Source organism: Nelumbo nucifera, chromosome 4 (genome assembly GCF_055504915.1).
Source record: "Nelumbo nucifera cultivar China Antique chromosome 4, China Antique-T2T, whole genome shotgun sequence".
NCBI classification, from domain to species: domain Eukaryota; kingdom Viridiplantae; phylum Streptophyta; class Magnoliopsida; order Proteales; family Nelumbonaceae; genus Nelumbo; species Nelumbo nucifera.
In genome coordinates this window covers 26,993,413-27,054,841 of record NC_142652.1, presented here as the reverse complement: position 1 = coordinate 27,054,841, position 61,429 = coordinate 26,993,413, and the positions used below count along the sequence as shown (strand labels likewise).

The following is a 61,429-nucleotide window of genomic DNA, read 5'->3' as shown; positions in this document are numbered from 1 at the left end:
ACGCAGCAGGCCCAGCCCCGCCGTCGCAGCGAACGCCTCCTCTGCCGAGGGGAGACCTCCCGAACTCAGAACCCTCTCGGGAGTCAGGTCTCATCCCACGGCAGGAGGGAAAGACATGTTACTCCCCCCACCTTGCAGCCTGTAGTCTGGTCGGGGGCCTCTCAGCCAGTCAGACCCGCGTCGCCTCGGCCTTCATAGTTCGAGCTTCCGCTCGCCGAGAACCAGTTTGAGGTCCTGGCTCCAGACTACAGACAAGGCCCTTCAGTTCACATCCATCAGCAGCAATCCGAGCCCCTTCCTGGGCCCATCGAGCTCGGCAACATAGAAGCAAGCAGTACTAATGCCGAGCCAACAAAGCAGCGGAGACGCCACTGAGCTCGCCGAACTGCCACTCACAACCTGCCCGAGCTAAAGGGTAAGGAAGAGGTGAGCTCGGATGAAGTAAAAGCCACTCCGCTCCTCTCAGTTCCATCCCTCTGTCTCCAGAACTTCTAGCCGTTCCTATGCGAAAGGACTTCAAGCTTCCTCCCTTGGACAAGTATGACGGATCGTTCGATCCAAATGACCACATCAAAGCCTTCTAGTCGCAGATGCACTTGGCTAGGGCCAGTGAATCCTGCATGTGCGTGGCCTTCTCCACCACATTCAAAGGGGTAGCCCACACATGGTATAGGAACCTTGCGTCCGGGTCAATAAAAAGTTGGGCGCAGTTCATGCAAGTCTTCACCTCTCATTTCATCCCCAGCAAGCGGTGCCCGATAACCCAAGAAAGCCTCTTCGGCGTAGTCCAGAGAGAAGGGGAGCCTAACCGCAGCTACATCAATCGGTTCAATGACGCTTGTTTGTAGATATTGGACCCCGCAGTGCGGCTTACAGCAGCCTAGAGAGGCATCACGCACAAAAAGTTCAAGTGGCACGTGGTGGTCAATCGACCCAAGACTGTAATCGAGTTCCTCAAGCTCGTAGAGCAATTCATAGGGACGGAGGAGGAGATCAACTAGAAAAATGAAAGTGTGCCTGAGAAAAGGAAAAGGGAAGGTGAGTCCTCGATCCAAGGGGACAACAAGAAGAAAAAAGTCCCAGCTTAGGGGGCAAGGCCAGGACAGCCTTTCCGAGCTCCTCTAGCAGAAAGGACTGACTACACACCCCTGAGCGCGAAGCGGGCCGAGATCCTTATGGCGATCAAAGACGCCCCGTATGTGAAGTGGCCACCCCGGCTGAAAGGGGACCCCAATGTAAGAAATAAGAACTTGTATTGTAGTTTTCATAAAGATCACGGTCATAGTACCGAGAATTGTAAGAACCTCTGCGACGAGATAGAAGAGCTCATTCGTCGCGGATAGACCAGCTCATGGGTCAGGTCGGGCCGGGCTCAGATCGGGCTTTGACTCTTTATTAACAGAAAAAAGTTAGGCCCGAGCCTGGCCTGAATAAAAAGCCCGAAGCCCGAGCCTGAGCCCGAAGCCCGACCTAATAAAAGAAATTCGAATGTTTCCCTATTCAAATGGACATTTTCTATTTTAATTTAGATGTTTTTTCCCCTATTTAAATGAACAATGGGCCTACAAGTGAATCAACAACATTCTCAAATCAAAAAAAATATTCAAATGGACATCACATAGGATTTTTACTTAGGTTTAACTATAGGTCGAGTCGGGCCGGGCTCGGGCCAGGCTATTTTGGCAAAGCCCGAGCCCGACTCAAATTATTATTATTTTAATTTTGTGCAGGATGTTCAAGCCTGTCTGGGGTCGGGCCAGGCTGGGCCGGCCCGTCGGGCCACCCGACCCATGAACAGGTTTAGTCGCAAATACTTAAGAGATTTTGTACAAAATAATAATAATAAAGTAGGTCGGCAAGGGGAGCAACGTAGAGATGCTCCCGAGTCCAGCAGCAGGCAAGCAGAGCAGCCGCAGCGGCAGCCCCCTGAAGAGAGACCAGTTCGGGGGACTATTCATGTGATTGTCGGGGGTTCGATCGTCGCGGGCTACACTTTGGCTGTAGCTCGGATTTCAACTCTAGAGGTCGGAAGGGAGGAGCAGAACCCCCCCGAAGCGGCCAAGGACAGAAGACCCGATCTTCTTCACTATGGACGACGCGCGCGAGGTCCACTACCCCCATGATGATGCGCTCATTGTAAAGATAAGGATCAATGACTTCGAAGTTAAGCGTGTCCTCGTCGACTCTGGCAGCTCGACAGACATTCTTTTCAAGCCAGCATTCGACAAGCTTCAGCTCCAAGAGAGCGATGTCAACCCCGCAAGTACTCCCTTGGTAGGCTTCAGCGGACAGGAAGTCAGGCCCCTGGGGAGAATCATAGTACCTATGGAAGTCGGCACCTGGCTTAGCATTGTGAGGCTTAATCACGACTTCTTGGTGGTTGCAACTCCCTCCTCGTACAACGCCATAATAGGTCGGCCCATCACCCATGCTCTTCGTGCAGTGGTCTCCACCTATTATTTGAAGATGAAGTTCCCCACAGACTTCGGAGTTGGGGTAGCACGAGGCGATCGGCTCGAGTCTCGCAAGTGCTACGTCGCCGCCCTATAAGGGAAAACCAAGGTGGCTGACGACCTCGAGCTGGAGCGACCTATGAAGCAATGCAAAGAGTGAATTGCACCTACCGAAGAGACTATTTTCGTGCCCACTTCGGCGAAGGACCCAGCTCGGACACTCTAGATCGGCGCCTCAGTCCAGGAGCCCCTGCGATCTCAACTGTTAGGTCCGTTAGACAGAAGAAACTCAACTTAGCCCTGGAGCGCTGGAGTACAATTGACGAGGAGGTCGGGAAGCTCCTCGCAACCGATTTTATCAGTGGGGTCCATTACCCGAGCTGGGTAGCCAGCCCAGTCCTGATAAAGGAGGTCAACGGTAAAAGGCATATGTGTGTCGATTATACCAATCTGAACAAAGCTTGCCTGAAGGATTGCTTCCCGCTCCCCAAGATTGACCGCCTGGTGGACACGACCTCAGGGCAAGAGTTGTTGAGTTTTCTGGACGCCTACTCAGGCTATAACAGATAAGAATGGACCCTACCGACGAAGAAAAAACAACTTTTATAACAGAACTAGGCCTGTACTGTTACAAGGTCATGCCTTTCGGATTGAAAAATGCCGGGGCTACCCTCCAAAGACTTGTAAAAAAGTTGTTCGAGCCGTTGATCGGCAAGAAAGTAGAATGTTATGTTCACGACATGGAGGGTGATTTGACCCGACCTCCTAACTAAGGGACACGTGGATATGACTCGACGTAAGTGACAGCTCAGCATGACAACTTGGCCACAACTCGGCATAATTAGCTCGTTGTAACTCCAACAGAATTGCTCGCCACAAGACAGCTCGCTACAACCCGCTACAGAACGGCTTGCTGCAAGGCAGCTCGCTATTGGAGCTCGCTACAAAGGAGCTCGCTATTGAGTAACCGAGAGTCTTCGGGAAACTTCTTATCTGACAAGACCGTGCTTGTCAGACTACTCCCACGTCTCTTGTTCGGCGGTGCAGCACCTGCTAGTCCAGAGGACTGCGTCCACGTCTCAACGTAAGGCGGCGTCGTGCACGCCAACTCTGCATAACGTCTCTCAACTGGCAGGACCGTACCCTGCAATGGATACCTGCACCAATCGAATCAGCCTGGCGAATAACGGCTATAGCAGAGAATCAGAGGTGGTTACACCCGATTTGACAGAGCATTAATATATAAGGGCTCTGACCCCCAAGGAAAAAGGTAATCGAAAATTGCGCATCTTCACTCTTAGCATTTATTTCTTCGCAATTCTCTAAACTCTCCATCAAGTTCTAACTTAAGCATCAGAGTGTTCCCGCCGGACGAGCTCCCTGTGAATCCTACATCTTCTTCTCCTTCTCAGGTGCCGTCTGTCGCCAGTTAGGAGCAAGGTCCCTACTTGGTAGGAGTAACCATATTGCGCTACATCAACAGCCATTAATACATGACTAGGCTCCTTACTCAAGCTCAAATGTACAATCAATGCCAAAGAAGCACAAGTTAATTGTAGGGAGAATAAGGAAGGACAGTGTGACTTTATGTGCAAAGAACATGATGACAACCAATCTGATGAGATAGGAAGAGGTCATGCTACTTTTGGGACCGTATATTAAGGAGTCCCACATACACTTGCAACGTCCTACAGACTTTTTTGAAAGAACACAATCTACGGAGAATGTGCAGTAAATTCAGCTTATCACTCTCTCCTTTAAACTCCACTCCAAACACAAATAAGCCCACTAAGTTGGCCCAAAATTTGGAAAAGCCCATGCTCCAACAGATGCTAAATCTTTATGTGAAAGTTTCTCCATAGAGTTGTTCCAACCAAGTTAGAAATATGGAGTTGTAGGAGAAAAGAAGAAGCCGGGTGTACTTTCTGTAAAGAAACTTTTGAAACCCAAGAGCATCTTTTCCTGTAATGCCCTCTCTCAAGGGCGGCCTGGATTCAGCCTCAGGTTGGTTTGGTTCTAGAACTCTATTTGAATTCTAGCCAAGTGGACCTAATCCAGTGGTGGTGGCATCACAATTCACACTTGGAAAATAAAGTGATAAAGTATAATTACCTTGCAAATGTGTGTGCCATCTTCAGAAGCCTTTGGGATGCAAGAAACGGTCAAATTTTTAACAATGTCAACACAGACCCCTTCAAATACTGAGAAAGGCCAAAAGCTACTACAGCTACAAAGAACCGGGGCTTAAACTCGTCAATCCATCAGATTCTTAATCAGAATGGGATTTACAACAAGTCTTCTTCTTAGACATTCTAACCATCCTAGTTGATGGCCCATGGAATCCATTCACACAAACTGCATCTACCGGTATATATGTTCATTCACAGGTCTCATCTTACCCTTGCAGTAGGAGAACCATGCTTGGCAAGACCCCTAGCAACAGCTGAGCTTTGGGCAAGTGATTAGAGAACTAAGAAAGTTTTTTTGTCTGTGTGTAAAGACAAGTTTTTTGCTTTCAGATGCTAAAGCAGTGCTAACGAAGCTCAAAGGGACAAATAAGCAGATACCATGGGACCAACAAGCACTTTACGATCATATTTTAGAACTTTTATCTTTTTTTGATAATATTAAACTCATGTATGTAAGCAGGAATGTCGTTCTGCCAGCCCATGATCCGGCAAAGAGAGCTCGACATATGAACTCTTTTGTGAATAGCTATGCCAGCTCGGTAAACCTAACTCCCCTTTTTGTGAACTCATGTAAAGGGATCCAAATGTTCCCTTAACTTCCTCTTAATGAATCCAGTTTTATCCTTGTAGAAAAAATAATAATAAGAAACAAGCCAAAATCCTTATGCAGATATGGGACATGCATTTCGTTAGCCTCTTAGAAGACAAAGACCTCATCAAGCCTGTCTAACCTTGGTAGATATGTTGCTGGCCATTGAAACGCTTATAAGAGCAACCCAGTTCGCATGCACTTACTGAAAGAGCTTTGCAACGAAGACAAAGGCACCCAGTCACGAGGACTCTTTACGAACTCTCTTAAGTGCTCACACTCAAATGACAAAGGTAAATGGTTTTTGCTTACTGGAATGAAATTAGAGATATTTCTTCTTGCATGAGTAACACTAACGGTAAAAGTTTAAATATTGTTAAGTGGTATAAGCTCAAATCTGATTGCATCAAAATCAACTTTGGTGCTTCATGTTTGATTAATGGCAACTGTGCCATTGGGTGTGTTGCTAGGAACCATCATGGTTATGTACTCGAGACCAAAGTGATTGGAATTGGTATCACTACGGTCAAACTTGCGGATGTGTGGGTTGCATGGGTGGCTATCAACATCGCGATTAACTTCAGGGACCGGCTAGTCCCCATCGACGGAGACTCTAAATTGGTTATAGATTGTCTCAAAGGTTGTGTTTCACCCCGTGGAGAATAGTTAATATCATTAGGGAATGTTGAAACCTTGTTGAGTTTTTTAACCTTAATATCAGTTTAAGCATATGTATCGGGAAGAGAATCAATTGGCTGATTGATTGGCTCGTAAAGCACTTGATAATCGAGAGGGTAGTAATGAATTTAGGTATTATGATTTTAATTTTATTTGTGAAGCAAATGTAGGGGGGAGAGCTACCCCAGGCTTGTGTAACTCACCTTTTTTCCATAAAAAAAAGGCAAATGGTTTTGTCTACTCCTTTTATAGAAGCAGTAAATAGTTTTGATAGACTAGATCAACAGCCCAAATCTTGCCTTGCAACCATACAAGTGCATAAGCTTGGGAGGATGCAACATCAAAGCCTGATGTCTTTTAGTTCGAATTTTCCCATGTACGACCATATTTGTATTTAATGCATGAACTAGATTGAACCATTGTCTCAATAGTTCAACTCAACTTACAGTGGAGACAAGATGGCTCCACAGTTGAGCACAAAAGGAGTATGTCCCTTTAACAACTTCCGAACAACCTATTCCTCGACTTCTGAATTAGGGGTTAGGATGGGGGTGTATCTCACCCTGGTTGAACTACCACATAGGCATTGACGTGGGGGATACTTGGTCAAGCTGTCCAGCTGGTTGACATGGGGAACAGTGACATGGCGCATTGCCATTCGTTGTGGATCACCACGTTTGTGGTATGCTCTGTAGACCTTGACTGAAGAGGAACACCTGGCAAACACCAAGCCTAACTTAGCCTCCTCTAGACGAGGAGCGCCAAACCACCCCTAAAACCTTGGTTTGAGCTCACCTCAAAGCACACAACGTGTCCTATGAAGCTGGAAGCACAATAGCGCCTATATATGCTATTGTTTTTAGGATTCTTGGAACTCTTACTCTCTAGCTCTCTTACTTTCTTAAGCTCTCTTATTTTCTTAGTAGTTCGACCTATCTTGACCTCTTCTTCCTCTTACTTACTTAAGCGTTAGAGTGTTCCTTTCCGGGGAAGCACCTCAGCGCTTCTGATTTTTGTACTTGCAAGTTGTTGAATCTTCAGCCAGTTGCAATCGCTTGGACATTATCTACTATTTGTCCACCTAACCTTGGATAACATTACCGGCCCCTTCCAAATTTTGTAGTAACAATATTCAAATCCATGTCTTTATTAGAACAAACTGAGCCACCCCTCGACGTTATTCAATTTCGGCCACATGGAGCAATTGTCCTCCACGAGAGGATTTTAAATTTGGTCCAATACAACAATGTCCCAATAATCCAATAATCCATTGCAGTCATACATCAAGAGCACCACCCTTTTCATTCCTCATGAGATGTTTTGAATGTACGTAAACAGCACCTGTGGATTCTGCTTCCATCAAAGCGAAGAGAACATGGCGGAATTGTCATTAATAACATCCAACCTGATTTTGCTTATTAGAATATGAGAAATGGTAGCAAATTATATGTGGCATATTAAGAGATTGTGCCAACATTGCAATGGTCGAGATATACTATAATGACACTGGTTTGGTCACAGATTTAAAGATGATTCATCCACGAATGACCTAGGCGGTGTTTGGCATTGATGCCATTACTCTAAAAAACGGTGATACATCATCAGTGGCATATTAGAAAAATCGGTGCTTTAAAAAACGGTAATATATTTTGAATCATTTTTCCATAAAAATGGTCATCCAAGCCATGCTTTTGAAATTGAGAAGGCGTTGCCTGGGGAAACCTCATATTCGACGTTTTCTCAATTTGGAGCTCGTTTGATGGAGGCCCACCCCAAGGCCCATCTCACTATAGGGGCGGCAACTCCTAGGATAAGGATAAGGATAATTCAAGAACTCAAGACTCATCAAGAATTCAAGAATCCAAGACTCAGCAAGAATTCAAGAATCCAAGACTCATCAAGAATTCAAGAAGCTCAATGCATGGATAAGATCCAGGGAGATCGGACGGTGATGATCCAGCCAAAGAAGAGTTCGATCCTATCAAGACCAAGATCAAGAAGAGTTCGATCCTAGCAGACTTGATGTTTTGATATCTATCTTAGTTGTTCTTTCCTAGTTCTTCTACAATTTCCAGATGTACTATAAATGTTGCTCTTTCCAAGCTAATACACACTTCAGATTTACACTTCAGTTTTCGCCACCTTTTCTCTCACCTCTAGAGATTTTCGTTTTTGCTTCGTTAGAAGCTTGTGTTTGCCCGGTGCCTGCATAGTCAACCCCGTTTTATTGCTTCCACGCTGCGTCAGGTGGTATTAGAGCAGGGAGTTTGCCCAGTCAGATGGCCAACCAAGACGGTAGCAGTCGCAATCCACCCCGTGACAGAGATCAGGGGTTCCCAACTGTTTGGAGAGCAATTGAAGAGCAGCGCACGGCCTCACGTAACATCGAACAGCAGTTGGCAGAGATGGATGAACAACTGCGAACCTTGTTATGGGAGGTTGTTCCACGGAACAGGGAAAATCCACATCCAATCGAAGGAGACGACCATGACAGACCACCCGTCAACGCTGCATCCCGGCGTCCAGTTCTTGACGATGACAGTGATGATGAGTTAGAATTCGGTGGTGCTCCAGTTTTTCCCGGCAACGACAGAAACGACAGAAATTGGCACAATCAAAGTAATTTCAATCCCCGTAGGAATAATGATGAATTTAAACTCAAGGTAGATATTCCTACTTTTAGTGGGGATCTTGGCATAGAAGGACTTCTAGATTGGATCACAGAAGTCGATCGTTTCTTCGAGTATATGGAAATCCCAGAAGAACGGAGAGTCAAACTAGTAGCCTTCTGACTAAAAGGAGGCGCATCCGTTTGGTGGGAACTCTTGAGAGAGACTCGGATCAGAGAAGGAAGGGGTCCTATTCAAACCTGTAGGCGCATGAAACAGTTAATCAGAGGTAGATTTTTGCCCCCATGTTATGAACAGTACATGTTTGAATCATACCAACTGTGTGCGCTGGGTTCCCGTAGTGTTAATGAATATTATCTGAATTTTTAAGATTATCTGAAAGAAATCAATTATCTGAAAGTGATAACCAACGGGCAGCACGTTATCTGAGCGGTTTGAAATCGTCTATCAGAGATAAAATTGGTGTACAGATGGTTCTTAGTGTGCAGGAAGCAAGGAACCTAGCCATGAAAGCAGAATTGATGTTCCAAGAAAAGGCCCGTAGTGATAATTATCACCGGTACAATGGGAGCGACAACAAACCGGCAACTGTCGACAGAAGCAAGTCAGTTTCAGGAGCACAACCTTCTCACCCGGCAAATACAACTAATGCCGGTAAGGCCATCACAGGAGGACATACTCGAGGTAACCCTTCCAACCCTCCAAAACCCAGTAATTCCTACGCAAAGCCTGCTCCTTTAAAATGCTTTAAATGTAATGAGGTTGGTCATAGATCCAATGACTGTCCCAGGAGGAAGGCAGTTAATATGATAGAAAGGGAGGAGGAAGAAGATGTGGATGAGGAATTATACTGTGGACCTGATGGGGAAGATGAAGAGGGTCCATACGAACATGAACAGTATACTTGTGTTGTGAGAAAATTAATGTTGTCCCAGAAAAATAAAGATACTTCTCAAAGGCAAAGATTGTTTTGTACTAGATGTACTGTCAAGGGTAAATTATTTGATTTAATTATTGATAGTGGCAGTCAAGAAAATATTATTTGCAGAGATGTAATACAAAAGTTACACCTACTTCCTGAAAAACATCCAAACCCATACACAATTGGGTGGATCAAGGAAGGGGGCGGCGTACGAGTGGAGGAACGCTGCAAGGTACCATTTTCTATTGGTAAGTATAATGATGAAGTGTATTGTGATATTGTAGACATAAATGCTTGCCATATTTTGTTAGGTAGGCCTTGGCAATTTGATACAGATGCAAGGCACATGGGTAGGAATAATACCTACCAACTTGAAAAAGAGGGTATATGCTACACTTTGTTACTCATGGCTGAAAAGAGTGTTCCTAAGGCCTCAAAAGCAAATGAAAAAAAAATTCTTACTATTACCCATCATCATGCTGAATTTGTAAAAGAATGTAAGGATACTCGTGAGGTACATTTGTTAGTAGTAAAGGGAGAAAATATGAATGAGACCCTGAAAGAAAATAAAATTCCAGTGGAAGTGCAGGGTCTAATTGATGAATTCCATGATGTAATTCCAGATGAATTACCAAATGAACCCCCTCCAATGAGAGATATACAACACCATATTGACTTTGTTCCTGGTGCTAGTCTACCTAACCTACCACATTACATGATGAGTCCTAAAGAGAATGAAATTCTACGGGAAAAGGTAGAAGAATTGTTGAAAAAGGGATACATTCAAGTCAGTCAGTATGAGTCATTGTGTAGTACCAGCATTGCTAACACCAAAGAATGATGGAAGTTGGAGGATGTATGTTGACAGCAGGGCCATTAATAAAATTACTATTGGCTACAAATTCCCCATTCCTAGGTTGGACGACATGCTAGATCAACTTAATGGAGTGGTAGTTTTCTCAAAAATCGATCTCAGGAGTGGATACCATCAGATCAGGATCCGTCCCGGAGATGAATGAAAGACAACCTTCAAGACTAGAGATGGCCTGTTCGAATGGTTAGTTATGCCCTTTGGACTAACCAACGCACCCAGCACATTCATGAAACTAATGAACCAGGTACTGCATCCCTTTACTGGTAAATTTGTTGTGGTATATTTTGATGATATTTTAATTTACAGCAAATCTATCACTCAGCACATTGGACATATTAGGAAGGTCCTAAAAGCATTAAGGGAAAATAAATTATATGCTAATTTGAAGAAATGCACTTTTATGAGTGATAATTTATTATTCCTACGATTCATTGTGAGCAAGGAAGGAATTAAAGTAAAGGAAAAAAAGGTGAAAGACCCCTTCAAATGTAACAGATGTGAGACGCTTCCATGGGTTAGCAACTTTTTACAGGCGATTTATTAAACATTTTACTAGTATTGTAGCTCCCATCACTGAATGTTTGAAAAAGGGAAAATTTCAATGGGGAGAAGAACAAGAGCAAAGTTTTGCTCTCATAAAAGAAAAGTTATGTACTGCTCCTGTCCTTGCTTTACCAGATTTTGATAAATTATTTGAAGTTGAATGTGACGCCAGTGGAGTTGGCATAGGGGCTGTGTTGTCCCAAGAAAAGAGACCCATTGCGTTCTTCAGTGAAAAGTTATGTGAATCCAGGAGAAAGTGGTCCACTTATGACAAAGAGTTCTATGCTGTGGTGAGAGCCTTGAAAACATGGGAACACTATTTAATTGCAAAAGAATTTGTTCTTTATACTGACCACCAGGCCTTAAAGTATCTCGGTGGGCAGAAGCAATTAAGAAGTGATTTACATGCAAGATGGTTCGCTTTCCTCGACAAATTCCCATACAAAATTGTGTATAAGGCTGGGCAACAAAATAAGGTGGCCGGTGCCCTTAGTAGACGTGTAGCCCTCATCGAGACCCTCAGTATTGAGATTGTGGGTTTTGAATGCCTAAAAGACCTATATGTCCAGGATGAGGACTTCCAACAGGTATGGGAGAAATGTGTGAATCGACGGCCAGTAGATGATTTCTACATTTATGATGGGTTCCTTATGAAAGGTGAACAGTTGTGCATCCCTTGCACCTCCCTCCGCGAAAAGATCATTAGGGATCTTCATGGGGGTGGATTAGCAGGACACCTGGGAAGGGACAAGACAATTGAAGCAGTTAAGGGGCGTTATTATTGGCCGAAATAAAGAAGAGATGTGTCCACTATTGTGAGTAGATGTTATATTTGCCAGACAGCTAAGGGACAAACCCAAAATACTAGTCTCTACATGCCTCTGCCTGTTCCTACTGCAATATGGGAAGACTTGTCCATGGATTTTGTGCTAGGCTTGCCAAAAACCCAAAGAAATATGGACTCCGTCTTCGTAGTGGTTGACAGGTTCTCTAAGATGGCTCACTTCCTCCCATCCAAAAAAACAACAGATGCATCATCTACAACCAAATTATTTTTCAGGGGGATTGTCCGTTTACATGGGGTACCCAAGACTATCACATCAGATCGAGACACAAGGTTCTTAAGTCACTTCTGGATGATCCTATGGAGGTTATTTGACTCATCACTAAATTTCAGCAGCACAGCCCATCCGCAGACAGACGGACAAACAGAGGTAGTGAACTGGACCCTTGGTAATTTGGTTCGCAGTATATGTCGAGAGAGACCGAAACGATGGGATTTCGCCATTGCACAGGCTGAGTTCGCCTATAATAATGCAGTGCACAGCTCCACAGGTAGATCTCCATTCTCCATTGTCTACATGAATGTTCCAAATCATGCACTGGATTTAGTGAAGCTACCCAGAGTACCCGGCGTCAGTACTTCCGCAGAACAGATGGGGGATCAGATCCAATCCGTCCAAGAAGTTGTGAAGCAAAGACTAGAACAAACCAATGCCAAGTACAAGTTGGCAGCAGACAAGCATCGTTGGCACCAAGTATTTGACGTCGGTGATGAAGTTATGGTATTCTTGAGGAAGGAAATGATTCCAGTGGGGAAATACAGCAAGTTGCAGCCTCAGAAGTACGGTCCATACAAGATTGTGAAGAAAATCAACGACAATGCATATGTCGTGGACCTACCAGATCATATGGGTATCTCTAAGACGTTCAATGTTGCTGACCTTCATCGCTACCTCCAGAGATGACACTTGCATATCCTAGTCACGACTCGGGATCAAGTTTTTTTCAAGTGGGGGAGAATGATGGAGGCCCATCCCAAGGCCCATCTCACTATAGGGGCGGCAGCTCCTAGGATACGGATAAGGATAATTCGAGAACTCAAGACTCATCAAGAATTCAAGAATCCAAGACTCGGCAAGAATTCAAGAATCCAAGACTCATCAAGAATTCAAAAAGCTCAATGCATGGATATGATCTAGGGAGATCGGACGGTGATGATCCAGCCAAAGAAGAGTTCGATCCTATCAAGGCCAAGATCAAGAAGAGTTCGATCCTAGCCGACTAGATGTTTTGATATCTATCTTAGTTGTTCTTTCCTAGTTCTTCTACAATTTCCAGATGTACTATAAATGTTGCTCTTTCCAAGATAATACACACTTTAGATTTACACTTCAGTTTTCCCCACCTTTTCTCTCTCCTTTAGAGATTTTCGTTTTTGCTTCGCTAGAAGCTTGTGTTCGCCCGGTGCCTACATAGTCAGTCCGGTTTTATTGCTTCCACACTGCGTCATCGTTGCTGCCAACAAGGACATGGTGTGGCAATGATGTAAACTTTTTATAATGGGTACCAATGCTGAAAATAGATATGGAGCAGTGGTACCAAACAAAAAGCATTGTTGTTGCCACATCTCAAACACAAAAAAAAAAAAAAAAAACATTGTTTGAGAAAACGGTGCTTCTAACCCATACATATACAGCACCTGCTGCTATATATGCATCATGGATACCAAACATATACCTAATCGTTGTTCTTTTCTGAACCGAATCAATTATTTTCTTCTTTTATTTTTTATGTTATTGGGTTGAACGGCAAAGACCAGAACTTTCATAATGCATCGTTCGCAATGCATCTCATCTACAAACTCTATGTGGGTAAGGGGTACTAAGGTTTGAGTAGTACAAACCACCTCTGTTAAGATTTCCTGCAAATTTCTTCCTCCACTCCTCTCTACTAACCCACTCAAATTAGGCCACCTGTCCCTATCTGTCTAACCTCCCAACAAATGTCCAACAAACTTTAACCTTCCCTTAACTAAATTATTTTTTATTCCCAAATTATTACAATTGCAAAGAAGCTTTAATGCATGCTAATTATTACGGAAACAAATTGCCAGTTCCAATCTCTCACCCCTGTCAAACAGTACCAGTCGAGAATAACTCGGCCAGATACCCCACTTAAATGCAACTTTATTTGTAGAGGACGGCAGTGCCGAAAACCTGGAAGGAAGGGTGAAGTGTCGAATACAGACCGTTTCGTCAATATTTGTAGAAAGACATGGAGAAGAGGAAAAAGACTCTTTTTTTTTCTTGCTTGACTACCTATGTATATATTATACTCTCACTTTAAATTTCTAGTCGCCTCCCTACAAGAAGCCACAGACACAGTGGAGAGAGAGAGGAAGAGGAAGCCAAGTGTTGGTAACAAAGACGAAACCCAGTTTCCTTCAGATTCGATTCGGGGTTCGTTTTTTAGGAGAATCAAGATCTGGCGAAAAGGACGTCGTTCTGATCAGTATAAAGAGAAATGGAAAACCCAGAGCTGCTTTTATAGGCGAAGACCGCTCCAAACGGTTCCGACAAAGTTTAATGAAGGATTTAAAATCTCTCCCTTTCTTCTGTTAGTCTCTGTAATTTTTGTATATATTTGATTTGTATCAGTGGCAAAAAGAGATCTTTAACTACTAAGTCACTCACTCTCTTCTCTTCTCCATGTCTATTGTCTCTTTAACTACAAAGCATCCTTTTAAAAAGCAACGCTCAGATCCAAATCTCACTCAAATTTTAATTTCCCAATTAATTGTCGTGGATTTAAAATAAAAATTAAAAAACCACTATTGTATATTTGCATTATATATTCTTCATAAAATGAATTTTAATTGAATCGAGGCTCGATCAACCTCCCAGCTGTCGCTTTGTCTAGAATCCAGTCCCAGTCGAGATTCAAGAGAGGGAGAGATGATAGATCGTGCATCATGGGCCGCCTAATCCCAGTTTGGATTTCCTTTAACCTTTTCCCAAAAAATTAATTCATAAAAATAAAGTTAACAGAGGATTAACCTTTGTTGGACATTTGTTGGGAGGTTGGATAGATAAGGACAGGTGGTCCAATTCGAGTGGGTTAGTAGAGAAGAGAGGAAGAAGAGGTTAGCAGGAAAATCGAACTGAACATGTGCTGGCACTGAAATCACTCTATTGATATCAAATGTATCGGAAGTATAGATGCCTCGCCAAATAGATAGGCTAAGTGTGCAAGGAATATAAATACAAACATGTAGAGTGCAAAATGATGTATTTGTATTGTACATATTTATATTTATACTTTTTTTAAATTGAGCCATAATTTTTTTGGGTAAATTACAAAGACTCCCTCGTATTATGGGTCTGTGATAAAGACCTCTTGTACTATCATCATGAGATAAAGACTCCCTTCCCTTAATTTTCCGTCCAAATAATATTTTTTAATCCCTATCCTGAGATTAAAAATACTATTCATCTTCTTCAACCTCACGCTGCACGATAATCCCCGTTCCTTCACACATTTCTGTCTCTCCCTTTCTCTCCCCCCGATCTCAGCCAGTCCCTCACGGCTTTTCCTCTGCAACAAAGCATCGATCCCACATTAGTTGGATCAATTTTCATCGGACTTCTCATCCGAACCATCATCTGTTTAACCAGGGCTTTCACTGTCGATTCCCCTCACATTGCTGTGTTTTTCCGATCCACATATCACCCTAAACTCCATCGGAATTACCCAGCTTCCCGCACTAAACCTTGATCTTAGCACTTGTATCCACTAAAGCATGATCAAATAAGCAGTAGCCAAGTGCATTCCGTGTAAATCCAACTTCCCCTCCGAAGGGCACCATTTCAAGGCATCCACTAGTACAGAATATCCGATTAGTTGTTCAACGGACAAGGTTACATCTTTTAGTAGCCTTCCTTTCAGGTCCTCTATCGAAAGGGGGACAGATTTCAAGTCTTTGAGCAAGGACGTGATTGTTGGGCATGAAGAATTGTACGTCCGTATCGAAAAGGAAATGTTAGAATCCTTCATTTTTTGAAGCCACGAAGCCATCTCCGATAGCTCGCTATGAGCTCCAAACGACGAAAGAACCATGTTCGAACAAATTTACCCAGCATCATCCATTTTCCGAAGAACTCTTCGCATATCTGTGAATAATCCTAATCTACCGTATCCACTCACAAGAGACCTGAACTCAAAAGAAGAGGGTTTGAATCCTGAAATTGTCTATTCGCATAGGAGGATCTTGGTTCCGTTCCAGATTAGGTTGTTTTGGAGGCAGTTTTTGACTTCTAAGAACGGATTTCGGGTGAGGTCTCGTATATCTGTCTCAGCCGTCTTTCGAACTGGAGGGAAAAAAATCAAGGATTCTTCATTGGGGATTTCTAGTGTGATCCTATTGCTGCAAAAACACAGCCCGAGAAGCGTACCCTTATTCTCTGTCTATGGGTTTTTCCTTTTGTATGGATTGTCTATACTTCCGATACATTTGATATCAATTTGGCGAGGCATCCTTATGATATCAAAGCGTATCCTTATTCTCTGTCTTCTTCACAATTTTGTATGGATTGTCTTTGGAGTTCTAAAGCTTTGATCTTTTGCATTCCACCTATGGTTCCTTATGCTTTGTTTTGCTTGGTTTTGCCACTCTGTTTTACTTTCTAGATCTAATCTTCTATTTTTTTCCATATTTTCTTTGTTATTTTCCGTATCAAATTTCTTGTGTATTTTTTTTTTCATATTTCTACCTTTCTTTCTTTTGTTCTTCAGTTTTTTTATTGGTTTGGGAGGGTTCAAGTTTATTTACAGTTTCTTACAAAATAAAAGACCCCTTGATTTATGGTTTTTGCTCACCCGCCCATGGCTTTCGGATGGGTTTTTCTTATACAACAATCTTCCAGGGGTCGTAAAATTTCAGAGATCCCACTGCGTCAGAACCCTTGATTGCGTAACGTCTGTTAGTTTATACATTGATGAAAGATCGTTTTATGTGCGTTTTGTTGATGACTGAGTTACGTATTTTTTGGTGTTATTACTTAACTTCTATACATCCACCAGTACATTTCAGAGGGATTAGCGCTGCTGTTAGTGTTTCCTAATGGGAAAATGAATAGTGTTTTTTTTGTTCAAATAGTAATTATAAGAGCAGTATGGGGATTAAAAAAATATTACAACAGATTTTTGGTGGATGGAAAGCTAAGGAAAGGGGGTCTTTGTCTTTCGGTAATAGTATAGGAGGGGTTTTGTTGCAAAGCAAAGCAAAGTACAGGGGGGTATTTACCCTTTTTTAAAAAAAAAAAAAATAATGGATATTGGATAGGGACAGGTTTTTGGATTTCATAATCTAAATGGGTATGAATAGGGTATGATAATAAGTTAAAACTCAATTCTTCTTTATTTGTATATTGTTGGAATTCATATCAATTTTATGTGAAGGATAATTTATAGTTTGTATTTTTAACTATTTAATTAAATAATCAAATAATTAAAGTTTTGATGTTTGTTTATATTATTTTACTTTTTTATTATTTATATATAACAATAAACAATAAGAAATTAGATGTAAATTATACACCCAATCTATCAATCGGTCCACCTTATTACCCTCAAATGTGGGGAGAGTTATGTATTTTCATGTATGGGAAGGATTTAGATTTTGAAAATTCAAACCGCTACTATGAGTTTTGGAAAAGATACAAATTGAGAGGTCTAGGAGGTAGAGATGATCTATAATTTATAAACCTTCCCCAAACCCACTCCATTGCCATCCTAGGGTACAAAGATATTTCTAATACAAGTCTATGAGAGACTATACCAACAGAGTGAACAGGGTCTTGTGAAAACTGAATCTGATCTCATGTAGCCTAGGCCAAACTTGACCGTGCTTATCTGTTGGGTATTTCTTTTTTATGATAAAGGAAAATACTATATATGTGCAATTTTACCCATTAGCTAAGTTGGGATGATAAATTACTTTCAGTTGTAGAGGTCATTAATCAGAATTGTAGATGACCAGCTGAATGGTGGGTCGGTTGGCATGTGAGTTGGATAGTCCCATCAGAGATTCCAATTCGAGTCCCGCTATTTCCACTCACGTAGAAAAGTTAGTCTGTTGTGTTAAATAAATACCCCAAAAAATCAGAATTGGAGATTGATAGAACTTTACGTAAACAGTAAAGTATGTTTATGGATAACTTTGAAGTTTTGTGAACGATTGACCCTTTCAGGTTTCAACCTCAAAGAAGGACGATTCCAATCTGTCAGTTGCAGGTCTATTTTATGCATTTGAGGAGGCGGCTAGCTATGAACATCTTACATCTCTACCAGTCTAGCTACACCCGTGCGTGGCTATAACATCCCGAGGGCCGACCGAAGGGGATAGGGGGGGGTCATCTATACATACAGATACATAGGTTGTTGAGTTTTTGATATTTCCTAAGTAGGGCCCCCGCTCCCATGTAAAGGAATCTCGATCGACTCCACTGAATCCACTCGACTAGCCTAAGAGGAGGAGGAGGAGGTCTGGTGCTTAGTGGTTTCCACTTCCAACTTTCACAGGTTTCAAGTTCCAACATCTGAAGCCGAATGCCCTCCCCCCATCAGCATCTCCAAGTGTTTGGACATTTTTGTTTCCTTGGTGCAAATGCAGATTCAGAGGCTCACTTGCCATTTTCTTTACCGACTACAGGCAATGATGAATCTAAATGAACGCGCGGACCCCACCTTGTTTCAGCGTCCTGTCCCCACAACCTAGCCGTTAGATGGGTCTCATGAGTCATGAGAATTCATTCCATCATACATGGCTCCAGTTCCATGATCATCACTGATTTTCAATGCTAGTATCAATTAACACATACACGAGAAACGAACCAAGCATACGGGACCGGGCCCCCAGCTGGTTCTAAATTCTTTCACACGAATAGCCCACTCGCTTTACAATATTATCATTAACATATTACAGCCTACAGGCGTGAGTGCGAGTGCGATTGCAAGACTAAACTACCCTTCCGGCTTCTAAGTCACACCCTCATCTTGAAAGAGGATAATCCCGTCATTATGCTAGGGGAAGGCGAAACCCATCATCCATCATTCACGTGGTTTCTATTTGGTAGCTAAAGCTAACCTTATCTTTGTTTACTGTAATTTGTAACCTCCCGCGCTCCCTCGACCCTCGAGGCTCCAAAGCAGAGACGTCGCAATTCACAACCTGGTGTACATCTGGAGTGATTTGGGGTACATTCCTTTTTCTTTAATTTTGTGAGTACAACTGGGCCCCATATATATACTAGTTAGTTACTAAAATGGCTCTACTCTCTAATCTTTATATAAATATATTCTACGGTAATTTTACCGCTAGGCCATCCATTTTTCATAATGACAAAGTCACCCTACTTAATATTTATATTTACGGAGGGAGGGGTTTAACTTTAACGACAAAACAATCAGGGCATTCTTTCTCCGTTCTTATTACTACCTTCCTTTCAACCATTTTAACGGGAAAGGCTTTTATTTTTTTTTTTAATTTTAGTTAGCTTTTGCAAAGGAGTAAGGACAAATTGAGACATCTCGTCCCGTATATATAACTAGTATGGTTGTACCTATGTATTGGCTTCCAAAGGAAAAAGGATCAATAAAAAAGTATCCGAAAATCTACCTTATCTAATTAATCCAAATAAAATTCCACAGTGAGGGCATTTAGCATCTATATAGCTGTATTTTGCATGTAATTGCTCTTACGTAAGTAAATTAAACGAGAGAGGTCACTCACACTTTTTAAATCTTAATTAAAGAAAGGCGTTCAATCCAAGGTTCCAGCCATTCTCATACAGGAATAACTTGTAACTAGAATACCAACTACTCAAGTTGTCCTCGAACAAGACAGGCGTTCAATCCAAGGTTCCAGTAACTTTTCAAGTTCGTTCAAGTTTGAACTCTTCCTCACCAGTCGCCAGTCGCCAGTCGCCATTGGTCAGCTCCATCAAATAACTGGATTATCAAGCTGAATTAAACGATGAACTGGGTGAATTATTCCGAATTATTATTGTGGGACGAAGGAGCTGGCGCTGCTGTGCACGAGGTATTCACAATTTTACCGTACAATAATCGCCTCCCCTCCCTCTTCCGCCGAGCTGTCTATTACTGTCTCAGACTCAAAGAGTTTAATTAATATTAATTTGATTGTTCATCTTGGGGAGGCTACTTAATTAATGCACTAGTGATCATCCAGTTATTAGCTGAACCTTGGGCACTCTGCACTCTGCAGAGTTCGGATTTTCATTCTTAATTACTTTACTCAAGCTCGATCCCCAATTACAGAAATGTTCATGATTCAAAAGTTGAATATTCCTGCTAGCAATACTCGGGGCGAGGCATTGAAGAAGAGTTTGCAGACTTTTTAGTCCGAGTTGAATGTTACGAATTCATAGAGAAACAAAAACGAGAATACGTATGTCATTCTATAGGGTACAATCTGATACACAAAGTAAGAAAAAAAAAGAACAAGGAAATTAGAAGCCTCTATTTAATTCCTTCCTCTCATCTTCCTTGTTTTTCTTGTGTTGATGACGACGGGCATGGGATTTCCTTGATATCTTTGAGTTGCCATATATCATCGTCCCAAAGAACCTCGTTCTCTGCAACATAAGACCCATCCGCCATGCATCCTGTATCCCAATCCGGAAACCAAAACCAACCCCACAACGTTTGCTCCTCCACCAGACTCGAAAACCAGGGCCACTCCTCATCCCAACCCATCACACCCTCCATCGTCGCGTTTTCCGGCACCGTAGTGAATACAGAATCTCCGACGACCCTTTTCACATCCTCCCCAACCTTACTCGCCACCAACCCTTCCATTCCTTTCTGAACCGAGTTCCTCATCGTCTTCTTTCCACCAGCAACACCAAGAAAAGCTTTCACATCCCACTCGCTGTTGAATTTCTGCGATTTCGTCGCATTTCCCACCATTCTGAAGCTCTCTTCTTCTTTGCTTCTCTTCCTCGCCATCCTCTCCAAACAAGAGCTCATCCTTTGAAGCCTTTTTTATTTTCTTTTGAAGTTTTCCTTGGATTGGGTTTTCTTTCGTGAGGACTGTGGAAGCCGATGTTTCTTTTTAAAGTTGTGGGGTTGATGGTGACGAAAGAGAGGGAGGAAAGTCGATATTTATAGAGAGAAGAAGGCGAAACTCGAAAGGCTGTCAAGTGGTTTAAACTTTAAATTTATGGTAATAAACCGAGATAGATAGTTTCGTTGTTACTTATATCGCGATTTTATAATTTATACAACCAGTGTCCACTGTTAGGGTCAAAGGACGATAAATTCAAGAATTGCAGTGCAGAGAATGATTCCGGAAATCGGCTAACTCTGCAAGTTGAATGTAACGTGGCAGGTGCATGGGAGTAGGCAGTTTGGATTGGGTGGGCCGTGGGCGGACAAGTCGGTAGGTCTCTGCTCATCTTTTGGTTTTGGTTTTGGGGATTTGGGTTGGGTGGGTGGGAAGTGGGATGGGGACTGGAGAGGGTAATTGACATTCATGGAAACATGATGCTGATAGATAAGCCCACTGCCCACATGCAGCAACAGCTGGGACCCAATCCTTTTTTGGCGTGTTCTAGTGTCCTTAAATCCTTGGACGGGGTGAAAGACATGGACCTGGTGACTGGTGACTGGTGATTGCTGTGGTGGCCGCTGGTTGGCTAGATTCGGTTCCTAAGTTCATTAGGTGTTTGTAAAGACAAGGTCGGCCTATTTGGGGCCCACTTGCCTTGCCCGTCAATCTATTGACTACAGCAATACAGCACTTGCATTGCTGTCTAGTTCATTAGTGTCTATTACTCTGTACTCTGTTTATTTTGTGTGTGTGTGGCAACTGGGAATATACTCTATCTATACTTCAATTCAAGTGCATCAATCAGCTGGGGCTGGGGCTAGGGCTGGAGTTGGACCAGTTTTCTAACTTTTCTTGTTACATCAATTTTCCTCGTTGTCCGCAGAAGATTATATTTGGTTTGTTAGATAAATAAAAGAGAAAGAAAATCGATGGTACGTTCTAAACAAATTTTGTGACAAATTTTTCTTGGACTTTGCATTTCTTTTATCTTCTAGCAAACCAAACACGGGTTAAGATGTAAGGCCGTAGCCCATAAATTTAAGGGTGGGAAGTGGAATTAATGGTCTTATTTTATTCAGGTACTGAATCTAAGGGAAGTGACCATTGTTTAAAAGGACAAATTTAGGTGCTACTGCTACCTGAGCTTCACAATTGACACGGTCCGTGCAGGGGATGTCAAAAGATCCTATGGCTTTCTGCAACTTAAGTTGTGTCACATATGCTCGCATGTATGTCCTTCCAATTATATTCTCAAACCAGTGGGAGGAAGAAGAATCATATATAATATTTAGGGACTACTGAGAACACTGTAATCGTCAAGGAAAATGATATAGGAATCCTAATTCACCTTCACCTTGGTACCATTGCTTAACTTGGTCCGATTTCCTCTTTTTTTTGTCCCCTCAATTTGGATTGCAAACCCATTAGGCCACTACCCACCTTCTTTGGACACTTGTTTGGCAAGAAAGAAGCTGCTATACACTATACAAGACTGTCAAATGAACCCAGGGCACCGCCTAACAATTCCGGTTTCCTGGATTACAATCTTTTTTTTTAAGGATTCCTTATAATTAAACAAAACAAAAAGATATAAAGTTAGACAAAAAAATGAAGAACGATAGTGCTTAGCTAGACGGGATACCTTGTGGGCTGAGTAGTTATATTTCCTATTTACATAGTTAAAGTACACATGTCTATATTTAGAAGCTAAAGAACTGATCTTCGACAAAAACCAATGGCAAGACTAGTCAAGAGTACTCTTCTGATTCAGAGCTTCTATAACTTGTTGAGCATCCGAATATATACATACTTCATTTACATCCCATTGCGAAATATCTGATAATACCAGCAAAACAGCAAATAATTCAGCTTGCAAAATAGATGAAGTATCATTTGTTCTTCCTCCAATTATTCGAATACAGGATAAGTTATTGGAGATAAATACACCACCATAGGAGTAAAGAGAATCTGAGATTTTACCTGCATCTGTAAAAATAATGAGATCTACTGGACGAGATATATTAAGAGGGATTTTATTCATTGTATGCAAATCTCTGTTAGGATTCTCTATATTTTGGTATTGAGTTGTCTGATAAGAGCCGGTAATTTTCAGGAGAAGGGTGGTCGGGTGAATGAGATTATTATTAAATATCAATTCATTTCGAGCATACCAAATGTAGTAGGAGGTTGTAGCTACCCGATTGAGAATGTTCATGAATAATGAGTTATCTTGGATCTGATTATATAAGTTTTTAATACAGTTACTCCATGATCCTTGATAAAGAAAATGAAACTGGATATTCCAAGGATGGGCAAATAAAATTACTCGACTGTAAGTACAATCCATGAACAGATGGTTTATGTTTTCAGCTTGTAGTCCTCTAAAAGCACAGGTTTTAAGTTGATTATCATGAAAAAGTTTATCTTCAACCGGGATGAAATTGTTTGACACTCTTCAGAAAAAAAGTTGAAAATGAGGTGTTGTTTTCAATTTCCATAGTTTTTTAAAATAGAAGAACAGGTTTGGATCAATCTGAGTATCCACATCTCGGAAATTTAGTTTGTAGCTTTCTTTTACTGAGAATTTACCTGAGTTATGACGAGTACAGATCCAATCGTTAGAGTGGGATTTTGAGAAAATGGGAGTCTTTAAAATTTTAGATGCTTCTTCTAAGTTAAAAAGAGTTTGAATTAAGTCCCTGTTCCAATGACCCTGATAGATAAGCTGATCTATATTCATATTTTCGAGACTTGGAGCTAACGTTAAGGCTAATCAAGAAAATTGATGTTGATTTTGTATCTAGGGTCTTTAATCGATTGGGAAGTTAGAATTTCTTTAACTATAGCTCCACATTCAAAAGAAGGCCCAATTAGGGAAGGAGCCATGGATTTCCAGAAGAAAGAACTTGAAGAACACCAACAGAAAGGATTAGGTTTAGAAGAGGAGGTTCCCCACCACAAATTTTTTATTATTTTTTCCATTTGATCTATGGTTTTTTAGGAAAATTTTGTTAAAGTCATGGCATGAACTAGGATGGAGTGAAGAATTGATTGGATTAAAACTTGTTTCCCTCCTGACTTATGGCTGAGGCCCTCCATGAATTTAATTTTGATTTTAGGTTATCTAGGATAAAGGTTAATTTAGAATGTTTATTTTTATTCCAAAAATGGGAATTCCTACATATTTTGAATCTTTGTGGGGGGGTCTGACTTTTTAATTGTCTAGAGATTAATCTTTGGAGGCCCTCCTGGATTGCAATCTTGTGACCACCTTCTCGAGATTTCCATTTACTTCGAGCTATGTAGGGTTAATTTGCCCCTTTACCCCTCTTTTAAAAGTTTGAAATATTTTGTTAATTTTGGGGGGCGTTCCGAGTTCAAAATTAGGAGCTGCGGCTCACAAATCAAGTTCACATCTCCGCCTCACAAACGCCCCATAGTACATCCCGCCGTGTATTGTGAACATCTCCCAATGATAACATCATCGGGATTGGGGAAGTTCACAATATACAGTGGGATGTGCTGTGGGGCGTTTGTGGGGTGGAGACACGATCTCCACAAATCACAACGAGAAAATTGCTTGTTTGGAAGGAATACAAATTAAAATATATAGAGTGTAAAACTTTGTATTTATATATATATATATATATATACTCCATCCAAATTGTGCCTTAAGCCGATTGTAACATGTCAGGTGTACGTAATGCCTATGGGGGCGTTGTTGAGTGTTTTGGCGTTGATTGCCTTAGCCCCATGTCAGCCTCGTAGCTCAACTGGCATTGGCTGGTGGTTTAGCTTACCTGTCTAAAGTTCACATGTGCACAAAAGCGATTCCTTCCACTTTTTGACGAGTTTCTTTTAATAAAAGATAGTCCTGGAGGTGTAAAACGGATTGGGCTCGTGGGCCGTCTTAGGCCTGTCACCTTCTTAGGGATAATTTAGGAGGTCGATTTGACACGGTCCAAATAGAGATAGATTCGAGCCAAGCCAAGCTAAATAACAAGTTATTCGAGTTTGGCTTGTTAAGGTAGTATGAGGTTTGAGTTTGTTTCGAACTAAAACTTTGAGTTCGAGTTCAATTCGAATCAAAAGTTTGTAAGCTCGAGTTCAGCTCAGCTTAAGTTCGATTTGAGAAAAATATTTTATAAAAATAGAAAATTATATATAAAAAATATTTTTTATTTAATATTTAAAAATTTAAAAAATTCCCTTTTCACTAAATGGAATCTTCCTATAGTTGAAAGAAGATTCCATTTCAATTTTACGGGGCAAACGTGCCACCGATTCTCTCCCTCCCTCTTTCTGTGAAAAAAGAAAATGAGACAAATGTGCCATTCAAAAACTTCATTTATTTCAAACTTCACAATATAGTCACAAACGACATTTGAATTTTACGGGTCTCCCGACTGATTGTTTGGTAAATAGAGCTTGCTAAAAAATAGGAATATTCACTAAGTTGTTTGAAGCAAAATATTTGTGTTCACTTTCTTAGTTTAATTATATTTATTTTCTTCACTTAAAATGATTTCTTTATTTGCTTGCCTTTGATTAACATCACATAAAAGCAATATTTCAATGACAATTGGAACAACGATAGGAACAATGGATTAGTAATATTTTTCAATCCGTGACGGGTCGTGTCATAGGCTGGGCCGTGGGTGGTACGACACATCGTGCCAGCCGGTGAACTAGAAACCCCAGGTCCAGCATGGCTCGAAACAGCACAGTCAACAAGCCATCGTGCCGGGCCATATCGGGTCATGGGTGGCCCGACACGATTTACATCTCTACCTAGTCCCATGTTCACCATCCAAAGAGGGAATACATGCCATAAAATTGCCACGTGGATCATTTTTTACTTATCATATCATTTATTTTCTCAACAACTCAAATTGGCATGTTCATGTTTATATCTATCTATACTATATACAAGTCGATATTTGGTTTGGTTTTGAATTGATACACGTTAAATTTGATTATATATATTTTTATTTATATCTTTACTCTTTTTGCATATATGATTACACGTATCCTTGTATTAATCTGTATTTTATTCTATACATATATTAATTCTATATATTTATATAAAGGTGATATTTGTCTTGGTTACTCCGTAAACCATAAAAATTACATCACATATTTACTAGCATAGTATTGATTAACAATTTTAAGGTTTATTTATAATTTTATTTTATTCTATTTTTATCTCTTTCTTAACCTATATATTTTATATTTTATTCTTATATTTATTATATAAAAATATATGATTTTCCTCTACCTAACATAGAAAGATACTTTGGAACTTCTACATTGATGAGGGCGGATTTGGCCATCCAATGATATTGTGACACATGGCACCTCGGAACAACTAGGTGACACCTGGAACCACTTAAGCAACAACTTTCCTTAATCAAGTTGATAGTGTCCCACCTGGTGGCCTGGCCCAGGCACGATCTGGCAGCTTGGCACAGGCGCGACTTGACCCTGGTGCGAACTAGCAGCTTGGCACAGGCGCGACCTGGCAGCCTGGCACTAGTGTGACCTGGCAACCTGGCCCGGGCGTGACCTGGCGGCCTGGCCCAAGCGCCGACCTGTCGACCTGCGAGACGTGCTCGGCGATAAATTTGGCATGCATATCCAAACACTCCCACGATCCTTAGAAGTTGGCCCACATGCCGAACGATCCGTAGGGTGGTCAACAAGCATGGCGGTTACCTTAGGGAATTTTGGGCCACTTAGGCGACTTCTCAGAAATCTCGGATATGGTGTGTGAAGCCCACGCCAAACAATGCTTATATAAAGGCACCAACCCCAATGGCATAGGGTGGGGGGGGGGGCAAGTAAGCATATTCTAGCTCTCATACTTTGTGATTTTTAGCTCGCAGTCTACTATGAGAGTATTGATTTAAGCATCGAAGCGACCTCGCCGGGTTAGCCACCCCAGGTCCTCTGACATTGATTCCTTACAGGTCTCTAAAGAACTATGAAGCTCAACAATCAATCCAGCTCACCACCACCTAGTTCGGCATCCAGGTCCTCATCCAGCAGAAGTTCACTTCAACCTCTGAGTCATCAGCCACTTGGAAGCAGACCAAATGACGAGGTACTTAGCACAAAAAATTGATACATCACCCAAAAAATCGATTCATCAATTGGTGTCGTATGTGGGAAACGCTACAAAAAGCTAAGTTCTCATCCTCCGAAAGGCTAAGTCATCTTCTTCCAGAAAGCTAAGTTCTCACCTTTTAGAAACTAAAAGCTCTCACTTTCTAGTTTCCATTTTTTATGAACTCAAAGACTATGTAGGAAGTTGATGGCCAACAGATTAAGCAGCTCTACCAACTTTATTTCAACTCGGATAAAGCCTCATCAGTCCTCTTCGCGAGGTACCCTTTGCAAAGATGAGCTCTTCGTGGCCTCTATGGGAGTAGGCGGCCAATAGAGTGCATGCACGCCCCTTCCGGTCGAGCCTCCCAAGGCTCCCTTGCGAGCTAGTGACCTAAAATTAGTAGTGTTGCCCCCGTAGGTCGAGCTCCTAGTAGCTTCTTGTAGGAGTGGGTAACCGATGTCACTAACGAAGCTGATGGAGCGCAGCAGTAGCTCTAAGGCGCGACCTGGCGGTCTGGCCCAGACGCCGACTTGGCGACCTAGCCCTGACGCGAACTGGCGAGCTGATAAAAGACTTTGGCTCCACATAAGACATAGTTGCCTCTTCGGCATGGGCAAAATCAAAGATCAAGGAGAGTGGACTACGAGTCGCTCCCAGAGCTTAAGGGCTAAAGTGCCAAACTGGCAAAGACTTCGGCACCACATAAGACCCAGCCGCCTCTTTGGCATGGGCAAAATCAAGGGTAAGGAGAATGGACTACGAGTCGCTCTCAGAGCCTAAGGGCTAAAGTGCCGAACTGGCAAAGACTTCGGCACCATATAAGACCCAGTCACCTCTTCGTCATGGGCAAAATCAAAGATCAAGGAGAGTAAAAGACCTTGGCACCACATAAGTCCCAATCACCTCCTCGGCATGGGCATAAGACCCAGTCGCCTCTTCGACATGGGAAAAATCAAAGATTAAGGAGAGTGGAATACGAGTCGCTCCCAGAGCCTAAAAGCTAAAGTGTCAAACTGGCAAAGACTTCGGCACCACCTAAGACCCAGTCGCCTCTTCGGCATGGGCAATATCAAGGGTAAGGAGAGTGGATTGCGAGTCGCTCCCAGAATCTAACGAATTGAATTGACGCTTACGAGCTCATCGAATTAGTCATTTCAGGGCAAAATGAGCAATCTACTCCCTTCGTCGAGTTACTTTTAGCTCGGGAGTGGGGGGCAAATGATGAGGCGGATTTGGCCCTCCAATGATATTGTGACACATGGCACCTCGGAACAACTAGGTGACACCTGGAACCACTTAGGCAACAACTTGCCTTAGCCAACTTGACGGTGTCCCACTTGGCGGCCTAGCCCAGGCGCGACCTGGCCGCCTAGCCCAGGTGCGACCTGACGTCCTAGCCCAGGTGCGACGTGACGTCCTAGCCCATGTGCGACCTGGCGACCTGGCCTTGGCACAGGCGCAACCTGGCAGCCTAGCATAGGCGCGACCTGGCCCTGGTGCGAACTGGCAGCCTAGCATATGCGCGACTTGGCAGCCTAGAACTGGTGCGACATGGCGGCTTGGCCCTGACGCGACCTGACGGCTTGACCCAGGCGTCGACCTGGCGACCTGCGAGACGTGCTCGGCGACAAATTCGGCATGCATATCCAAACACTCCCACGACCCTTGGAAGTTGGCCCACGTGTCGAACGATCCGGAGGGTGGTCAACGTGCATGGCGGTTACCTCTGGGAATCTCGGGCCACTTAGGCGACTTCTCAGAAATCTCGGATATGGTGCATGAAGCCCACGGCAAACAATGCCTATATAAAGGCACCAACCCCAATGGTATAGGGGGGCAAGTAAGCATATTCTAGCTCTCATACTTTGTGATTTTTACCTCGCAGTCTATTATGAGAGTACTGATTTAAGCATCGGATTGACCTCGCCGGGTTAGCCACCCCGGGTCCTCTGACATTGATTCCTTGCAGGTCTCTAAAGAACTATGAAGCTCAACAATCAGTCCAGCTCGGCACCACCCAGCTCGGCATCCAGGTCCTCATCTAGCAGAAGTTCACTTCGGCATCTAAATCATCGGCCACTTGGAACAAACCAAATGACGAGATACTTAACACAAAAAATTAATAAATCACCCAAAAAATCGATTCATCATACATGAATTCGGATTAATTGAAGGACTTTAGAATCAATAATGAGATTCTATGCCAATAATAAATTAATTGACCCCACTGTAAAATTGCAGGTCCCATATATTTAAATATTGACGTAAAACCTTATGATTGATTCCACAGCTAATGCCTTCAACTAAACCTTGTTCCTTTTACATGCCAACATGTTTACAATTTTCCTTATCCGTTATTTCCCTCTCTCTCTTCTCTCTCTAATGATGAGAATACATTTAGACGTAATAAATACTCAAGCAATTGTATCAATGGAGGATGAGGTTTTGTTTTTTTAAAATGAAAACAACTAAAACCAACACACTCCACCTGTTTCCGCCTATGGGATGAATCCTCTCGAAAATCAAGTCATGGATTAGATAGAAGGATCCACTTGACCCACAAATGTTCCTTTGACTGATAATATCAACTGAAGCTTTTAGGTTTTTTTTTTTAATAATTTAACAGAGTAAATTAGAGAGCAGATATATATCTACCAAGTTCTTCATATCTGAAAACCGAGGAGGGTAACTACCAGAAGAAAAAAAATTCATATTCAAGTTTTTTTGCTCGCATCTGTATCACATTATACGAATCCTAACAAATGAGAATATATCCTGTTGAGAATTGAGCAACATTTCTGGATCTCGGATCTCGTACAAAATAGCATAAGTTCATCTTTCTCCACAGATCCCAAGCTTGGAGACTTTCCACCCGCTATACGTAGACAAAATGGGGAATTGGATAAGAAAATAGCACCAAAGGAGCAAGTGTTGGGGATAATGTAATACTCCATCCGTAAACAGAATTAATTAATTGTATATGAGAGTCCAAATGCAATGTGTGCTTATGATGAATATATGGAGTTGCATCACTAACCCTTGCAGTGGATAATTAAGTTGTTTAATTTATAGGAGAAATATTGTTTTAATTGGTTCAATAAGATTATTCCCTTCATTTACATGTAAATATAGCTGATCATCATCAATTAAAATTGGTGCCCCGGCCTTTGGATTTTAATTCTAACTAATGAATCCCCAAATTTACATCAGATATTCAGCCCTCTCACCAACTTTGTATATTTTTATTGTTATCGTTTTTTGGTTTAAAGACTTTCAGTTTAAAGGGACTTATCACATTATAGCAATTCATGGGTTGAAATTTAACCTGTGAATAATGGATGGCTAGAGGAACAAGGACCTTTGAGCCTTGATCCATCTCTTATGGTTCTATTAAGGTTCAACAGTAGGGCTGCAAATGGAACCCGATTGTCCAATTTTAAATTTGATTTTGGTTCTATTAAGGGTGATCTGAATTCATTTCATTTATAATTGGTTTGAATATGGATCCATTCCTGTCTGATATATAGTTTTGATATAATATCCTTATTTGTTCTGTTTATAGTAAGGCTATTTTTTTTTAATTGGGCCCAAAACAAGTTGCATCATACAAGATTTCCTGGTCACTTAGGGCTTCTGGGAAGAACCCAACTAGTTGATCTTGATGTATCTATGGGAAAGGGCTTGCTTAGCATATTCATTTAGAGAACCTCGAAAAACCTACAAATCTTGGCGTGGAAAACCCAGCCCAGCCCATATTTGATTATCCATTCTTGTTTGGTTCAGTACAACCAAAATTCAGTTCTGACCGACCCTATGAACAAAAAATGTAGGAAGTGCTCAGAATTACTCAAACCATCAGGTAAATGAGTCAAAAGGGTGTGAAGTCGTCAACAAAATTACGACTATCATTAACTATATTACTAAGAAACTTGTAGGCGATCCGGTATCCACGGCCATAGTATGATCAGTGCCAGTGGAACTCGCCTGCTCCCTGTTCTGTGACTGCATGTTTCTGTTCCCACTTCTCACTTCCCATCCATGTCGCCATTAATGTGTACTATGCAACAATAGCAACAAAAAATCCGGGATAAAGCAATCTAATTCCTTGTGGTTTCCAAAGCCGCGCCAAGGATATATGAACCGAGGCTGCTCTGGTTTCCAATTGTAATCAGCCAGAATTCCTTAAAAACTTTAAAAGGTACAAAAATATGAGTGAAATAATTTTGGAGCCAGAATTTCAAAATGCAAGCCCGACATACTTAATCCAACTTATGTGTTAAGTACCTGTTAGGATTGAATTAGGAGTCTTTGGGATTAGGAGATTCCGCTGAATTAGGATCGAATTCGGAGTAGGAGTCTCCATTCTCTTTTAATCCTTATCTTGTATAGTTGAGATAGGAAAGATAGGTTTGAGTTTGTATATATGTATCTGAATTCTCAATGAATGAAAACAGAAGAAAGGAAAATCCAGAAAAGTTCTGTTTTTACATGGTATCAAAGCGAGGTTGAAGACGAGTAAACGCGAGATTGGAAAAGAAACCTTGGCCTACTTTCTTCGTCCAAGAATTCCATCTTGGAAGAAGAGGCACAGGGAGTTGAGGGGTCGATATGCTGCCCGGCGAGTGCAAGTGCGAGACGCGAAGTGGCGAACGCAATCGGTAAAACCAAAATCCAACCCAACTATCCGTTGAGCCACTCTGAATTTCTCCATCAACGGCTTGGATCCACTTGTGCAAAGGTTTCCGCTGCTTCAGAAACTGCGAGAAGGAATCCCCACCACCTGGTTTCTTCTCGGACAACGATTTCACCGCCCTCGAAAAGTTCTGCTTGTCCTACGGCAGAATCGTCACACTGTCCAATCCATGCCGCCCTCGAAAAGCCTCGGCAACAGAGCCAAGGATTGAAGACAGAAGAAGAAGAAGAAGAAGAAGAAGAAGAAGAAGAAGAAGAAGAAGAAGAAGAAGAATCGATAGAGAAAGGCTGGCGTTTCCGACCTCCACCTAAATCAGCAGCGCCCTTTTTTAGTTTTCATGCATCGGAGGAAAATGCGTAACCGGACATTTTCCAGCCTGCTAGAAGGACGTTACCACGTCAATAGCATACCGGAGAGGCGGAGATGCGAGGGATGGAATGTTTGGCATTTTCCAACGGCTGGTTAGTTTTATGGGATGACGATTTCTCCGCCTCTGGCTCGGACTGTTTTCTCTGGAATCCTTTTACACGGAGGAGCCTTGCATCTTGTTTGCCCGACCTGACGATGACCAATGGATTCATCAAGATTTGCAGCAATAGTTGGACAGTAAGATTATGACTGCTTATCGGTTGCGGGGCCAAAGCATATGCTTAAACTTTTAATGGAAGTCTAACTATTATAGAAGTGGAGTTGTTGCTACTACTGCCACCGTAACTTTATTTTAAGTGCAGGATCCTCGAACTGATATAAAAGCCATAGTACGACAGTTTTATTTGGTAGATTCTTGAGGAGACATCTTCATTGTTTCCAAGATATACTTGGGATGTGCGCTTGATGAGGTGGACACTTTTAAAGTCTTCAAGTTTGATTTCTGTAATTGGTTTGGGCAGTGGTGAAAAGCCTCGGCAATCAACTCCCACCGTCTCGGCGCTCCAACGGGGTGCTTTGACATCTGTTTTTTCAGTCGTAATCCTCATTGGTCCACTCTTTTTCTTCCTCGATCACGAATCCAAAACCAGACGAAATCGAAGCGCAGACGAAAATTAAAGGCTTATTGAATTTGTTGATTTCGGGAGTGGAGGTTGATGTTCTGCGGCAGGTTTTGCCTCTTCAGGGAGTTCGGGATAAGACTCACGAACGTCCAGATCTTTAACGGGTTTCTGGCGAGTTGAACTTCTGCAGTAGACACGGTGGTCGATATGGCTGAAAACAAAGAAAAAGAACACGGTGGGCGTGGTGGACGGAAACAAGGAGCAGGGGCAGGAGGAAAATGTCGTGGCGGCCAAGTCAAGGCCAATACAGCTAAAGTCTCTGCGCAAGGCAATGCGTCTCAAGGAGAATCAATCGATGCAGTCAAGACTGGGTTAAATGGACTAAGTAGCGAGCAGTGAAACATGTTATTCAATCTTTTGAGCACACAGAAAGAGGGGAGTCAACAACTAAGTAGTAAGGGAAAATTGTCAGAGTGGATAATAGACACTGGGGCTTCTCATCATATGATAGGAAGACTCGAGTCGATGAGAGACATAAAGAACATCATTTCATGCTTTGTCAGGCTGCCAGATGGGAAAGCGACAATAGCAGAGAAAGAAGGCACAATTGCGCTGGACGATCATCTGAAATTGACTAATGTTTTATATGTGCCTTATTTGCATTGCAATTTAATTTCTGTGTCGCAATTGATTGAGGAGTCGAATTGTGTTGTTCAGTTCACTAATAAATTCTGCGTGATATAGGACCAAACTATGAGGATGCTGATTGGATCGGGTGAGCAGCGAGAGGGACTCTATTATTTCCGGAGCATTGCATCAGCAAGAGCAATGAAGACTATAGAGAGCAAGATGTGTGATATTTGGCATCAAAGGTTAGGGCATCATTCTCATAAAATTGTTAAGTTGCTGCCTTTTGTTAGTACTAAAAATAATAAGGATGGCAGTATTAAAGGTTGTGATATATGCTTCCGAGCTAAACAATGTCGAGAAGGGTTTGTTTCTAGTAATAATAAAGCATCCGATATTTTTGAGTTAATTCATTGTGATTTATGGGGTCCTTATAGAACTGCAACTTCTTGTGGTGCTCATTATTTCTTGACAATAGTAGATGATTTTTCTAGAGGTGTTTGGATTTATCTTCTGATTGATAAGACAGAAGTGGGACAAGTTCTTCAAAATTTTTTTGCTATGGTTCAAATGCAATTTAATAAATATGTCAAAGTGGTTCGTATTGATAATGGGACTGAGTTTGTCTGCTTGGCTAGTTATTTTGCTTAGCATGGTATTATTCATTAAACCACTTGTGTCGGGACCTCTCAACAAAACAGGAGGGTTGAACGCAAACACCGCCACATACTCAATGTTGCTCGAGCATTGCGTTTTCAAACTAGCATGCCTATTGATTTTTGGGGGGAATGTGTATTGACCGCATGTTATTTGATCAATCAGACCCCGTTCATTCTATTAGGGAAAGACTCCCTATGAAGTTTTATTTGGGCGACCTCCTTCTTATGATAATGTGCAAGCTTTTGGTTGCTTAGCATATGCGCACAATCATAGACATGGAGGGGTTAAATTTGTCAGTCGAAGCAAATGGTGTGTTTTTGTTGGGGATTCTTTTGGAAAGAAAGGATGGAGGTTGTATGATTTAGAGTCCGATACGTTCTTTGCATCAAGAGATGTTACCTTTTTAGAGGATGAATTCCCTTATGCACACAAGGAGGATGAACAACCAAACAAAGCACAAGGCCAATTTCATTGTGGAATAGGTGGGACAGATGAGGTGTTGGTGTCGTCCACTTATTTACCAGGACAAGCAAATGGCGAGATGGAGACTAACCAACGAGGTGAACTCGCAGAAGAAGGAGTCAGTGTTGAAGAAGGAACCCATGTAGACCAAAATGCCAATACTAGTGAACCCATGCATTCTTCTGACGTCACTACAGAAAATGCAAGCGAAGACAGTCCTGACGTCAAGGGGGTGGCAATGTTGAGCAACTACATCACTCTGATTCTCATTTGGGGCGTGGGCATCGACAGAAACAGTAGTCCACAAGGTTAAGAGACTATGTGCTTCACACCACACAGCGCTTGAGTCCCTCTCCGCGTCCCGTTGCAAGCTCATTCGGTCAATCACATCCTGCAGGTAGTCCTTATCCCATAGATAACTATGTGAATTGTAACAATTTTTCTTGTCGACATTGTGCTTTCTTGGTAGCTATTACTGCTAGAGTTGAACCACTTCTTTTGCTGAGGCCGTAAAGGATGAAAAATGGAGGGACGCAATGCAGAAAGAAATACAGGCACTTGAGAATAATCAGGCACGGACCGTAGAACCTTTGCCATCCGAAAAACGAGCCATAGGATGCAAATGGGTATATTGAATCAAGTACAACGCTGATGGGACAGTGGAAAGATACAAAGCTCGTCTCGTGATCTTTGGGAACAAGCAGGTTGAGAGAATTGATTATAATGAAACTTTTGCCTCAGTTGCAAAAATGGCTACTGTTCGTACCTTTCTTGCAGTCGCAGTAGCTAGAAATTGGGAGCTTCATCAAATGGACGTACATAATGCATTCTTGCACGGTGACCTTCATGAGGAACTCTACATGTGAATGCCTCCTCGGTTTCAGTCAGATAAACCAAGTATGGTGTGCCGGTTGCAAAAATCTCTGTATGGCTTGAAACAAGCGTCAAGATGTTGGTTTGCTAAATAAACTGCAACCTTGAAGACATATGGGTTTCAGCAATCAGGTTCAAATTACTCCCTATTCACCTTTCGTCGAGACAGGGTACATGTGCTTGTCCTCGTGTATGTGGACGACATTATCGTGTTAGGTAATGATCATATGGCAATTCAAGTCTTCAAGAAATATTTGAGTGACTGCTTCCATTTGAAAGACTTTGGACCATTGAAATATTTTTTGGGCATTGAAGTTGCCCAAAACTCAACAGGAATTTTTCTGTCTCAACGAAAGTATGTTCTGGATATTATCGCTGAAGTTGGATTACTTGGTGCAAAACCTGCCCCTTTTCCTATGGAGCATAATCACAATCTGGCCTTGACAGATGGGCCTCTCTTATCTGATCCTGAGTGATACAGGCGCTTGGTGGGCATGCTTATTTATCTCTCAGCAACTCGTCCTGAGTTGTCTTATTGTGTGCACGTTCTGTCCCAATTCATGCAGCAACTGCAAGAAAGACATTGGGAGGCTGCATTGCGAGTGGTGCGCTACTTGAAAGGAAATCCTGGTCAAGGAATTCTCTTGTGTTCAGATTGTGACTTGCAGTTATATGCATGGTGTGATTCAGACTGGGCGAGTTGTCCTTTGTCCTGGCGTTCCCTATCTGGGTGGTTTATTCTACTTGGAAAATCGCCGATTTCCTGGAAAACTAAGAAACAGCACACTGTGGCTCGTTATTCAGCAGAAGCAGAGTATCGGTCTATGGCCACGGCCACGTGTGAATTAAAATGGCTGAAGGGATTGTTATTGGCTCTTGGAGTGACACATTCGAACCCAATGTGATTATATTGTGATAGTCAGGCAGCCTTGCATATTGCAGCAAACCCAATGTTTCATCAACGTACGAAACATATTGAAGTTGATTGCCATTTTGTTCGTGATGAGATTCAAAATGGTTGCATTCGTCCTGCTTATGTATCGACTACCGTCTAGCTGGCTGACATCTTTACAAAGGCACTAGGTCGAAGAGAATTTGAGTATTTTCTCCTCAAGTTGGGCATTCACAACCTGCATGCTCCAACTTGAGGGGGTGTTAGGATTGAATTAGGAGTCTTCGGGATTAGGAGACTCCGCTGAGTTAGGATCGAATTCGGAGTAGGAGTCTCCGTTCTCTTCTAATCCTTATCTTGTATAGTTGAGATAGGAAAGATAGGTTTGAGTTTGTATATATGTATCTGAATCATCAATGAATGAAAACAGAAGAAAGGAAAATCCAGAAAAGTTCTGTTTTTACAGTACCCAACTCAAGAGCCCCAAGAGGTTAACTTCATGGGGTAGTTTCAACACAACTCTAACATTTTGTACCCCAAGGACTCCGGATCTGCTACTGTGGCCAGTGGCCATTGCTGTTTTCCAATGAAATTTGGATACCTGAACTCTATCCGTGCCACCCCTGTGCTTAAGGGTGTCAGTGGACCAGTTTTGGATTGGACTCTATCCTATCCAAAATCAATTTGGATGGATTGGACGGACCAACAAGACATATTGGATTGGATCAATACGGTCTAAAATATTTATTAGATTGGATTGGACTTGATCCGTCCATAACAAATTTATATTGGATTGGGTTGGACTAAGCTAATATCTGATTCATTGATATAAGATAAGAATATGTGTCAATGGACTGGGTTTGGGTTGAAACCAATCTAAATCAAAATGAATTTGAACAGATTGGACGGTCTAGACATTGAATTGGACCGACTCAAAATGGTTCAAAACATTCATTGGATTAGATTGAACCTGGTCCATTTATATGGACTCACATTGGACTGGATTGGATTGGACCAAATCCAGTCTAATTGACACCCCTACCTGTGCTTATTAGCGCAATGTGTTAATGCCCTCCATAGTATTTGCTTTTATTACTTAGGCTGTGTTTGATTGCAATGCAAATAGATCTGTACTGATGCAAAATTATAATAGTGTAAACGATTTAAGTGTAAATTCTAACATATTTTTGTTCAAATTTTAGCTTATTTTATTTGATTACGGTACAAATGAAATAAGTTAAGACATGGAGCAAAATAAAGTAAAACCCAAAAAAAGTTAAATGAAAATTTACATTTTTTGCATTTGCACTCCTATACATTTGCATTAATGCAAATAAAACCTTACGTTTTTGTATTATTTTATAATGTAATTGTACTGTAAATATTTATACCTATACTCCTCCCAAACTGAGCCTTATTGTTATTTTGGAAACAAATCAATCAGCCCTGCCCCAAAGCGCTTTTCTTCCCCCTGCTCTCTTCCAGCAAAGCAGCATTTTTCAGCCCTTTCTACTTAGCATTCACTTGCACACCAGACGTAGATCAAGCACATTTGGGTCTAGAAGAATCCAGGTCATCTCTTACGCACAGTTGCAGATGTTTTTCCCTATTGGGTGCTTCTTACTTTAGCAAGAAAGCCAGGATTTAGTATACGTTTGGGAAGATTGAAGTGTAGTGGCTTCTGGCTTTTCGAGATGGTCTCCAAATGGACAGCCTATAAACTACATTTGGTGACCATTTGGGAGGGCTGAAGTACCGCAGTTTCTGGCTTCCCAAGGTGGGCCATGGAGAGTTATTAAGTTATGTTTGTTGAAAATTGGGAGTCCAAATCAGCTTGCAGTCATTTGATGGACTGTCCGCTTGAGCCTCTTTGAATAGTTTGGCCAGAGTGCTTCAATTCAAAGCAGTTGAACCTGTTTAGTCCCCCAAATGGACCCTTGAAGAATAATCTGCAGCGGCTTGGTTCAGTCATTTCAAGACTGTTCGTTTCAGCCTCTTTGAATAGTTTATCCAGAACACTTTGAAGCAATTGAACATGCTTAGTTGAATCTTCAGCTCAGTCCTCCCAAATGGGCCCTTACTTCAATGATCATTGTTCAGAGCTCTACTTATAAGTATAGAGTGCTAAGCCAAGAGTTGAAGGTCTGAAGGATGTTGGGCGGATGACAGATTACGATGCCATTCTCTCACCAAACACAAGGTATTTGGTCATGATAACAGAGATTGTTAATTAGAAGAAAGCTTTATAGGGGTCATGAGTAGCTATGCAACTTGGGTGGGGTCGGATTGGATTTTTTTTGTCAAAATTTGAATGGACTCAAACTGAAAGCCCAAGTTCAAAACAATGTAAAATGTTAGGAGTACAAATACAAATATGTGCAATACAATTTCATACAAAATAAAACAAAATATAAGGTTTTGTGTTCTACATATCTGTATTTGTACTCCTTCCAAATGGAGCCTAAGGAGTACAAATACAAATATGTACAGTACAAAAAATACAAAATACAAGATTTTATGCTCTACATATTTATATTTATACTCCTTCCAAATGGAGCCTAAGTTTCCAACCCGAATTGTACCCCTAATTCAGAAGTAACCTGATTTGCACCTCTAGTCAACGCTACTTGGTTTGATATTTCTTTCATCCAGAATTTACAAGGTGATGTAAATCACTCTGGATTTGCAGGTTATCTATCTCCTAGGTCTCTGGTGTACAATAGTGAAGGAGGAATAGCAGAGGTTCAAATTCAATGGTGCTACTGTGCGTGAAAGGGGGAGAGAAGAAAAGGTTTTGGGGCACACCTTAAGAAAGTAATTATTTTTTATTTTCTTGTTTTAAGAAAAGAATTATAATTAGAAAAACAATATGGGAAGCTTTAATTAACACCTTACGTAGTAATCTCATGAACAAGGAACTTGGCAGGGATGAATCTAGGTATGGTCCAATTTTTATTGGGGGCACAACAGCGGCCACAATCACGATTTCAAGCCTTAATAAAATGCTAGTGCCTGCTTGAGAGGGCTGAAGCACGGCGGCTTCTGGCTTTCTCAATTGAGCCCAACACAGTCAGCCTTTAAGCTATTTTTGGTCCGGAGAGCCTTAATAAAATCTGGACACTAATTTTCATCTTTCTTTGCGGTTTTAAGGATATAATATGTGTTTGGTTTTGTTTATGTTTATTAAATAAATGTTTGTATTTTATTTATTAATAAAATTGAGAAATGCAATAATTACAACTGTTTATGACAATTAGACACATTAGGTGCCACTAGGCGCCACTTCAGCATAACAACGAATAAATGCTTGGCCGTTTATGAAAACTTCAAAAAAACAACTTTAGTTAACATGCACATAAACAACCAAAATTTACTTTTTACACTTTTGATTGTATGCAGAGGAAAAGAGAGAAAATACTGAGACGGCGCCTATGTAGCAGCCAATCAATGTTTACTGAATAAACGGAAACGGAATCAAACACTGATGGTTTTTCCGTCTGTAATGACCCACCCCACCCATTGTCACCAGACCCAACATCTCAAATCAGTAATAAGAAGGTAGGTGTTAAAAGAAAACGCTACTAGACTCATAGTAGTTAAAAGGAAATTAATTATGCATGGAGTATAGACTGAACGAACTTTAATGTTCATCTTCAACTAATTAATAATCATCAAACAAACTTTATTCTCATCGTCATATGTTCGTTCGTTGGAGGTCAAGATGGAAAAAGTAACAGATTATTGATAAAGAAAATTCGAAAGTTGAAAAAAGAAAAACAGAACACACTCAAAGCCTACACACATCTTAAAACAAATTGGAATGAATCCTTAAAAGTTTAGAAGCTAGGAGGCTTGTAGGCAATGAAACTGATGCACTGCACTTGGCGCTTGTTGTCGAAACCGATGATCCGGATGAAGGCGTTGGGGTAGGCTTTCTTGGCCTCTTCCAGCTCTGCCAACACCTGAGACGAGTCAGTGCAGCCGAACATGGGCAGCTTCCACATGGTCCAGTAGCGCCCGTCGTAGTACCCAGGGGATCTGTTGTTCTCGCGGTACACGAATCCATGCTACAATCATTCACACAACACCAAACAGACCAAACTGTCACCACCACAGATTAATAATTAAGAAAACGCAGATACAAATCCGGCCACTACAATTAAAAATTAAAATAATTACAGACCTCCAACTCGAACTCCAAGCAAGGAATCCATCCCATGCGCAGGAGGTAGTCAACTTCCTTTGCCAATGATTCAGGAGAGAGTGGTGGGAGGTAAGACAGGGTCTCGAACTTCTTCTTTCCGAGTGGTGGCCACACCTGCATGCACTGAACTCTGCCACCGTTGCTGGGGAGGGAGCTGATGTCGTTGTTGGCCTTGCGGGTCACAGGGAAGGCAGCTGCTGACTTGAGTCCGCTGAAAGGTGCCACCATGCTGGCCTGAGCCGGGGTGGCACGGCTCACGGTGGCAACAGCTGCCGATGAGAGCACGGAGGAAGCCATCTCTGCTTTGTTCAACACTCACTACCAGTGATCTCTTCAGAGAGTTTGCTTTACTTCCTTCCTCTTCCGATTTATAAAGTAAGAATTCGTCTTACCGGACAACTCGGATCCTCCAATCTGAGGGTCTTACTTTCATCTGCTACATTTCTGGACCAGTGTTGGCCGTTGGATCAAGTGGGGATGACATTGCAGTTTGACGACCACACACGCCGAGGCCCGAGGGAAACTTGAGTTGCTGCCTTATCGTCAGTAATCGCTTCAGTATGCCACGTGTCGGCAACTGCACAATCTTATCTCATCCGAGGAGTGTGGACGAGAATGTGTGATGGTTGTTTGGTTTTATATTTACCAGTCTTTCCTTAGCTCTTTAGTTTAGACTTTAGGAAAAAGTACGGAAACATAAGATGCAGAATTCTGAATTTCAGCCCCCCTACAACTAGTCCTCCCCCTTATAAACCACATCCTGCCCGTGAATTTGCATCAATTCACGGTCAGGATGCATTCCCCCTGTACTACAAATTACAAATTACGGTGTGGGGTGTCTTTCTTTCGAGAGGCCCACCCCATTTCCTAGGAGACATATTTTTCGCAAATTCAGATGAAATTACTCAAGTACCCACCTCTTTTCTTTCCTAAAAAGATTATCAAAGAGGAATGTTGGAGTACGATGACAGTACCGTAACTATTATACTATGGGTCAATGCCAATGGTTCTTTACCTCATATTTGGGGTCGATGGGAATGGGGTGGGAACGCAACGCAACCATCTCAGTTGGATGAAATTCAATATGGGAAAATGAACCTAAAATGAAGGGTTTTTTCCCTGCCAGTAGAGAAGGCATGTTTTCTTTTAAAATTCCTGCAAGATCCTTGATGATACCATGCGAGTTGAACCGGGGGTCCTCAAGGTGGGACCCTTTAGATTCCATTGTGCTTGAGAAGTATGTATATATTATGATTGAAGATTCACTCATTGAATTGGTGATTGGATATGATTTAAGAGAGGAGGATTTTAAATTTCAGTTGTGTAGATTGATGAGTAACATCAGATTGAATGATTAATGGATTCTTTTGTTACAACTAGAATGTGGGTCGAAATCTTAAGTAGTCTATATCAGTTAATAGCTGGGCCATGAAACATATATACAACCCTTTTGCTATGTGGCAATTATTTATTTGTTTTGATACCAAGTTAAAGTCGTGGTTATAAAATCTCATGAAATGCCAAATGAGCTAATTTGTGTCTTAAGAAATAGGGAAAACTAGAGGCGAAAGAAAGGTAAGTGTAGTTTGTGAAGGGGTGGGGCTTGTTAGAAGGAATTTGTGATTCATATGTGTAAGTTCGTTCACGTCAATCTTCACCGATTGCTTCAGCCCTCGTGAATTCGTGATGACCCTCAAAGTCCTGTCCGAGCTTCTAAAGGAAAAGAACCACAAATTCCGAAATCCTGTCAATTCTTGAGATTTGAGCTAGATATTTACACCCAAGGGCTGAAATGGACCATACAGACTGATTGGCCATACTGGACAAGTCACATGGACATACGTTGGTCCATGTCATTTCTGTAACAGTGTATGTACTCTTCAACTGTAATGTAGTATCTGTTTCGTTTGCTAAACTCCTATCTGCTCTTATCTTTAGCCGTTTAGGACTGGACTGGACAGTTTGCACCTCTCTAACAGCTAGGTCTTTCCATATGCTTCTTAGTTCTTACAAATAAATCTACCTCTCTAGGGGAAACGAAATGGATGCAGTTATACTAAGAACTACTTGAAGTATTCATTCTTCAAGCGAGAAAGGGGGTTTCAATCTGCTAGTATAGTAACAGTCATATGCATTTCTTGCTTGAAATACATTTTTAATTGAAAATCAGGATAGCAAGAGATCACCAAAAATCTTTACACGAACATGAACCTCCTCTAAAATGATGGAAACGGTTTCGATCTCTCACGATTATCTCTCTTCGAAAGACTTTAGAAATGAACTTAGTCACAGAATGACAATCACTGCACACACGAAGATTCTTTACTATCCTCAGTGGTGTCCCTGGGCTTGTACTGATCAAGCCAAAAGCAATTGCCAACCTCTCGCTGTGGTGACACAGTGCATGCTCCTTCTCCTCCTCAGCCACATCTAGTAATGCACTCATGGTATGCGCCACATACCCCTCCTGCCTTAAACGACTCATTATTTCATCTAGCATCTTGTATATCTCTTTTGTCTTTGGGTGTGATTTGTCCCCCTTCCGAAACTCATGGACCATTCCGTTCAGTTCTATTAAACTACAGCCTGGGATCTTCTTCATCTTTCTCTCTTTCATTGCCTTTCTCACCTTCACTGCATCTCTCCATCGATTTGCAGAGGCATATATGTTCGACATGAGTACAAAAGTGCCATCTTTCTCTGGCTCTATTTCTACAAGCTTTTTCATGATTCTTTCTCCTAGCTCAACCTTCCCATGGATCCTGCAGGCCCCCAATAAAGCACCCCAGACAAAGGCATCAGGCTCAATTGGCATTTTCCTAATAAATTCTTCAGCCTCACTTATGAATCCAGCACGACCCAGAAGATCAACCATGCAGCCATAATGCTCTATCTGAGGCTTGAGCTTGTACACTCTTGACATATCCTCAAAATATTGGCGCCCCTCCTCCACCAGCCCTACATGGCTACATGCTGTAAGGATGCCGATAAATGTCACTTCATCTGGTTTCATACCAACCCTAGACATCTCAGAGAAGAGATCCAATGCTCTCTCTCCTTCCCCATGCATCGCCAGCCCAGCAATCATGCTTGTGTAAGAATAAACGTCTCTATGTTGCATATTCTTGAAAACTCCAAACGCTTGATCAATGCTGCCACACTTTGCATACATATCCACCAGCGCATTTCCTATAAATCCATCTGCTCTAATCCCTTTCCTATCTACATACGCATGAACCCACTTACCCAACTCGAGAACCCCTAGATTAGCGCATGAATTTAGCACACCTACTAATGTAACATCATCTGGTTCAGCCCCATCTCTTTGCATGCTTCGGAATACCAACAGGGCCTCCTTGAATTCTCCTTGTTGTGTCAGCCCCAGGATCATGGAATTCCAAGAAACAACATTCTTCTTGGGCATAGAATTAAACAACCTACAAGCAGAGTCAATATCCCCGCATTTTAAGTACATATCCACCAAAGCATTCTCAACAAAAAGATCCAAATACACCTTATTATCCTGTATATAACTATGTATTTTCCTGCATAAATCCAAATCTCCAAGTTCAGAGCAAGCAGAAAGTACAATCACCATCGTCTTTCCATCCGCTTTTAATTTTGTCATACTCATTTCCAAGAACACCTGAATTGCTTGCCCTGGAAACCCATTCTCCACATAACCTTGAATCAGTGTGGTCCATGAAACCAAATCTCGATGACAACTTTCATCGAACAATTTCTGAGCAGCGCCAGTTACCCCACAAACAGCGTACATTCTCATCAGAGTGTTCCTTACATAAACATCCCATACCAGCCCATTCTTAATCGATTGAGAATGAATGCCCTCCCCTTCTCTCAATGTCCGCAATTCTGCGCATGCCTTGAGAAGAAAAGGGATCGTGAAATTGTCAGGACAGAATCCTTTCTCCAGCATTTCCCCATAAAACAACAGTGACTGCATTGGGTTCTTGCTACGAGAAAAGCCTCGGATTACTGCATTGTAAGCATAGAGATTTGGATTTCTGATTTGTGAGAAAAAAGATTGGGCATAGTCAAGGCTTCCGAGAGTTGAAAGAGCACAGGAGAGAAATTTGTCCAACACGAGCTGCGTTTGGAGAGGCCTGGCTTTGATAATGCAGGCATGGATTTGTTTGAGCTCTTCCATGGACTTACAACATTCCAATCGATGCAGGATGAAAGGGAGTTGTGGAGAATTGAAATCGTAGCTTGGAGTAATTGCAGGAGGAGAAAGTGATGAAGTCATGACCCGTTCGAATTTCTGTATATTGAATGAACGGATTACCATACGAAAAAAGGCTTAAGTGTGCTACACAGAGATTGAGAGAGACTTTTCGCGGGTTTTGTCCGAATTTGAATATCAATTTCCTTTCTGTCACGGTTGAATTTAGGGGTGCTCACGGTTCGGTTAACTGAACCGGTCCTATCGGTTTCCAGAAAACAGGTAATCGAAATCGAACCAAAGCTAATCGATTAATCGATTGACCGGTTTGGTTCATCCGTTTTTTTGGTTTTTTTATATTTATATTTATAATATATTATAAAAAACATATAAGTATATAATAAAAAATAGAAATATATATAAAACATTATATTTTAAATAATAAATAATATATTATATATTACATAAATATATAAAATACAAAGAAATATATGTATACCTTGTCAATTCGGTTAACCACCAGTTTTCTATATTGGTTAACCAAAGCCAAACCAGTATCTTCGGTTTTTTTAAAAATATCAAACCGAAACTGAACCGACCAGTTCGATTAACCGGATCTTCAGTTTGGTTTCATTCGGTTGTTTGGTTTTCTTGCTCACTCCTAGTTGAAAAGGCACAAAAGGAGTGCCACGTGGATAATTATCTAGCCAACTTTTAAGACGCAACCATCAATCAATATTTTTTTAGTAGAGAAAAGAAAAGCATTCTATTAAACCAGAATTAGAAACAAAGTCATTACAAGGTTCCACTGGAAATCGAATGGAACTGACTTTGAACCGACCTCTAATCCTACCTAATTCGTTATAGGGTAGGGTCTGGTTTTAAATTCTTGGAACCAATCACCACTTAGACTGGTTCTAAGGTCTAGAGGTTTATTTACCCCAACCAATTCAATGAACCAACATTGATTGGTCTTAGTGGAATCTGCATTTTAATCAATCTTGCCTTGGAATAAACCCCAAAATAATTTTGGGGATGTGGAGATTTGAATTCAAGCACTCATGGTTACAAAAGGCCATGGTCTCAGTTGACCATTGAGTTATTTAAGTGATTTGATCATTTGTTTTTATTTTAATATTTGAATGTGTACAATGTAATATAAAAGGTAATATTTATAAAATTTAATGATAATCTTCATATTAAGTTATTCAATTTAATCAATAAAGATGATATAAGTATTAAATTATATATTATATTTATTAAAAATCAAGTTTTTAAAGAACATGCTTCTTTCTTCTTCTTTTTCTTTTGAAAGGAGAGAGTAAAGAAAGAACAAACTCCACAAGTACACCTTGAACCTCAGAACCACTAAAGCCATAACCAATCCATGCTTACCCCTACAAGAAACCTTGATTTTTTACGTTGCAAGTAGGATTACAACTATACAACTATACATAAAAGAGTTGGAATCTCCTATCAACAAAACACGTTCCAACAACCATCTAACATGGTTTGACACCACACATCTCACCATGAGACGAAAACCTGCCGATGTGAGATTATAATAATAGGGTTATCCATTCATTCTCTATATTGGAGTACTTGTAGCCCTCCCCGAATCACCCGTTATCATCCCTATCAATCCAGACAACCTCAGTTGATAAAAGTTTTAAACCTCCCTCATTGTTTCTTGTAAATACGAAAACCTCTCCATTTTTAAGAATTACAAAGACCTACAATTATCCCCTTGAACTGTGATTTGTGACAAAGACCCTCTTTTAACTTTCACTTTGCAACAAAGACACCTTGGTCTTTAAGTTAGATAACGGAATCCATTAAATTATCATAATACCGACCTGAGCTTTTCTTATTTTCTTTTTTTCTCGCCCTATTCTCAAACCCTAATTGACCCAAACATGTCTCCATTTTCTCCAAACGAAACTGGTTAAAATAACAATAATCATTTCACTAAAATAGAAAAACCAGTTTCTTTAAATTCTTGTTTCATTTCACTGACTTAAATGTCTCTCTTCATTTTAAAATATAAAAATTATCTACTTTTTTTTCTAGTAAATTAAGAAAAACCAAATGAAACCTTAAATTTATATCTATCAGAAAAACCTCTAATATTTCATTTGCATATTGATTACAACCAGAAACATGCAAGGATCTATTGGAGAAACCAAAAAGACTTCAGTACTATATTTAAAAAATTAATTGAATCATAAATCATTCAAATAAATAAAAGAAGATATATTGAGGATTTAAAAATTTTAAACAGCTGAATAAGAGTCTTTATCAAAGTTCACCGACAGGACTCTAATAGAAGGGGTATTTATCACAAAGTAAAAGTTTCAAGTGAGTCTTTATCGCAAATGAAATTTCAAGGAAATAATTGCCATTGATCCCATAATACAGGTGGGTATTTATAATTTAAATTGGACCAAGGAACTTATTTGCTAAGGGTATATCAGTTTTTTTAACTTTGTTATACATAATAGTGAATGTATCTGACAGGGAGTTGTTAATCCAATTTGAAAAGAGAAATTTCAATATATGAGAAATGTGAAGGGAGGTTTAAGCGCATTACTTTTTTGCGTGTTTATAATTAGTAAGAGGCATAGGTTTTTTTTTTTTGGGTATTACAATAGATATAGACTCAGTCTCATAAGAGTTATTTTCAAAATCATTTTATTTATGACATAAATATGGAATTCATTTTTAGTTTAATATTAATAACACAATAATTTAACCATTTTTAGTTTAATTAATTAGGGAATGTTTGGAACCGTGGCTGTTTTTCAAAAAAGCGGTGCCACGTGGGATCCACATAGGTGTTTCAACAAACGCCCATATATTTCATTGTTTGGTTCAGACATTTATTGAAAATTTGGGCATGCCTCGTAAATCGGGACCCCACCAATGCATGAAACATCAAATTTTTGGCATTTCATTCATCGGTGAACCGTTTCCCCCAATGGTTGACTGATTGGCGATTACGTGTATCCTATGTGGTGCTTACCTGTGAGCACATACATGAAAAACGGTGATGAAAATCACCTTACCAAACAGTATAATGTTGCTCACTGCCTACGTGACAGAAACACTCCCAAACAAAATTAAAGCATTTTTTTTTGTAAAAAACAGGTTTTAGAAGCATGAACATTTTTTCTTGAAAATCGGTCCCAATAAACGCCCACACTTCCAAACACCATCTTAATGATACGCAATGAATTTGATGTTAAATCAATTAGATTATATCAATGAACCAAATTGGGATCCAGGTATATCCACTTCACTCGATGTTTGGAGCCCTGGGAGGGAAGAACAAGTATTTGATGTTTTGTAGGAGCTATATGTATAGACCAGTAACTAGCAACTGTCATGCATATCCATATGAAAATTATGCTTGAATTAGGAAGTTGTTATGGTCCAACATAAAGCCTTAAACTTTTCAGATTGAAAATTTTTTAGCTATTATTTATTTTCACTCTTACAATGGAAGCCTTTTTCCACCCCCTTTATCATTTGTTTTGATATAAGGTATTCATTCTAAAAAGGGCAAAAATATGACAGAAATATTTCAGCCTTGAAAATTTTGTACCCACTTTTGTGTGAAAGTAGAAATCCATACAAAATACTTCAAAATATAAGGTTTTGTTCTCTACATATTTGTTTTTGTACTCCCTCAAAATAGAGCCTCAAGGGTCTATTGTCTGCCTGTTTGGTTTGGATGGGAATCGGAATCTGAATGGGAATCAACTGCAATGAATTTCATTCCCAACTCAAGGGAGTGAGAGGGAATGAATGAGAATAAGATTCAGATTCGACCCAACCAAATGATTGGATTCCTATTCCAGAGCTCTATTACTATGAACCAAACAGCCCCTAACTTTTCTAAGAGGGAAATTCAGCGGTTGGATCTTGGACATCCAGACATCTGGGTGGGATCTAATACGAGAACCACCAGGTTTCACCAAGGATTAAATGCATTATTTTCCAATTAAGGATGCTTTGATTGGAAGATGGATATCCCAAGTGCCTAATTAAAACTACTCCAAAAGCCATTTAAAACCAAATAGAGAACAAATTACAGGAATTTAGAATGCTGGTTGCAGACTGAAAATGGGATTGAATTCTGGAGACCAATTAATCAAAGAAAATGTTGATCAACAAGTTCATACATGTTACAGCATGAAATACATAACATTTGGTCCTTTGAATTGTTGGGCCGAATGCTAACCCCAGGTTCAAGCCAAATTGAAAAGGCAAAAAAAAAAAAAAAAAGGAATTAACAAGGGATCTTGGATTTAGATGCCAGGAGGCTTGTAGGCAATGAAACTGATGCACTGCACTTGGCGCTTGTTGTCGAAACCGATGATCCGGATGAAGGCGTTGGGGTAGGCTTTCTTGGCCTCTTCCAGCTCTGCCAACACCTGAGACGAGTCAGTGCAGCCGAACATGGGCAGCTTCCACATGGTCCAGTAGCGCCCGTCGTAGTACCCAGGGGATCTGTTGTTCTCGCGGTACACAAATCCATGCTACAATCATTCACACAACACCAAACAGACCAAACTGTCACCACCACAGATTAATAATTAAGAAAACGCAGATACAAATCCGGCCACTACAATTAAAAATTAAAATAATTACAGACCTCCAACTCGAACTCCAAGCAAGGAATCCATCCCATGCGCAGGAGGTAGTCAACTTCCTTTGCCAATGATTCAGGAGAGAGTGGTGGGAGGTAAGATAGGGTCTCGAACTTCTTCTTTCCGAGTGGTGGCCACACCTGCATGCACTGAACTCTGCCACCGTTGCTGGGGAGGGAGCTGATGTCGTTGTTGGCCTTGCGGGTCACAGGGAAGGCAGTTGCTGACTTGAGTCCGCTGAAAGGTGCCACCATGCTGGCCTGAGCCGGGGTGGCACGGCTCACGGTGGCAACAGCTGCCGATGAGAGCACGGAGGAAGCCATCTCTGCTTTGTTCAACACTCACTACCAGTGATCTCTTCAGAGAGTTTGCTTTACTTCCTTCCTCTTCCGATTTATAAAGTAAGAATTCGTCTTACCGGACAACTCGGATCCTCCAATCTGAGGGTCTTACTTTCATCTGCTACATTTCTGGACCAGTGTTGGCCGTTGGATCAAGTGGGGATGACATTGCAGTTTGACGACCACACACGCCGAGGCCCGAGGGAAACTTGGGTTGCTGCCTTATCGTCAGTAATCGCTTCAGTGTGCCACGTGTCGGCAACTGCACAATCTTATCTCATCCGAGGAGTGTGGACGAGAATGTGTGACGGTTGTTTGGTTTTATATTTACCAGTCTTTCACAAGAATGAATATATATATAGAGAGAGAGAGAGAACAAATTACAGGAATTTAGAATGCTGGTTGCAGACTGAAAATGGGATTGAATTCTGGAGACCAATTAATCAAAGAAAATGTTGATCAACAAGTTCATACATGTTACAGCATGAAGTACATAACTTTTGGTCCTTTGAATTCTTGGGCCGAATGCTGACCCCGGGTTCAAGCCAAATTGAAAAGGCAAAAAAAAAAAAAAAAAAAAAGGAATTAACAAGGGATCTAGGATTTAGAAGCCAGGAGGCTTGTAGGCAATGAAACTGATGCACTGCACTTGGCGCTTGTTGTCGAAACCGATGATCCGGATGAAGGCGTTGGGGTAGGCTTTCTTGGCCTCTTCCAGCTCTGCCAAAACCTGAGACGAGTCAGTGCAGCCGAACATGGGCAGCTTCCACATGGTCCAGTAGCGCCCGTCGTAGTACCCAGGGGATCTGTTGTTCTCACGGTACACGAACCCATGCTACAACCCAAGCACACAGCAATAATTAACCCGAAACATAAACCATCTAATCTAGCTAGTAGAAAAGGGCATCTCAGTATAGATAAGATTAATTATAATAACGAAACAAAATTAATTAGAAACTAAAGATGACAGACCTCCAACTCGAATTCCAAGCAGGGAATCCATCCCATGCGAAGAAGGTAATCAACTTCCTTAGCCAGTGATTCAGGGGAGAGTGGTGGCAGATAGGAGAGAGTCTCAAATTTCTTCTTTCCAATTGGGGGCCACACCTGCACTCAATTACATCAAGTAAAACTGAGCAAGGCGACGAAGATAAATCGGTCTCTGTCTCTCTCTGCTGCATTTAATTTCTTATGAAGAAGACATGGCATTTAAAGCAAATTGGAGTGATTAACTCCTTAATTTTCCATCAAATACGTTCAAACAAAACATAATTTCTGATCTATGCTTGTTTTGTTTTATACTTCAATTCATTCTCTTTTGTTTGGACCTGTGAGGGAGAGTACCTGCATGCATTGGACCCTGCCCCCATTGGTGGTGAGTGAAGTGATGTCATTGTTGAGCTTTCGGGTAACTGGGAATGCAGAGGTGGACTTTAGGCCAGTGAATGGTGCTACCAAGCAAGCTTGAGCTGGGGTATCTCGGTGGGTTGAGGCGACAGCAGCTGAAGAAATCAAGGACGAAGCCATTTCTCTCTCACCTTTGCTTACACTCTGCTCTATCTGCTTGGATTGCCCTCCAGGCTCCAACAACCAGCTATATATAGACTCACTTCCCTTCTTTTCTTTCCCCATTTATAATTATTATTATTATTATTATTATTATTATTATTATTATTATTATTATTATTATTATTATTATTATTATTAGCTTTCGGTATCCTCTAGCAGCCTTGCGCAAGTCCCATTTGTGAAGACATTATTGCACAACGTTTAGACACCTCTTCTTCTGCCACGTTGTCACGGGGCTGATCAACGGGGCCCCGTGCGGCGCTCGATTGGGGTCGAGAAAGCCTACAAATGCAAGCAACAACACACAAAAGGAAACAAGAGTGCACACAAATTAGACAAAAGGCAACTTGTATTGCATTAATCAGTGGTAAGCACAAGTACACAGTACAGTGTCGAGGGGATCTCGTGCTTAACCTTTACACGCTTATGAGCTCACTCGACTACCTACCTCCCCTCAAAGAGTACGTTAAGCTTTTGGGGGAGTGACAAAAGGATACATCAAAATACTGTACATTCATACTACTATTTACATAATTGCCATTGGCATACCCCCCTTACAAAAAGAGTACAAGGACCCAACCCAAGACGCTTAGATGGCGTGCTGATGGCGTGCTGATGGCGCTGATGGTGGCTGATGGTGGCTGAACCGTCACAGTCTCCCCCACTCAATTCAATCTTCGTCCTCGAAGATTCTTCCTCAGGTACTCGTCCAGCTTCACTGCGAACGGAAGGAGGTCTTCTGCAATCTCCCAAGTGTCTTCTTCTGCAGGTCCCTTCCACTTCACCAGGTACTCCCATTCTAATGTTTGGGAGGATTGGGACAACCTATGGTTGAGGATGGAGTCAAGGGATCGGTTCTTGGGTGGTTGGTAGGATGGGTGTGGACGTTGATTTTGGTTTCGGGAGGTGTCTTGGTTGTCAGCATGGTAGGGTTTAAGTTGGCTTACATGAAAGACAGGGTGTACTTTTAGCCATGGAGGTAGTTTGAGTCTGTAGGCTGAAGCTCCTACTTTGGCTAGGATTTCACAGGGTCCCTCATATTTTCTCACAAGCCCAGGATGAACTCTTCGAAAGAACCTAAGGCAATGGGTATGGAGTTTTACTAAGGCCAGGTCACCTACTTGGAAGTTCTCGGGTCGTCTACCCAAATCGGCCCATTTCTTCATCCTTCTGGAGGCTTTTTCTAGGGAGGCTCGAGTGATGTCAATGCATTCTTTCCATTCCCTGGTGAAAGTGAAGGCGCGAGGGCTTCTTCCTTGATGGTCGTTGACGATGCTGTGCGGACATCTTGGTAGTTGGCCGGTGATGACTTCAAAAGGACTTTGATTGGTGGAGGAGCTCTTCTGTGTGTTGACGGAGAACTGCGCAATGTCCAGCAATCGAACCCAATTCTTCTATGTAGCTGATACAAAATGGCGGAGGTACTCTTCAAGGAGGGAGTTCATTCTCTCTGTCTGCCCATCTGACTCTGGATGGCTGCTGCTGGAGAAGTTCAAGTTCAAGCCAAGAAGCTTGAATAGCTCTGTCCAGAAAGCACTAGTGAATCGGGGATCCCGATCACTAACAATGTTCTGTGGGACTCCCCAATACTTCACTACGTGCTTGAAGAAAAGGTATGCCGTGTCTTCAGCTGAAAGGTGCTTTGGTGCTGGGGTGAAAGTGGCATACTTGGAAAATCTATCAACAACAACAATGATGGATGTATAGTCTCCCACTTTAGGAAGACCGCTGATGAAGTCCATAGAAACACTCTCCCAAGGTTGTGAGGGAGTTGGAAGAGGTTGTAGGAGTCCAAGAGGCTTGGCACGTTCGGGCTTGTCTTGCTGGCAAATCAGGCATGTCCTTGTGTATTCTCGAACATCTTGCTCCATATGAGGCCAATAGTAGGCATGTTGTAGAAGTGCCAAGGTACGCTGCCACCCAAGATGTCCTGCCCATAAGCTATCATGACATTCGCGTAGGAGAGTCTTCCTCAAATCTTCAACTCTCGGCACAAATATCCGCCTTCCCTTTGTCAAAAGAAGGTCTTCTTCAACCCAAAACCGCCTAGTCTTCCCTTCACGAGCCGCTGTCAATAGGCTCTGAGCAATGGGGTCCTTCTGGAGTCCTTCCTTGATGAGCTTGATGAGGTCTAGTCTGATCTGGCTTTGAGAGGGACCTTCACCTGTGGATAGTGCTGCAAGCTCGGCCTTCCTGCTAAGTGCATCAGCAACCCTGTTCATCGGCCCTGGCTTGTACTCTAGAGTCATGTCAAACTCCGCTAAGAAATCTTGCCATCGAGCTTGCTTAGGGCTCAGCTTCTTCTGAGACTGAAAGTAACTAGTAGCTATGTTGTCAGTCTTGACCACGAACTTGGAGCCAAGCAGGTAGTGTCGCCATGTGCGGAGGCAGTGGACGATGGCTGTCATCTCCTTCTCTTGTACAGTGTACCTCCTCTCTGTATCATTCAATTTACGGCTTTCAAAGGCGATGGGATGTCCTTCTTGCATCAAGACCCCGCCAATAGCAAAATCAGAAGCATCTGTGTGTAGCTCATACGGCTTGCTTGGATCAGGCAAGTCGAGGACAGGTTCTGCTGAGACAGCTCTCTTCAAATCATCAAAAGCTGTTTGGCAACATTCACTCCAGGTCCACATACTAGTCTTCTTCAGTAAGTTGGTGAGGGCAGTGGCTCGTGCTGAGAATCCAGAGATGAATCTTCGATAGTAGTTCACGAGGCCAAGGAAGGAGCGAAGTTCGGTGACCCTGGTGGGCGGTGCCCAATCTTGAATGGCCTTGACTTTAGCTGGATCCATACTGATTGTGCCTGCTCGGATTATATGACCGAGGAAGGCCACCTCTTCTGTGGCGAAAGAACATTTCTCCTTCTTAACAAATAGATTGTTGTCCCGCAAGACCTGTAAAACAGTGCGGAGGTGGTCAACATGTTCCTCCAAGGTTCTACTATAGATTACAATATCATCAATATACACAACAACAAATTGGTCTAGGTAAGGATGAAATATTCTATTCATCAATGTACAAAAGGTGGCTGGAGCCTTGGTAAGCCCAAAGGGCATGACACGAAATTCAAAGGACCCATATCGGGTAACACAAGCTGTTTTGTGTTCATCTCCTTCGGCTATACACACTTGATAGTACCCCGACCTCAAGTCTAGCTTGGTGAAGTACTTGGCCCTGCTGAGCTGGTCAAAGAGGTCGGCCACCAATGGTATGGGATATTTGTTCTTGATGGTGAGCTTGTTGAGAGCTCGGTAGTCAATACAGAGCCGAAGAGATCCATCATGCTTCTTCTGAAATAGGACCGGTGCTCCAAAAGGGGCCTTAGAAGGCTGAATCAATCCAGCATCCAACAACTCATTCAACTGTCTGCGTAGCTCGGCCAGCTCAGGAGGAGACATTCTGTATGGCGGGCGTGCTGGTGGTTTGGTTCCAGGCTCCAACTCAATCTTGTGGTCAACTTCTCTCCTTGGGGGAAGCTTCTTCGGCAATGTGGGAGGCATGACGTCCTGGAATTCTTCTAGTGCCATTGTAATCACTGGTGGGATATGCTTGGTTAGTGGATCAGGCAGGTCGGAGTCCACCAATGTGGCTAGGTAAGTGGTCTCTCCTTTCCGCACTCCATCCTTGAGTTGCAATGCTGAGAGCATCTTGGGGGTGGACGTGGTATCTGGCACAACTGGAACCATGCAAGGAGCCTGATCTTCAAAAATGCACACTTTGTTGAGGAAGGGCATGGGCACCGCCTTTACCTGAGTTAAGAAGTCCATGCCGAGAACAACCTGAAAATCATCCATGGGCACGACTGAGAGATCTATCATCCCTTCCCAGTCACCAAGTTGCAAGACCACCCCATGAGCTACACCTTGTATGGGTTTGGCATTAGAGTTCACAGCCTTCAACCATCCGACTTCCTTGGTAGGTGCAAGTTCTACTCGGGATGCCTCTTCCATAGAGATAAAGTTGTGAGTAGCACCAATATCCACCATGGCTCTTGTGGGCTTACCATTCAAGCGGATGTCTACATACATCAGTCCCTTCGGCTTGAACTTCGATGCTCCTTGCGGGCTCGCCTTCTTCTTCATTGCATTGAGTCTTCGTAGAGCCCCCATTCTTGTCTCCCCTGGTTCCTTCTCCTCCTCGCTATGCTCATCATCACTAAGCTTTGCAAGCAAGGCATTGAGCTTCCCCCGACTAGGACAATCCTTAGTCCAATGCTTTCCCTCACAGATGAAGCATGGTGCCGGAGGTGTCCTCTTCACAAACTGGCCACCTCTGTATCCACTGTCTCCTTCGAGTCTCCTGTAGAACTTAAAAGTGTTGGGTTTACTTGGCACAGAGTCTCCCTTGGGCACGTAGTAAGGTCTCCTGTCGCCTCCTATCTTGCCTACGCCCTGATATGAGTTGGGTTTAGGGCCGTCTTTGCTTAGTCGCCTGTTGTCTACCAGTTGTTCAGCAATGGCCATGGCTGTGGCAAGGTCCTTCACACCTCGTCTCTGGAGTTCGAGCTCGGCCCATTGTTGTAGGTCGTCCATAAAGTTGAAGAGAAGGTCTTTGTCTGACATGTCCATGATCTCAAGCGATAGTGCGGAGAACTCCTTCACATACTCATGCAATGAGCCCGTGTGTTTTAGGTTCTTGAGCTTCCGACGGGCTTGGTACTCCATGTTCTCTGGATAGAACTGGCGCTTTATCTCGCTCTTGAACACGGACCAAGTATTAATGGAGCATAATCCTCGCTCCGCATCGGCACATCTCCTGCGCCACCATAACATAGCAACATCAGTAAGATACATAACAACAGTACGCACCTTGGCCGCCTCCTCGACGAGTTCGGCGGCGGTGAAATATTGTTCCATTTGCCACAGGAAATTGTCAAGCTCCCGGGCATCGCGGGTCCCTGCATATGAGGTAGGCTCGCGGACTTTGATCTTTGGAGGGGCTGGAGCAGCAGGTGCGCTGGCTGTACTGGCCATCAGCCTCTTCAGAAGGGTCACTTCGCCCTTCAAGTCTTCAAGCTGGATCTGCAGGCACTTCACCAGGTCTTCTAGTGGGCTATCTGGCCTGTTGGAGCTGCCACCGGACTGGTCCTCCAATCTTTCCACGACCGATGCTACGGTCTCAAGGTTGATTTGAAGCTCGTCCACACGGTCACGAGTTTCGCCAACCACTGCTTCACAGCGCATGATGCGCTTGTCCATGGTCGCAAGCTTGTCAACTGACTTGTCACGCTTGCTATGCTTTGAGCTGACGCCTTTGTCCTTGGGAGAGCTACCTCTAGGCTCGTCCTCATCATACACCCGTGAGATCCCTACCTGGATCTCCTCTCGCGTGTCACGATTCTTCATCTGGCTGGTGTTGTTGCGGGGCACGAAAGGGACTCGTTGCACTTGACAACCACTAATGTCAACCTGGCTCTGATACCAACTGTCACGGGGCTGATCAACGGGGCCCGTGCGGCGCTCGATTGGGGTCGAGAAAGCCTACAAATGCAAGCAACAACACACAAAAGGAAACAAGAGTGCACACAAATTAGACAAAAGGCAACTTGTATTGCATTAATCAGTGGTAAGCACAAGCACACAGTACAGTGTCGAGGGGATCTCGTGCTTAACCTTTACACGCTTATGAGCTCACTCGACTACCTACCTCCCTTCAAAGAGTACGTTAAGCTTTTGGGGGAGTGACAAAAGGATACATCAAAATACTGTACATTCATACTACTATTTACATAATTGCCATTAGCATACCCCCTTACAAAAAGAGTACAAGGACCCAACCCAAGACGCTTAAATGGCGTGCTGATGGCGCTGATGGTGGCTGAACCGTCACAACGTGGCAGAAATACCAAAATTTTTCAGCCTTTGATTTGATCGGTCGTTCACAGCCTTTATCTCGAGTTTCGTCACTACCACAATCTGCAGATGAATGAGGGCGGAAGGAGAGCAAACAAATATTGTAATTTCTATTTACAGTGCGGAATAGCTAAAGAAATCGACCTAACCGTTCGATGCCGTTTGTTTAACTATCGATGGGACCATGAATTATAATTGGCCGGATCATGGACCTCTCAATTTGGGAGGTTAATTGTTTTGATGGACTGGGTGAATGGGTTGCCATGGCACAGCTGCCAAAGTTTTCTCAGCAGAAAATAAGAGAAAGATATCAAGAAATAACAGGTTCCACTGTACGGCCTGAGACCTGAATCAATCGCATGCTTGAAAGATATGACAATTGAGTTTTTCACTGAGGGACCCGAGATGGGTATCCAACTTGTTTCTGAGGTCATGGTCATGGCCAATTCAACTATGCAACATCTCCTCTAAAATCACTCTCTAACAGACCCTCGTTTTCTCTTTGATCTCATTTTAAGATTATATTTTAAACAGAGAAATTTATATATCATTTTTGCAATTCTATCAGAGAGATCCCCCTTCTCCATTTCCTGTACTATAACAAATCCCACCAACAGAAAAGAGGGTTAAACTTTACAAATCTCTTTCCCATCGTATGATCAATATCTCATTGCAACTCTTAGAATTCAGCAGAACAGAGAAAAAAAATACTCTATTCGTTTTGTTGTTTTTATCTTGTGTTTTCCAATCAAAATCTCTCGTTATTTCTTTGTTCCATATCGTGATTCAGAACTCAGGAGAAACCCAGTTGGGCCCTTGTGCTTCTTTTATCTCTATTCACTCTTTTCTTAGTTGGACTTGTATGGGTTTTTGTAGAAAATAAGATTACCACGCCTACGATCAACTTTGTATCAGAGGAGCAGTGGTGCAGGTCTTAGAGCATTTGCAGGGGCGAGTTTTCTCCATCCACCTCCTCCACCTATTTTCCCTCTGAGAATCAGAGGCTCCACTAGGTGGCGATCAAGAGCTAAAAGGACAGGCCTTCTTACGGGAGTTGCAACAGAAGATATGTAGGGCAAAACTCGAGTGAAGGGCATTTTTGCATTTTAAAATCTGTTGAAGATGCCCTAACGATCAATTAGGGGCAATTTTGTAACTTGACTGTTTTTTCTTTGGGTCAGCAATGAAAGGGAGGTAGGTATTTGTTGGGTTTTCTAAAATTTCAAAGGAGATTTTTATTAAAGTAAAACCTCACGGGAGGTTTTTATGATTGTCAGAAATTTCAAGAAAGGTTTTTATATTTTACCTAAAAAAAGTAATGTCTAAGCCTCATTTTTCTTCATTGAACTAAAAAGATTTATGCCAGTTTTTCTTCACGAGGGGACATAATGCATTTAGTGCTTATGGGTGAAGCCATGATACTTCTATTGTGGGGGTCATGGTGTAGCCTAGTGTTGCTGCCAAAACTTGTAACAAGGGTGAAAATGTAAAGTTGCTAGATCTCGGCTGACAGGGTATCACCTTGGCCTCAAACTATTACCTCATGCATAGAGTGTCACCTGTAATCAAAGAGGAATATCAGAGGCTCAATGGTGATATCTTGGGGGCCTGGACTTCGATAATCAATTCAATAATGCTAAAAGTAGAGAAGATGAGTTGAAGAGCTTAGTGATATATGATATGAAGTAAGGTGAGATGAAATGAGTTGTGTTGAGGTGTTTAGTGTGTAGTATCTAATATAATGTAGTGTCCTTAAATAAAGGAGGAGATCACCTATTTATATTAGAAGCAATGATTAAAGCATCTGTATCGGGTATTGTATCGGACCACTCAAATACATATATGGATATAGATACGTTTTGGAAATGCATCGATATGGACGAAAAAACATGGAGGTGCTTGAATACGTTGGAAAATGTAAATAAATTTCATAAATATATTAATAACACTACATTTAAGGTTAAAATAGTCAAAATTAATCTGTAAATACATAGGAAATGTATATTCTAATGGTATTTGTGCATAAATATATTACATTTAATATAGTGGGATGTATAGAAATCATACATTTTTTTATTGATAATGTATCAATTCAAAGTCATAAAACATATTATATAAATTTTCACAAATTAATACATGTACAAAGCTATTATTTATTTTTAATTGAAGTTCATGTCACAAAACACATTCAACTATTATATGTAATTATTATATCAATTATTTTTTATTTTTATATTTTTACATTTTAATATTAACAAAATAATCAACTAAAAATTAATTCTCAAATGTTTGATAAACAATAAAAAATTGTAAACAATAAAATTTTTATTCATAACTTTTAATTACTAAAATTATTATTTTATTATTAATATTTTTATTTTTATAATTTTATGAAATAAATAATCATTTTTATAAATATTAAATATATTTTTATTTAATGCAAATTAAAATATTAATTAATAATTTATAAAAATTTTAAGATACATATTACATTCAAATTTATAAATCATAAGTACTAAAATTATTATTCTATTATTAATATTTTTATTTATATAAATTTTTTGAGATTAAAAACCACTCTTTTGATATAAATGTGAATTTGAGAAATTATTTATTCCATTAGTTTATAAAATATTAATTTTAAATTATATTATTTAATCTTTACTTAGAATTGTTGAAACATAAATATTTGTTATTTGTTAGAATACATATAGGCATTAAATAAAGAACTATTTTATTTAATTTAATAACGAAAGCTAACGTTGTTTTAATGGCATACGGATGTGATCAAGTCTGATGCGCGGGATGACTTAGGTTCGAATTTCGTCAGCTGCAACTTTTTTAAATTGAACATGCGAAAGCGTAAAACACGAATCACCCGTGCGTCGACCTGTATCGGCACGTATTAACTGATACAATTCCGATATGGATGCGTATCGCTTTAGGACGATTCAAGGGATACGTACCTATTCGTAGTATTTTTCATATCAAATGTACATGTTATGAGTTGGTGTAATCAGAAGTCAGGACGAGGTAGTCTGGTCAGATCCGCTTGACCAACTTAACTGGGTTTAGGTGAGCTCAGTCAAGTCAGCTCAACCAAGTAAGGTCGGTTTAATTAGCTTAGTTTTGTTACTTTTAGCTTGGCTCCGCCTTTTAAGGTAACGTGAGAGTGTGAGGTCAATTAATTAACGACTTTACCCCCCACCCCTAGCCTACAAATGCTTGGTGATTTCTGACTAGCTAGTCTGAATTATTATATGGTAATATATTGATCTAGATTTAATCCAACTTTGGCTGCCCAAGCATTTTAGTCAAAATTCAAGAAGAATTCACTTCAGATGGATATTTGGCTAAAGCAAGGTCAAAAAGTTCAACCTAAGGATACATTCACGTTTGATTTCGTTGTTGATCTAGAAAATGGAAACCCATTCAGCCACTCTATCTCACTTTGACAAATCTCAAACATAACTAAGAGGGCTAGTGAATGGGTGAAATGAAAACCTATTCACTAGGAAAGGAGAAGTTTGGAAGCCCATTGCTCTTCTACTTGGGTTGAGAGCAATATGACTAAGCTGAAGATCTATCACTTAAAACAGAACTTTTCTATTTTGGGATTTCTGCAATGTACACCTAATAAGGACCTCAGAACAAAGCATCTCCATTGCCACCCACCCTCTAAAGCTTGCAATCAAGACGTCTACATAAATTGAATTGATATATTCATTTTCTGGAATGCCTCAAAATTGGTTCTTTTAGCATTTTAGTAGTTCAGATTTTGTTTGACTTGAAAAGTTTTCCTTGTTTTCTTATTCTTATTGTTGACAAAAAAAGGGCAAAATTGGATTTTAAAAAAATTACAAAAGTCACATGTAATCACATACAGACATATACAGACAGAATGTGACAGCGTACTACTGATAGGGGCAAAGTTAGTCAATTGTCAAAAAACTTAGGGATTTTTAAGGGATTTTGCAAACAATAGGGATTTATAAATCCATTTCCTAAAAGTTAAGGATAATTTAAGAGATTTCTCCAAAATAAAATGAGAAGTAAAATGATATGATCCCACTTTACATGAAAGATAATAGAGGTAGGAGGGCCATCTATTTGGGAGTGGGGTAAGGGGCAAGGTGATGCAGTTCCCATTACATGAGAGAGAACTGAGTTTGAAGGATGGTTGTGCAAGTTCTGCATCAGTTTTTGGGATATAAAATTTGCACTGTCAAAAAGCGCAAATGAGATAAAAAGTACAAATTTTATATTAAGGCTCAGTTTGGAAGGAATACAAATACAAATATGTAGAGCGCAAAACATTGTATTTTGTATTGTTTTATATGTATTTGTATTGTACATATTTGATTTGTACTTCTCAACTGAGACTAAAGAGTATAAATACAAATATGTATCATGCAAATACACACAAAATAGTTCAAAATACAAAGTTTTGCACTCTACATATTTGCATTTGTATTCCTTCCAAACTGGGCCTAAAGGGTAAAATATAAAAACCTCCCTTGAAACAA

The 61,429-nt window shown here is 41.4% G+C and overlaps 3 protein-coding genes and 2 pseudogenes across 4 annotated transcripts; all 5 read right to left on the bottom strand.

The window, feature by feature from the left end:
- Window positions 1-14,907: 14,907 nt before the first annotated feature.
- LOC109115060 (pentatricopeptide repeat-containing protein At2g17033 pseudogene) lies at window positions 14,908-20,688 on the bottom strand (annotated as a pseudogene).
- A 19,069-nt stretch (window positions 20,689-39,757) lies between these two features.
- Window positions 39,758-40,660, bottom strand: LOC104602955 (ribulose bisphosphate carboxylase small subunit, chloroplastic-like). The gene is made up of 2 exons (XM_088902381.1): window positions 40,283-40,660; window positions 39,758-40,166 (listed from the first exon to the last, which is right to left on the bottom strand). The coding sequence occupies exons 1-2, from the start codon at window positions 40,598-40,600 to the stop codon at window positions 39,936-39,938; spliced, it is 549 nt and encodes a 182-aa protein (XP_088758507.1). The 5' UTR covers window positions 40,601-40,660; the 3' UTR covers window positions 39,758-39,935.
- A 1,196-nt stretch (window positions 40,661-41,856) lies between these two features.
- On the bottom strand, window positions 41,857-44,662 carry LOC104602956 (pentatricopeptide repeat-containing protein At1g08070, chloroplastic pseudogene; annotated as a pseudogene). The gene has a single exon (XR_016085956.1). The product of XR_016085956.1 is annotated as a pentatricopeptide repeat-containing protein At1g08070, chloroplastic pseudogene (transcript).
- A 3,973-nt stretch (window positions 44,663-48,635) lies between these two features.
- On the bottom strand, window positions 48,636-49,520 carry LOC148792097 (ribulose bisphosphate carboxylase small subunit, chloroplastic-like). Its single transcript, XM_088902475.1, has 2 exons — window positions 49,144-49,520; window positions 48,636-49,027 (listed from the first exon to the last, which is right to left on the bottom strand). The coding sequence occupies exons 1-2, from the start codon at window positions 49,459-49,461 to the stop codon at window positions 48,797-48,799; spliced, it is 549 nt and encodes a 182-aa protein (XP_088758601.1). The 5' UTR covers window positions 49,462-49,520; the 3' UTR covers window positions 48,636-48,796.
- On the bottom strand, window positions 49,359-51,066 carry LOC148792096 (ribulose bisphosphate carboxylase small subunit, chloroplastic-like). Its single transcript, XM_088902476.1, has 3 exons — window positions 50,824-51,066; window positions 50,452-50,586; window positions 49,359-50,314 (listed from the first exon to the last, which is right to left on the bottom strand). The coding sequence occupies exons 1-3, from the start codon at window positions 51,004-51,006 to the stop codon at window positions 50,084-50,086; spliced, it is 549 nt and encodes a 182-aa protein (XP_088758602.1). The 5' UTR covers window positions 51,007-51,066; the 3' UTR covers window positions 49,359-50,083.
- Window positions 51,067-61,429: the final 10,363 nt, after the last annotated feature.

Coding starts and splice junctions, on each gene's coding strand:
- LOC104602955 (XM_088902381.1), bottom strand. CDS start 40,600: ATGGCTTCCTCCGTGCTCTCATCGGCAGCTGTTGCCACCGTGAGCCGT. Junction 40,167..40,282: donor GCTTGGAGTTCGAGTTGGAG/GTCTGTAATTAT, acceptor GAATGATTGTAG/CATGGATTCGTGTACCGCGA.
- LOC148792097 (XM_088902475.1), bottom strand. CDS start 49,461: ATGGCTTCCTCCGTGCTCTCATCGGCAGCTGTTGCCACCGTGAGCCGT. Junction 49,028..49,143: donor GCTTGGAGTTCGAGTTGGAG/GTCTGTAATTAT, acceptor GAATGATTGTAG/CATGGATTTGTGTACCGCGA.
- LOC148792096 (XM_088902476.1), bottom strand. CDS start 51,006: ATGGCTTCGTCCTTGATTTCTTCAGCTGCTGTCGCCTCAACCCACCGA. Junction 50,587..50,823: donor GCAGGGTCCAATGCATGCAG/GTACTCTCCCTC, acceptor AATTGAGTGCAG/GTGTGGCCCCCAATTGGAAA. Junction 50,315..50,451: donor GCTTGGAATTCGAGTTGGAG/GTCTGTCATCTT, acceptor CTTGGGTTGTAG/CATGGGTTCGTGTACCGTGA.